Source organism: Homarus americanus, unplaced genomic scaffold, assembly GCF_018991925.1.
Source record: "Homarus americanus isolate GMGI-L3 unplaced genomic scaffold, GMGI_Hamer_2.0 scaffold34427, whole genome shotgun sequence".
In the NCBI taxonomy this organism is placed as follows: Eukaryota; Metazoa; Arthropoda; class Malacostraca; order Decapoda; family Nephropidae; genus Homarus; species Homarus americanus.
The window spans coordinates 246,642-318,730 of record NW_024739858.1 but is presented as its reverse complement, the minus strand read 5'-3'; the positions used below and the strand labels follow the sequence as shown (position 1 = coordinate 318,730).

Below are 72,089 nucleotides of genomic sequence, written 5' to 3'. Positions count from 1 at the left end.
ATACTAATATTTATACATATACGTAGCGAAGTGAGGGTGTGATATTCCGTGTAGCAGCTGCCAGCAGAGGAAGGCTGGGGTGGAAGACGTAAATCTCTCTGGGGCTCCACAATAAAGCTCACACCCTTGGGTTGTTAGACGAGTTATGCCGTTGTCCTCACTCTGCTCCGGGAGAATAAAAATGGTAATGATACGGAGATAATGGCCGGGGGGAACTCATTATATGGTAGCAGTCATAAATATGGATAAGTATGGCGTCAGGCAACACACAGTGGCAGGTAGCTCGCACCTACCTCTTGTGTGGCTGACGGCCGTGTGGCTGACGGCTGTGTGACTCAGGGCTGTGTGGCTGACGGCTGTGACTCAGGGATGTGTGGCTGAGGGATGTCCTAGGCTGTGTGATTGAGGGCTATGCCGGGCTGTGTAGCTGAAGGCTGTGCTGGGCTGTGTAGCTGATTAGCTGATGGTAGTGATATATGAGCAATAGGGGTTGGGTGTAAACGGGACTGCCCAGTATGGGCCAATAGGTCCGCTGCAGTTTCCTCCATTCTTATGTTCTCACCCTCACAACCTCTCTCCACCCCACTCCTTCTCATCATCTTTCTCTTAACATAAGAATGGAGGAAACTGCAGCGGGCCTATTGGCCCATACAGGGCAGTCCCGTTTACACCCAACCCCTATTGCTAATATATGCATCCAACATAAGTTTGAAGCTGTCCAGCGTATTCGAGTTAAATTATTACGAGTTCGCTCCTGGTTGGATAGTTTGAGTACCTTTGTTAGATCACCTTTGTTTATCCCTGACTTCAATTTATACACTTCTGTCATGTCGCCCCTCACTCTACGTCTCTCGAGGGAGTGCAAATTAAGATGCTTTAACCTGACTCTGTACTCAAGGTTCCTAATGCCCGGGATTAGTCATGTCATTCTCCTCTGATTTCTTTCTATGGATTCTATCCCCATTCTGTAGTACGGTGACCAGAACTGAACTGCGTAATCCAAGTGAGGTCTCACAAGCGCAAGATATAGTTGGATGACCTCACTAGTCTTGTAACTAACACTCCTTTGTATGAACCCGAGTACTATATTAGCCTTGTTTTGAGCAAATACACATTGTTTACATGGTTTAAGATTCCTACTTATCATTACTCCTAAATCTTTCTCACAGTCGGATTTCTCTGTAACATCGTTGTTCATTTGGTATCCGGTTTTTCTGTTTACATCTCCCAGACTAAGTACTTCACATTTGTCTACACTTCATCTGCCATTTCTATGCTTTTTTTTCCTTACTGAACGAAGATTGAATGTGATAATGGGTTAGGCTGAGTAAGTGTGGTAATGGGTTAGGCTGAGTAAGTGTGGTAATGGGTTAGGCTGAGTAAGTGTGATAATGGGTTAGGAAGAGTAAGTGTACTAATGGGTTGGGCTGAGTAAGTGTGGTAATGGGTTAGGCTGAGTAAGTGTGATAATGGGTTAGGAAGAGTAAGTGTACTAATGGGTTGGGCTGAGTAAGTGTGGTAATGGGTTAGGCTGAGTAAGTGTGGTAATGGGTTAGGCTGAGTAAGTGTGATAATGGGTTGTAAGTGTTAATGGGTTGGGCTGAGTAAGTGTGGTAATGGGTTAGGCTGAGTAAGTGTGATAATGGGTTAGGAAGAGTAAGTGTACTAATGGGTTGGGCTGAGTAAGTGTGGTAATGGGTTAGGCTGAGTAAGTGTGATAATGGGTTAGGAAGAGTAAGTGTACTAATGGGTTGGGCTGAGTAAGTGTGGTAATGGGTTAGGAAGAGTAAGTGTACTAATGGGTTGGGCTGAGTAAGTGTGGTAATGGGTTAGTCAGAGTAGGTGTGATAGGATAGAATAGGTGTGATAAACGGAGGTAGGGATGATAGGTGGGTGAGAACTGCAGTACCTGATCAATCATCAACAGGTGACAATTACCCCACCTGTCGGTCCACTGTCTTACCTTACCTCACCTCCCTCCCTCCCTCTCCCTCTTTCCTCTCCTCTTTCCCTCTTTCGTCTCCTCCCTTTCTCCCCATTTTTTCCCTTCCTCCCTCCCCCTATCTTCTTTCTTCCCTTACCTCTCCCCTTCTTTCCCTTCATTTCTCCTTTCCTTACTCCCTTTTCTTTTCCTACTTAACAACATCAACCTAGAGAAGTCGACTTGTGAAAGAGACCTAGGGGTACTTGTAAGCCCGGACCTACGGCCTAGAAAACACTGCGTTAATGTTCGAAATAAGGCAAACAGAGTATTGGGTTTTATATCTAGAAGTGTAAGTAACTATATCATGCGCTAGTCAGGCCGCACCTCGATTATGCGGTTCAGTTCTGGTGCCCTTATTATAGAATGGATATAAATTCACTATAGTCGGTGCAGCGAAGAATGACGAAAATGATTCCGGGACTTAGAAACCTTCCATATCAGGATAGGTTAAAGAAATTTAACTTGCATTCCCTAGAAAGACGAAGAGTGCGGGGAGATATGATAGAAGTATTTAAGTGGGTGAAAGGAATCAATAAAGGAGATATAGATAAAGTTCTTATAATATCCGAGCAGGATAGGACTCGGAGCAACGGATTTAAGTTGGATAAGTTTAGGTTTAGGAGGGAGATATTAAGAAACTGGTTCACAAATAGGGTGGTGGACGAGTGGAACAAGCTTAGCAACTTTGTAGTAAGTGCTGGAACGCTGGAAAGTTTCAAAAGGAGGCTAAATAGATTCATGGATGATAGAGAGTGGTAGTAACTCTCGACAGGAGCTGCCATGCACAGGCCAACCGGCCTATTGCAGACTCCTTATTTTCTTATGTTCTTATGTAGATGTTTCCAATTAAATTCTGTACTCAGGTGAGAGACTGATTACCTAGACAAACTTTACCTGACACACTTGGAGGTGATAATATTCCTTTGTTTACTATCATAAGAACATAAGAAAATAAGGAGTTTGCAATAGGCCGGTTGGCCTGTGCAAGCTCCTGTGAGTAATTGTGGTGTGTTGTTGATGCTTAGTATAGATTAGATAATAAGTGCTAGAATAATAGATATAACTAATAAAAGGATTATCTGAAGGTTAACCCCCTAGTTTATTTTATTTTCAGATTAATGGTCCTAATGTTAACCTAACCTAACCCAAATCTCGTCTAGTCTGACCCCAGATCGCGTTAGGGTGGTTAATCTTTAGGTGACATAAGCTGGGGTGATATTCTTCAGGTGATCTGAGGTGTGCTTAAGGAAATTGAATACGAAATCGATTAATATACTGAATGACTAACAGGTAAACATTAGAGTAGATCTGAAGATAATGTTTGAAACGATACACAAGTTTTTAAGGAAATTAATAAATATGATTGAATAAATAAACAATAAACCTAACCTGACCTGACCTGACCTGACCTGACCTGACCTGACCTAACCTAACCTAACCTAACCTAACCTAACCTGACCTGACCTGACCTAACCTAACCTTTACTGATAAATAAATAAAGTTGACTGAATAAAGATTTTTTTTAAGGCAATATTTTTGGAAGTGAATTGTGAGAAATTTTAGTTTAGTTGTGGATATTTTACTGTTGGTTTTAGTATATTATTAGTCCCACAACACTGAAGGTTTATTTATTTATTTTATTTTTTAAGCTGAGGGAAATTTGACGATGGTAGTTGATGATCACCGTACAGGAGACGATTTCGACTTGATGATGTCTTTACACTGAGACGTTTCCTTTGTTAAGACGTCACTCACTCACTCCAATTTTAGAGAGAGAGAGAGAGAGAGAGAGAGAGAGAGAGAGAGAGAGAGAGAGAGAGAGAGAGATCCCCCCGACACGCGTCACAATATCATTAACGGACACTAAGCAACAATTGGCTAAGCCCTGGCGGATATAAGAGAAGGACGGCCAATAATTGGTCTTTGAGGGAACCATTACGTCACGCCCCCTGGTCAATCATTGGCCATCAAGTAATGGAGACAGACGAGGTACTGACACAATCCACCAATCAGGAAGCTCAAGATGCAGTCTGGGAGCGATTGGTTTTTGCACAATCACATGCATTCTTCAGCTTATGACGGACGATGTGATGCAGGCGTGGCCGGGGGTGAGGGTGAGGGGAGGAAGAGAGGTCAAATAAACAGGGGGACGAAGACACAGGCCAGATGTGACTTAAGGACTCTATTAGAAGCGTAACTAATGGGAGGAAGCAGAAGGTGTGTGTTTGTACCTTCCTACCTTTAATCGCCTGACGGGTCCTGCACTTTAGTATCGCTGATCCTGAGTATGATAATCTAGCGATATCCGTGACACACTGCCAGATGGTCCTAAATTACTGCGTGTGGAGGAGAGAGGAGCAGCTTGGTGAACAACTTATGGCGGTAATTGAGTTATTATATTCTTCCTGAAGCGTCAGCCGCGTCCTATTGCCTTACTGTCGTCTCCATTATAATGTCAGTACTTGTCTTGATCATATTGTTAGTCTAGCTGACAGATGTGTTGGGTGTTATGTGAACCTTGTAACTTCTCCTTTTGACGATTCACAGAAGCTGTTTGTTGTGTCTGTTTGTCCACCATAGATACGTCGTGTTCCTCCTTCATACCCTATAGACTGTTTTTCCTCGTTACCATCAGTGCTTGTTTACGAGTACCCTCCTTTTTTTTTTTTACCTCTGTTACTTACGACTCTCTGTCTCGACCCACATTTGGTTTTTGAGAGTTTACTGTTTACCTCTTTGCTTATTCCTCCCGTATACATTGTATCCATAGGTCATCGTTCACTACAGTGCTAACTACGTACTATCACCAGGCGTCCTCTGCTCCTTATGGTGTAAACACTCCTCTCTTACCACATCACAAGTTAATGTCCTATAGTGTGAAGAGGTGTTGGGTACTTGTGACCAATCTATGAATCCACAACAAAATCAGATCTAAGAGATAAGAAAAATACATATTCTTCTGTGTTATGTTTCTACGTCTTAGTTGTTTCAGTAGCTTGTTATCCGACAGATGGTGCTGGCCGGAGGATCACCACCAAGGAGGTTTAGTATATTCACAACAGGGGAAGAATGGTATAACGTAGAAAATGTTGAAGCAGATCTAAGAGTCTCTGGTTAAAGATGTCTTCTTGTATTAGTGAAATTGGCAATACGTTGGGTCTGGTAAAAAAAGCATTATGGTACCAGTATCGTGTATGTGTGTTTCTTATCACCGATGGTACTAGTCCGCTGGTGAATTTCATCAAGAATAAATTTCGTGTTTGTGTGTAAATGCGCAACAACTTTACGGAATAAAAGAGATATGATTTCTATCGGGCCACAAATTATTATTTTTTACGAATACTTGACAAAGCTAATCCTTCATTGGAAAACTCCCCCGTGATAAAAAAAATACACATATACTGCAGTGATAAGCTCTTAGCACCACTCCCTTTGACATAAACTTTTCCTGAATGATAATATAAGTATTTATAAGTGGCCTGAGTTAGGTTTGACTGTATCTAAAGGTTGGTTCACAATTTCCAACATGATTTATCGGGAAGTACTCTTAAGAAAGACAGTTAATCAGGACGATATTATTCATCACCTTCAGTAACTTTTTCACCATCTGACCTTTTAACAGATATGGTCGTCAGCTTTATCTAAGTACTGAGTATTTTTTTATAGATACTTTTTTTGTTTTAGTTTTATATTGATCTTCAGTTGATGTATATTGTGGTCCTCTTAAGGCTGGTCATATTAGGGGGAACTTATACGTACGTTATTTATATATCAATAGTATGGAAAATTAATGCATCTTTCCTCTCGCAAAATCTCCAGAGTTTTTCTGTGTTTCCCGCTAGCATTGTCCTCTCCAACCACGTGAGAGAAGCTTGGTTACTTTTTACAATAACAATTGGTATTTATTTGTGTATTACTTAGTAGGAATATGGGATTATACACTGTGGATTAGATTTGATAAAGAAAGATTGGTTGTTAATTATAATTCGTGTTTTGGATCTGTGAATCATCCTGAATTTACTGTACTACTTCTTTTAATTATTATAGAAGAGTAAGTAAGTTAGATTAAGGTTCAAACTACCTTCCTCTTCCTCCCTTCCTTGTACACACCTTTGGCAAATATGATTTTATGGATCTTGGAAAAAGTCACTCATGTAAGTTAACGAGTACAAGTTTATATAAGTTATTTTGACATACAAGGACAATAGCACAGTTGTTATTGGTTGGTGAATATTATTTAGAGCCTCGTTTAATTTTCGTTAGTAAGATCACGTCCAGTCAAGAGAGAGATGAGGCAGGGTACACAGACTTAGAGGCATTACTCACAACACTTAAATTTAGACGCAACAGAGGGCTATGTCACCCTTAAGGTCTATGCCGAGATAGCTGAGAATAAGTGACCTGGGGGTTGGTGGTGCAGGTCGTCCCCAGGGAGGATGGTGCAGGCTGTCCCAGGAATGGTTGTGATGGCCAGTGCAGGTTGCCTTAGAAGGGTACAGGTACAAGCTGGCCCAAGGAAGGTGGTGTTGGTCGGTGCAGGCTGCTCTGGGGGAGGATGCAGGATGACCCGGAAAAATACTGCAGTCCGTCTTTAGGTTGTTAGGATGGGTGCAAACCTTAGGAGCCCCAGGCAGGATGATACAGGCCTGTATACCCATATCACCGCCTCCCCGACACTGTGGGGAGTGTGTGTGACGCTGGCTGTGACTTACATACATAAATACATACATACATACATACATACATACATACATACATACAACAAGACATTAAGCGGAGACACTGGTTAAAACACACTAGCGGGTATGTACTGTATAAATGAACTGCTGGAACAAGTTGTGTACAGCAGTGGTCCGCAACTTTTATACGATAATCGGCCGCAGCACAAGCAAGAAATCAATAATCGGCCGCAGCACAAACAAGAAATCAGTAATCGGCCGCAATAAAAACAAGAAATCAGTAATCGGCCACAGCACAAACAAGAAATCGGTAATTATCCGCAGTAAAAAAACAAGAAATCGGTAATTGTCCGCAGTAAAAACAAGAAATCAATAATCAGCCGCAGCACAAACAAGAAATCAGTAATCTGCCGCAGCACAAACAAGAAATCAGTAATCTTAGGATGGGTGCAAACCTTAGGAGCCCCAGGCAGGATGATACAGGCCTGTATACCCATATCACTGTCTCCCCGACACTGTGGGGAGTGTGTGTGACGCTGGATGTGACTTACATACATAAATACATACATACATACATACATACATACATACATACATACATACATACATACATACATACAACAAGACATTAAGCGGAGACACTGGTTAAAACACACTAGCGGGTATGTACTGTATAAATGAACTGCTAGAACAAGTTGTGTACAGCAGTGGTCCGCAACTTTTATACTATAATCGGCCGCAGCACAAGCAAGAAATCAGTAATCGTCCGCAGTATAAACAAGAAATCAATAATCGGCCGCAGCACAAGCAAGAAATCAGTAATCGTCCGCAGTATAAACAAGAAACCAATAATCGGCCGCAGCACAAACAAGAAATCAGTAATCGGCCGCAGCACAAGCAAGAAATCAGTAATCGGCTGAAATCGAAGCTAAAATCACAAAGGATCGTAATGAAACAGTCAGTGATCGCGCAAAGAAATCAGTAATCGGCCGCAATAAAAACAAGAAAACAATAATCGGCCGCAACACAAACAAGAAATCAATAATCGGCTGCAACACAAACAAGAAATCGGTAATCGGCCGCAAACAAACAAGAAATCAGTAATCAGTAATCGGCCGCAGCACAAACAAGAAATCAGTAATAAAAACAAGAAAACAATAATCGGCCGCAGCACAAACAAGAAAACAATAATCGGCCGCAACACAAACAATAAATCAATAATCGGCTGCAACACAAACAAGAAATCAGTAATCGGCCGCAATAAAAACAAGAAATCAGTAAATCGCAGTAAAACAAAAGAATCGTAATCGCGCAGCACAATAAAAACAAGAAATCAGTAATCGGCCGCAGCACAAACAAGAAATCAGTAATCGGCCGCAGCACAAACAAGAAAACAATAATCGGCCGCAACACAAACAATAAATCAATAATCGGCTGCAACACAAACAAGAAATCAGTAATCGGCCGCAATAAAAACAAGAAATCAGTAATCGGCCGCAGCACAAACAAGAAATCAGTAATCGGCCGCAGCACAAACGAGAAATCAATAATCGGCCGCAACCTTCACATAGTGTAATTATGCAATAAGTATTTAATTAATACAAATACAATATATAATCGGGCATTAAAAGAGATAGAACTAAACTATATATTGAGACGAGTGCTGGTATACACGACAACTGTTTAGGTAACGTAATGGGTGGTGATAAATATTAAGGCAACGTCAAATTATGTCTCGCATAAAACAATACAAAGGAATAAGTTATAAAGACAGAAAATTCGAGACTTGATCTTGTCTGCCCTTTTTTGACATCTTCGTTCAGATTTAGCAAAAGCTGCTTCCACAAGTTCTGTTGCGAGAGTACAAGGGAGTTTTGAGTGATACAGGTTTTGTTCTTTACACAAGTCACCTGTAGGTTGACCCAAACACTATGTTACCTGATGCAACTTTTTTTTTTCTCCAAATGTTCAACGATGACTGAGCTGTTTAGTGAGTGTGTATCAGGGTATTAATCTTCAGGGCCAGGAACTATATCTGTCTCATCAAGATTTCCCTCGTCACTATAATGCTGACGACGACTAACCTCGTCTGTTTAAAAAGAAAAGAATCTGAATCTAATGAGAAAAAAAAAATATTGTTAATCTCGGAAAAAAAAATATCTGTGAATTCCGACTGTAGTCATTATAACCATACAATGTACCTGTGTGTGTTACCAGCTGTCAGGTATAATGTTTCCCAATCTGATGAAGAGTGGTGATGGGTGGTGAGGGGTGGTGATGGGTGGTGATGGAGGTACAGTACTAGTGATTACCTCTATAGTGTGTGGCTTACTACTGTCTTTATTTCACTCTTATGTTAATTACACACACACACACACTCACACACTTACTTACTTACTTACTTACTTACTTACACATTCCAAATAAAAACAAAACTCCATTTCTAAATTATTTTGATATAGATATTTAAGTTATCGTGAATTTGTTTCCAGGTGTAATAATTTTAATTGTTATACGATGCGAAGTTCCTTTTAATATGTTCGTTATAACACAGCTGGTGAGTGATCGGTGACGTTATAAGTACAGCGTGAAGGACGTACATATAAGAGTGGTGGGTGTTTCTGTCCTTGAATTAACGTACAGTACTTTAAGCCAATAGTGAAATCATTATATTGTTTTATTTAGATCATGTATCGTTGAGGATAAGAAGTAAACATGATTAAATTTATCAGGATATGGTTACTAACGAGTCTACGCGTTGGTTTAGTTACTGACTGACTCACTGATGGAGAAAAATGGCTTACTATCCGGAGTTGTATGAGTTAGCGAGAGTTTATTTCATCATTGTGAATTTAAGTGTATTTGACTGTTCGAATCATCATCATATATCCAGTAAGACGAGAGACCAGGAATTCGTCATGTAGGAGAGGCTTGTTAGAGTGTGGCAGATGCTGGAGGTGTGGTGGTGGCGGCATCTGGCACTCACTGTAATAACGTAATTGTTCAGCACGTCAGCCGACAGACAGACAGACAGACAGACTGACACACCCGTTGAGGTAATACCAACACACCAACAAAGGGAAGGAGTGAAGCAGACACACTCGTGATTGAGAACTAAGCTGTCATCTGGCATCAAATCTGGGCGGGTGGGAGAGGCCTCGGGACCGCCCTGGGCTCCCGGTAACTAGCCGTGTCCAGGACTTAGTGTCAACAACTGTAATTTTTTGACAGTTTTTTGCTGTATCGATCAAATCTCTCGATCGCTGATGGAAGAGATACAGCCACCTAATCCTGTCATTGCCCGGCATTTTTCAGCGTCCTGGCTGCCCTTGGTTTATTGGACTATAATTCTGGCAGGTATTTTTCGAATATCAATTGACCAAATGGCCGCAAGCGGTGGCGGAGGACACGTCAAGCTGTAAAAACGTGTGGGAAACTTGCCATTACGAGCGAGGCGGTGCTGGCCTGAGGAGAGACACTTACCAGGCACTTAATATTATTACTGCTACACACCTCGAGGAACTCTTGTGTTTCTTGAGACTTTTCAGGAAGACGTGAAGAAATTCCATTCCTGGTATGTTGACGCAGAGACGGGGTTCAATGTAAACAAACACACACACACGACGCATATATTAATAACGTTTTTCTTTATTCATCTCACTAACGTTCACAAAAAAGCCTCAAGATATATATAACGTAGGTGATGAATTACGCCACACAGTAAGATTTGGAGCATACGTGTGAAGTCTGTGTTTACGTAAAAGGTCAAGCAGAGCAGGTAAAGAGAGAATTAGCTCAGGCACGACCTTCGGCATGATATTAAAGTGTGAAATGAGAAAAGATTCAGTGTGTCAGATAACGCGATAGTTGCTGCGAGACACGAATCATCTGTCTCGTGTATAGGTGAGGGAGGGAGACAGATTGAGATATGTGTTGATGAATGACTTTTTTTTTGTTACAAGACTGAAGTAGAAGAAGAAAAAATGAATAGATGGTTTGTGATATTAACAGAATGGGTAATTAAAGTAACTTAAATGGACACAATTAATATGCAGGTATAGACAAGAACATTTAAAACTAAACAACATTAATACAAACATTGAAATATATCCAGAGTGATGAAACAGACGTAAACAAACAATAATATGTATATAGATTTGAGTCTTAACACAATGGGTAATGCAATTGATCAAGGAATACAGCATAGATTACATAAATGGATGATTAATACATAAACTGAAATATTTACAGTTTATATATTTAAAAGAACCGATAATACTATACATAATGAAACCTAAAACATGAAGATCACTGGGGCGGCCGCTCCCTACGCCGTAAAGAGTTACCGTAGAGCCCAGATAAGTGGTCGTCCTCTCTTGGCTCACCCTCTGAAGGACCCAGCGATGACCCAGCCACATTGTGTGATGTAATCTCCTTTCATTATTCTATGGCGATTGGTTAATTGATTAGGCACAATTCATAGAGTGATTAAGGGGTCATTAAGATAGCCAGAGTGTTAATGAGCTCGTCCAGGAACTTTAATGCATTTGCTTGCTATGAGCCGAGGAGAAGGAGGAGGGAGGGAGGGGTGGAGAGGGAGGGGTAGGGGGTGGGTGGGTAAGTGAGGGAGGGGAATGAAGGAAGGAGGGAGGGAGGGAATGAGGGGAGTGTGTGGGAGGAAGGAGGTGGAGAGGGAGGGGTAGGGGGGAGGAGGTGGGTGAAGTGAGGGGGGAGAATGAAGGAAGGAGGGAGGAGGGAGGAATGAGAAGTGTGGAAGGAGGGAAGGAGGAGGTGGAGAGAGAGAGAGTGGGGAGAGAGTTTCATCACAGGATATCAATAAATACATCATACGCCAGCCACCACTAGCCACTGTGTTTGTAGTTGGGTGCCAATCGCCTGTTCCCCAAACTTTGTACAGAAGGTTAGATTTCTAGATCAAAATGAAGCCTCGAAAATATGTAACAATGCTGAAACTTTATTAAGGTAATTTAGCCGTAATATCCGTCCCATACTGATATTAACGTACTTCGTAGTTTATTTATTTATTTTGTAGTTACCTGAGTTAAACTTTGTTAGCTGAAGAAATTAAAGGAGACAATTGGGTTTTTTTTAAGGATTTATAAAGGAAGTTAGAACACTGATATTGTACTGTACATAATGAAATAAAACACACACACACACACACACACACACACACACACACACCTCTCTCTCTCTCTCTCTCTCTCTCTCTCTCTCTCTCTCTCTCTCTCTCCTCCCCCCAGCCATAACAGAACCACCCCAAAAATAGTAAATACTCACATGCATGTAAAATGTAATAATACAAACACAATAATGTAATTCTTTGTATTGGAATGGAATTAAAAAAATCTAATAATATAACGTAAAGTAATATTTCGGTGTAATAGAGGACTTGCTAAGAGTCGGTAACTTACTTATGTTCTTGTCACTTGAGTAGACCAAAAATTTAGGGTGTTATACTGGGGGTGGTCTTCGTATAGAAGCTTTGTTTGGGACGAGAAATTACACACACTCCCTGACCTGGAGTGTAGAGTGCACGGGACCTGGAAGGAGTGGTACACGCCTGACCTGAGTCAGGGGTGTACACAGGACCTGGTGGTGGTACACACGCCCTGACTTCTGTGGTGGCCAGGGGGTGTACACAGGACTAGCCTGGTGAGGTGGTACACACGCCTGACCTGGGTGTGGGGAGTGTACATAGAACCCTGGTGAGGTGGTACACATGCCTGACCTGAGGTGTGGGGAGTGTGCATAGGACCTCTGGTGAGGTGGTACACGCGCCCTGTGCTGGGTGGGAGTGTGCAGGACCTGTGAGGTAGTACACACGCCTGACCTGAGTGTGAGAAGAGTGTACACAGGACCTGGTGAGGTAGTACACACGCCCTGACCTGCAAAGGTGTGGGGTGTGCACAGGACCTGGTGAGGGTAGTACACACACGCCTGACCTGGATAGAGTGTACATGGGACCTGGTGGTGGTACACACACGCCCTGACCTGGTGTTGGGAGTGTACACAGGACCTGGTGAGGGAGTGGTACACGCCTGACCTGGATGTGGGGTGTTACATAGGACCTGGTGGGGGTAGTACACACGCCCTGACCTGGAGTGTGGGGAGTGTACATAGGACCTGGTGAGGGTAGTACACGCCCTGGCCTGAGTGTGGGGAGTGTACACAGGACCTGGTGAGGGTAGTACACGCCTGACCTGAGTGTGGGGTGTACACAGGACCTGGTCAGGTAGTACCCGCCCTGACCTGAGTGTGGGGGTGTACACAGGACCTGGTGAGGTGGTACACACATGCGTGAGCCTGGTGTGGGAGTGTACATAGGACCTGGTGGTGGTACACACACGCACCTGTTACAGGTGTGGGGTGTACACAGGACCTGGTGAGGTAGTACACACGCCCTGACCTGGGTGTGGGAGTGTACACAGGACCTGGTGAGCTAGTACACACATGCCCGTGACCTGAGTGTGGGGGTCTGTACATGGGACATTGTGGTGAGGTGAGTACACGCACCTGACCTGAGTGTGGGGAGTGTACAGGGGACCTGGTGAGGTGTGCACACCTTTGACATGAGTGTGGGGTGTGCACAGGACCCTGGGTGAGATGTGCACACATGCCATGAGCCTGGGTGTGGGGTGTGCACAGAGGACCTGGTGGTGGTACATGCCCTGACCACAGGTGTGGGAGTGTACATAGGGGACCTGGTGAGGTAGTACATGCCTGATGACCTGAGTGTGGGACTGTACACTTAGGACCTGGTGAGGTGGTGCACACATGCCGTGAGCCTGGGTGTGGGTGTGCACAGGACCTGGTGAGGGTAGTACACACGCCCTGTGGACCTGAGTGTGGGGTGTGCATAGGACCTGGTGAGTAGTACACACATGCCATGACTGTGAGTGTGGGGTGTACACAGGACCTGGTGAGGGGTGAGTACACATGCACCTGACCTGGTGTGGGGGTGTACATAGGGACCTGGTGAGGGGTGGTGCACACATGCCGTGGCCTGAGTGTGGGGTGTGCACACAGGACCTGGTGGTGGTACACATGCCGTGACCTGAGTGTGGGAGTGTGTACATGGACCTGGTGAGGGTGGTACACACGCCCTGGACACAGGTAGGAGTGTACACGGGCCTGGTGAGGTAGTACACACATGCCGTGACCTGAGTGTGGGAGTGTACACAGGACCTGGTGGTGGTACACACGCCTGGACCTGGGTGTGAGAGGTGCTTGCACAGGACCTGGTGAGATGGTACACACATGCCGTGACCTGAGAATATTTGGGGTGTGCACAGGACCTGGTGAGGTGAGCCACCCTGCCTGACCTGAGTGTGGGGAGTGTGCAGGACCTGGTGGTGGTACACATGCTGACCTGAGTGTGGGGTGTACACAGGACCTGGTGGTGGTACACACATGCCGTGACCTGGTGTGGGAGTGTACACAGGACCTGGCAGTGTACACACGCCCTGACCTGGGTGTGGGGAGTGTGCATAGGACCTGGTGAGGGGTGGTACACGCACCTGAGCTGGGTGTGGGGAGTGTGCACAGGACCTGAGGTGAGGTAGTACACACGCCCTGACATGAGTGTGGGGGGGTGTACACAGGACCTGGTGAGGTAGTACACACATGCCGTGACCTGAGTGTGGGGAGTGTACATGGGACCTGGTGGTGGTACACACACCTGACCTGGGTGTGGGGGCCAGCCACACAGGACTTGGTGAGGTATTACACGCCTGACGCCAGGTGTGGGGTGTGCACAGGACTCGTGAGGTGGTACACACGCCCTGACATGAGTGTGGGGAGTGCCACAGGACCTGGTGGTGGTACACACGCCCTGACATGAGTGTGGGGGTGTACACAGGCCTGGTGAGGTAGTACACACAGCATTGACCTGGGTGTGGGGGTGTACACAGGACCTGGTGAGGTGGTACACAGCCTGACCTGAGTGTGGGGAGGTACACAGGACTGGTGAGGTAGTACATACGCTTCGGCATGGTGTGGGAGTGTACACAGGACCTGGTGAGGTAATTACACGCGCCTGGCCAACGCGCAGGTGTGGGGTGTACACAGGACCTGGTGGTGGTACACATGCCGTGAGCCTGAGTGTTTGGAGTGTACACAGGACCTGGTGAGGTGGTACACATGCCTGACCTGGGGTGTGGGGTACACGGGACCCTGTGGTGAGGGGCCGTACATACGCCCACAAGGCCTGGTGTTGGAGTGTACACTGAACTTGACTGGAGTAGTGTACACATGACTTAGGTGAGGTGGTATACATATGACCTGGGACTGGGCAGCTTGGGGGCCTTGGGTCCTGGGGTTTGAAGCCTGGACACACCTGCTCCCCAGGATGTGGCCAGGTGGGGATGTGAGTGGGGATGGCCAGGTGAGATGGCCAGGTGGTGGCCCAGGTGAGGATGTGAGAATTGAGGGCCAAGCCAGGTGAGAATGTTGGAGTGAGGTGGCCAGGTGAGGATGGCCAGGTGAGGGTGGCCAGGTGAGGATGGCCAGTGTGTTGCCTCGGCCCCGTTGTATCTCCCTGACGGACAGTTTTATCACTTACGTATCATCCGTATCTCAGAAGCAGACAAATGAGAGGTAATTTCACGTGGAAATCTCTTCAACGAGATAACCGACTGACTGCTAGCGACACCTAACGTATGAATTTTAGTACTGCGTCGCCTGGTCTTAAGTCCCTGCCAAGGTGTCTCGGATCTGATACAAGTAGCCAGATTTGTTCTTGTTTTTTTTTTATAATGTCTCTCCCTGACGCCCCTCAGCCTCCGTCGTAAATTATTCCCCGAACAAATTAGTGGATGTGTCGACCACGTCTATATCTCAGCGACCAGTGACACTTTAACCCCTGCCAGGTGCTCGTTATCCCTGGCATAACGGCTCTCTAAATCGTGGTAGTTAAGGCGTTATTACCCACCTCCTAAATGAACGGACGTCTAATCGATTTCGGAGAGCCACTCATCCGTCCCTGTGTTTGTTTTATCTCCACAAACATCTAAAGAAAATGATAGCATCTGTCCTCTCTTATTTTGGAAGATAAGTTGGACGGATAATATGTGAAGGTGAATGGTTTAAAGTTGATGTTGACTCCGGGCGCTGCCAGGCTGGGCGGTGGACCTCTTCGCCAGCCACAAAAGGCAGTACAGGCAATATTGTACTGTCGACGTCTCTACCTCTGCTGTGTTGGTAGCAAGTGGGTTACCTGAGTACTGTTATTAGAGGTACCTGTCGCAGAGACGGATTTAGTTTTCGTTTTTTGTTTTAGCCTGAAGCTGAAATGACGAGCCAGTAATGTCAATTAATCCACAGTTGTCCCCAAGACCATCTTTTGAGAGTATCCATTACTGAAGAAAGTGTGGCTGGCCGGTTTCCTCCCTTCCATCACCTCAAAGACTCCCAGAAACTCATTTTCCCCCATTTGTTTCAACACTAATAAGGGTCATCTTGTGTAACTTACTGCCGATTTAATCTGAAGCAGGATATTTCTATGGCCATTTCTTCCTCTGAATTATGACTGAACACTGAGAAAAACAATATATTGACTTAAAAATCGTTTAATTTCCTACGTTGTTATTGATATTCACAGTTTATTATAAAGATTAAGGATGAAATAGAACACAATGGTTGATGTTTATATTGTGTGATGGTCAGCAGGTGTTGTGTTAGGGATATTTGTTTTCCTGATGTCCCAACACAAATAACATACTACTGTCCAGGAAGATTGACTACAGGTGTTATAAATAAATACATGATGCATTATTAAACCTTCACGTTGGATGAAATAAAACGAAGGGATTTTTTCATTTGAGATTAATTTACTAAACACCTGAGCTTTATACATCTAATTTCAGCTAATGTAGTGTTATGAGGGACAGTCAAGGATGATTGTACCTGCCGAGACCTGGAACTGCCACAACAAGTTTCTGAACTGCTTCTGTATACACTCATAGATGGCGCTGTAGTGTCTCCATTCATAAATTGTGCTGTTGTGTCGGGTTAGCCAAACAGGATTGAATAATGTTTGTATTGGCTTTCATTTTTTTCCTTTGTATGTATGTTGGTACTTGCCTCCTCCTTGTACTTCCCTCCTTCGTGTACTTCCCTCCTCCTTGTACTTCCCTCCTCCTTGTACTTCCCTCCTCCTTGTACGCCACTAAATTTGCCAGCGCCGTGTCACTATACCTTGAGAAGAACAGGTCTCCCTCCCTTTGTATCCTTCATTGCCATCTTGCCATGTGATCTCCTATCGGTTATCAAATCTCCAGATCGCATACCGGTTGCGGAGAAGGAGGGGGGAGGGGAGGGAAGGTGGGGGGGGGGGGAACTCGTCCACAATGACAAGTCAGAGTGATCGTCAATGATTGGTCCAAGCGCGATTAGCCAGACAAGACGCTGTGCTGTTGATTAGGACGGGAGTTTAGGGTACTACTTGGCCGGATAAACAGATGACCGGATGAGACGGATAGCAACACCAATACATACCGGACTTTAGCGATCACGGAGGCCATTATGTATACGTGAACCATTATAGATAACTATGCCATTAAACCACCAGTATTGACAACCATGCCACTAACACCAGCAGTATTGACAACCATGCCACTAACACCAGCAGTATTGACAACCATGCCACTAACACCACCAGTATTGACAACCATGCCACTAACACCACCAGTATTGACAACCATGCCACTAACACCACCAGTATTGACAACCATGCCACTAACACTACCAGTATTGACAACCATACCACCAGAATCACCCACCTCCGTTTCGATCCTCAAGTCAACTCCACATTACAGGTGTTAAATGCTCCCAGTCATAAATTATCCACTAAACAGATGAGATTGGGTATGCGAGTCCTAAGTACCAGGAGTGAGAATTATTATTGGGATTATCTGGGAGGATAATCGGTAATAATTGAAGGAGTTGGCCCGAGCAATACCTCCAACAGTGTCAAGACCGAGGCTGGGTGAGACGTGTGTTTTTTTTTTCTTTTTTCTGGGGATTGAGGAGATTTTTTTTTTGTGCGTGTGGGACTGATACCTGCGACTCCACAAACTTTCCACTATACACGAGTAACATCGTCATCATAATCATCATCGTCATCAATATCATCATCCTCTTAATCATCAATATCATCATCATCATCATCATCATCATCATCTCAAGCCTACACTACCCATTAGGCGTCACTTAACTCCTAACTGTCACGTACGAGTATATACCCGTGTGGCAGCTGGTGTGTTTACTTGTCTCGTGGGATCCCGTAGAGACACTCCTTGGACCACTATCGTTTTCCTCGTCTTATTATTATTATGCTTCACGAACTACCATGTCAGTTCCTTAACACTAATAATAATATCACATATCGCTATATTTCAGTACACTTCCTCATTTGTTTAGACCATCACAGATTGAACATTTGTAAACATGAGCTTCACTTTTACTTTTGGGATTTGTGTTTGTAATTTTAATGATTTTTATTTTTTTTTTGTGTGTGTGGTGATTGAATTAATATCATGTAATTAGCAAAAATCAGGTGTTTGAAATTGGCGACACATCTCTCTCTCTCTCTCTCTCTGTCTCTCTCTCTCTCACACACACACACACACACACACACACACACAGATGTAGGGAGAAATAACTACCAGTGATCTTATCTTTATCTAACATCTCAAGACACTAAATGAACTGTAGCGTCTGTTGCCCTCACCCGCAATTTGCTCCTCCCGTTAATGGTGAGCTCGGGTAGTGGTGACCTCGGGTAGTGGTGAGCTCAGGTAGTGGTGAACCCTATTAGTGGTGAAGTCAACCCTTGTCATACTTAACTTGACAATGGTAGAAAAAAAAGGCATCGCCAAATTCGGGTTAAATTACTTATAATTCCTCTCTACGAATCTAAAAGTTGGCCAGTGATAAAACTCCTCAACACCCAGATAGTTTAGGACAAGGAGCGCTCATAAACACACACACAGAGGTCAGAGGTCACACGTAATAGAGAGAGATGGGATATTGTACTGTACTCACTCGCCACTGTCGGTGTTTTTAATTACTGACATTATTTATTGTTATGATTTATTGTATTATTGTTGTTGTTATTATTAGTGTTGTTGTTGTTGTTGTTATTATTAGTGTTGTTGTTGTTGTTGTTATTAGTGTTGTTGTTGTTGTTATTATTAGTGTTGTTGTTGTTGTTGTTGTTGTTGTTGTTGTTGTTGTTGTTATTATTAGTGTTGTTGTTGTTGTTGTTGTTGTTGTTATAGTGTGATCTTATTAATATCTTATCTGTTCCTTTGTCATTTATCTGTGGTTGTGGAGAAGACACGTGAGAGTTGAAAGGGGACCACATCTTATCCACAACACAAACCCGGAAATAAATTAATAACACTTGTTTTCCTTGACGTCACCGTTTGTTTTGCACTGTATGTCGAGTGATTACATATATATTATAGCGGCTGTTGACAGAATCTACCCACTTAACGCACCCACAATGCGCCGCGGCTTTGTTTACAAGAACGACACCATGGTGGAATAGGTTTCATAGCGTCAATGTTTTTTTCCTTGAGGTGCAATTGTAAACCCAAAGAAAAAAGAGCCTTAAAAAAAGCTTCTTCATTATCTCCATCGTGTTCGTCTCGAGTTGTATCACCAGCGTAGAGAATTCACAAACGGGAGGTTAATAAAAGCATCCTGGTGGGGAGTAGAGCGAGCTGTGTACCGTAGCCTAAGACTCCATCTATATAGACTAGATCAACGGTAAATCTAGGTTTCTACTTCGAATTTGTACTCTTATGATGATCTGTCCTTTCTCTCCTTCCTTGAGACGGGAGGAACAGAATGGACAGAACACACGCAATGAGAACTTGGAGAGTGGCCGTCCATTTCCGCTTGATCTGTATTACTGTACTTTGCAAACCTCATTTCCAACGAATGCTTCACTATGTAGCGGGTTTAATCTAAAGCGCCGCTTGTGTGTAATATTACTAATCGAGAGGGTAATATTAGGGGTTATGTAAGCCGGTAAAAACCTGGAGGTGCCGTGAAAGGTGGCAGAGTTGAGGGCAGGTGGGGGAGGTGGGGGAGAGGAGGGGAAGTGAAGGTGTAGGTGGAGGGGAGGATAGGTGGGGGGAGGTGAAGGTGTAGGGGAAGGAGAGGGAAGGGGTTGGGGGTTTCGTCCACACCCTCGGGGCTCACTGTGTAGGAAAGGTTCGAGTCTATTTATCTAACATCATTTTCTCTAATATAATTGGCATAACTAATTCTAATAGTAAGATTGTCTGTTGAACTATCTCATTATCTGTTGTCTGTCATCCACACTTACTAGCCATTGCGAATATTGACCTTTTTCTGTAATATTTAACTATTGGTCTTTTACCACCGTTCTCTGTCGCTCTTTTTGTTACTGGTAGATGAACAGTTGCAGGATATCGGGGGAGAGGCGTGCAAGAACAGTGTAACGAGGCGTGCAAGAACAGTGTAAGGAGGCGTGCAAGAACAGTGTAAGGAGGCGTGCAAGAACGGTGTAAGGAGGCGTGCAAGAACAGTGTAAGGAGGCGTGTAAAAACAGTGTAAGGAGGCTTGCAAGAACAGTGTAAGGAGGCGTGTAAAAACAGTGTAAGGAGGCGTGCAAAAACAGTGTAAGGAGGCGTGCAAGAACAGTGTAAGGAGGCGTGCAAGAGCAGTGTAAGAAGGCGTGCAAGAACAGTGTAACGAGGCGTGTAAGAACAGTGTAAGGAGGCGTGCAAGAACAGTGTAAGGAGGCGTGCAAGAACAGTGTAAGGAGGCGTGGGAGAACAGTATAGGGAGACACTGTAAATGATTCACTGTAAATCACGTCACTTGTTTCATAACATTTGGTGACATGACAGTATACACTAGAGCGTATTTTTTCTAGATAACGAAAGCTGTTGAATATTAGTTAAAAATTTGAGGGTGATATGTCAACAGATTTCGTCAGTGTTGGCTGCGGGGAGGAAGAGATCAGACGTGCCGCCGCTCTACCGACTGTCGGACAAATTTGATAGCTGGGAAATCCATTCTTGTCCATGTATTGAGTCTTGGCTTAACCAGTAGTCTGATGGTAAAGTATTAAATATGTAAATTATCGTACGTTAATGAACAGAGACAAGTGATTGATGACACACACAGACCATTTTGTCATACGCCGCTACACACTCAGTGGCAAATAAACCTGTATCTTGGACAATAGATGACAATAGACTCCTAAATTACACAAGACACCCATCAGAGATCCCTTATAAAAAAGATCACGACACCATTGCAATTACGTAAAAGGGTTTCAATCATTGGTTCTTTCCGCAGGCTTTTGTCGTTTTTCGGATCTTCTGTCTAATGCAAATGTCAAGTTTCAATTTCTTAGGTAAACTTATTTTTTTTTATCCTATTTCATCGTCTACTCTTATTTATCCATCTACCATAATTACCCCCTGTCTGGTCTAGGAAGTTGAGGATTATATGGTAGTCGTGAAATCTGGATGGATAATTTGTTTTCTTCTTTTGTGTACGATATTGTGACTTTTTTTTTTACTTTTTTTTTTAACCTTTGTAGTTTGTCGTAGAGGAAGTCTGGGACAAGTCAACGTTTAGGTGATGTTTTCTGGAGTTTTCTTTTTAAGGTGGGGGTTGTAAATAAATTGAAGGTTATATTAACAGTTCCTTTCATTCCCCCTCGCTCACCCCCCTCCCCTCCACACACACAACCCCTTGACAGGTATTAAGGTGGAATTTTATCGTTTGTTGTCGTGTCGAGGAGTCTGGCATTTGTCAGTGTTATAGTGACTAACTAACGTATTCACCTGAGGTATGGCAAAAATGCAGTGTATTTTAAGTGGACGTTCTTTACCGCCACAGAAATTACATTGTCGGGAAGAGAGGTGCAGGGGGAGTAGTGGTGGTGGTGGTGAGGGTTGTGGGGGTGAAGGTAGGGGGAGTGGGTAAGGGGTGGTGAGGGTAGGGGAGAGGGTGAGGGTAGGGGGTGATGAGGGTAAGGGTAGGGGTATCGTTTCTGGGACCTGTTAGTCGTCGGGTCTTGTCTAACGCTCTGGAGAATTTTGTCGATTTCTCAGTCAATAGCGCGGAGGGATATGCAAGTCTTTGTCACTGTCAAAACATGTCATCGAGTCGAAGCTTGTTTACATACGTTCCTCAGCCACGTTAAGCGGTAGTGAATATTCAGTAAATTTTATCTACCGCCAAAAATTAGTAAATAAAAAAACAACAATCTAATTTGATCGAACCAACGAGTATGAGGAGCCTTAATCTCTATCGTCATTTGTTTCAGCTTAACTTCGAGTATGTCCACCCCTTGTACCCCCCATATCCAACTGTGTAACCTTACCCACGCCTCCTGTAGCTTACCCACGCCTCCTGTAGCTTACCCACATGTCCTGTAACTTACCCACGCCTCCTGTAGCTTACCCACATTTCCTGTGATTCAACTCGTATCCCATCCCACCTAACCAAACAATAGACGTTACTTCGGCGTCACCATGGGCAGGAGACGGGCTATGACGGGCCCGCTTGTGTGTTACAGGGTTTATGTACACGTGAGCTGCTCCCTGTCAGCCCCGCCGGGTCCAGCTTCCGTATCACCGGGGACAAAGCTGATGTGAGCTGAGATTTTCATGGTAGGTTGACGGATATGGTGGGGGTGGGGTGGAGATGGGGAAGGGGGGTGGAGGGGGTGTGCTGAAGGAAGGGAAGGGATGGGATGGAATATTGAGAGGGTGTGCCTATTCGTGTGTGTGTGCCGTAAAGACACTGCCGGCGTCCCCTACACATGCAACATCTGCGGATGAGCCTGCCGGTCCCGTATCGCCCATTTGAGCCGCCTCAGATCTCACCAACGAAGGTGACACTAAAAATTCATACCATTCTATGATCGTTGGATGATTGTCATACTCGAGTCCGAGTGATAGATACTGTATGTAGTAGTAGTAGTGCAAAATCTTTCTACACCAGACTCGCAGTGGTGTTATCTGAACGGAAGCAGCACCCCAGAAGTTACGTTACAGCTTGGTTGAGAAATCGACTGTCCTTCTCTCTGCTTAGGTTTACATTGCTTTGCCTCAGGGGAACGAGAGCATCGGCCTCAAAGCCGATAACAGTCGCAGATATTGACAAGGAGGCAACAGTCACTGAATGCTGCACAGATCTGCGGCTTTACTAACTCAACACAACTAGGGTAGCTACTTATGTATTAGAATATCTTAATTTAATTTTAAGGTAATAAAATGGCGACGAAGGTGTGGCTATTGAGGAAGGCTGGAAGCCGGTTTTTTTGAAGTGGTAGTAGTAGTAGTAGTAATCGTAGTAGTCGTAATGTGTATGTGTACCTCCATGAGTCTCGGGAGACAAATCAATACACACTACAGATGCTGCTCGTGTGGTGGGCTACATCTAGTGCGGGAGAGGCGGCGGCAGCGTTTTTCCGAAGTTGGCGCTTGTCTGCCTAGGTATGCAGTCGGGCTAACTTGAAAGTATTGACACCTCCTTGTGTGGTGTTCCTGCAAGCGTTACAGTGTGGAGTAATCTTCTCCCAGGTGAGGGGGTCGATTTGACACTTTCAGGTTTGTCTTAAGACTATCCTTAACGCTGGCGGGCAACTGAAAGGTATAAAGATAGTGTGTTGTGATCTACTGCAGGGCTCACCAACCAGGCAGTGGGTCCAGGTACAAACCCGTGGTGGTAATGCTCGCAGCGACTGTTAAAATTTGTTTATTTTCTTTGGTCTGGATCAACTTGGACTTTACTCACTTAACCAGACTAACGTGGTGAGAGGGGCCCAGCGGACGTCATGGCGGGTAAGGACCAATCAGCAGTCTTCACGCCCGCATACCCGTGGGTTTTACCTCTTAGCGAACCTGTCGAGTCTTGCCTCCCTCACCCATCCCCCGTCGCTGCCAGCCGTCATGCCTTGGCCTCGGGGCTCAAGAGTTGTCTTACATCTCTTGATGGTAATTCAGTGGAAGTTCATATTACTACACTCTTAATCATATTTTTATTCAAAATTAATTTTGTGTTGCCAAATATAGTCAGGTGTAGATCATGACAACAGGGATGGCAGGTTTTTATAGCGCTGTCAGTTGCCCCGTGTTATGATAATGAAACATTTGACTTCGCCTATTACATCTAATTTGGTAAATGATCTCCTTTGTTGTCCTTCATGTAAGAAGTTGTTGTACAACTCTGCCTTAGTTGTGTTTGTCTACACGAGAGCGAATGAACAAAAGCACACGATGGACTTATCAGTGATCGGCCAGCGTGCAACACCAGCCATCAGATAACTTGTGAATAATGATATGACTTCTGGGGAATACTCATATTTTCTTATCGTTGTGTTTTCATTGTGCGCATAATATATATATATATATATATATATATATATATATATATATATATATATATATATATATATATATATATATATATATATATATATATATATATATATGCAAGTAAATCACTGTAGGTGCTATACCCAGGGTGTATATATACAGAGGAGGGTGAGACCAGATCCACAATGGTCAGGTATTAGGTAATGACCCTACTAATCCTTAAATAGCACGGCAACGGTCGGTAGTCAGGTCAGAGGGTAAGGTGACCCAACCTTCTCACCTAATACCTGACCATTGTGGACCTGGTCCCACCCTCCTCTGTATATATACACCCTGGTTTGTATTTCTCTTTAGTCTGTACTCACCCCTGAAGATGTGAATTACACGAAAGCGCTTGGGAACTTCGTGTTTTCTTCTTTCCTTGTGGTTATCAGCATATATATATATATATATATATATATATATATATATATATATATATATATATATATATATATATATATATATATATATATAACTCTAGCAGAAACGCCGCCCTCCGGGCGGCTCATTCACTAGGCCACGGTAGGACGCCACCCTCCGGGAAGCTCCACATTGTCTCACTGTTCAGTTCCCAAAACTTCTTCTTCCATCAATAGTTCATTAACGGTGTATATAAGTTCGACCAGTTTTTTCACTACAACGGTACAGCAAAGTATATTTTTTTTCATCATCAAACTGTTATTATTTTATTGTCTAATCATCACTACATATAACACCACCCATCATCACTACATATAACATCATCCATAATCACTATATATAACATCATCCATCAGCAATAATTGGGAACCTGAATATTAATCGATGAACAGTAAGCCAGCACTTGACAAACTCAGTTGTACAATACACATATAATCAGAGCAAGACTTCAGTAACTATAAAATTAAACTGTGTGATCTCGGTAAACCTAAAAATATGATAAAATACGAAATTTATACGTGACAAGAACTTAGGGAAATGAAACGTGAAGACTAAAGGACGCTTATTTTTGTAACACAAGTATAAGGAAGTCCCGCTGCTTAGTAAGGAAGACGTTCATCTTAATAGTCGACAGAGACTATATTATCAGGAGCTGTGTAGGGGTGGAGCAGGTGTGTGTGTGTGTGTTAGGGGTGGAGCAGGTGTGTGTGTGTGTGTGTGTGGAGGGTGTGTGTGTGTGTGTGTAGGGTGGAGCAGGTGTGTGTGTGTGTAGGGTGAGTGTGTGTGTGTGTGTAGGGGTGGGGTGTGTGTGTAGCAGTTGTGTGTGTGTGTGTGTAGGGTGAGCAGGTGTGTGTGTGTGGGGTGGAGCGCTTGTGTGATCGCTTGTGTTCGGACGGCGGTGTGCGATGGATTATTTAGGTTATAATTGCAGAAAAAACGAAGTGATCTAATCGCTCTCATGATTACTTATGTTGGAAGGTGTGGGGGCACTGGGAGGTGTTGGGAGGTACTGTGATGGTGTTAGGAGGTACTGGGATGGTGTTAGGTACTGGGAGGTGTTGGAAGGTACTGGGAGGTGTTGAAAGGTACTGGAGGTGTTGGAAGGTACTGGGAGGGAAGGTAAGAGGTTTGGAAGGTACTGGAGGTTTTGGAAAGTACTGGGAGGTATTGGTAGGTACTGGAGGTATTGGTAGGTACTGGGAAGTGTTGGAAGGTACTGGGGTTGGAAGGTACTGGGAGGCGTTGGAAGGTACTGGGAGGTGTTGAAGGTACTGGGAGGGCACTGGGAGGTGTTGGAAGGGAGGTGTTGGAAGGTATTGTGTGGCTTTAAGACTTGTGAGTTTTCTGTGATCCACGAGTGAGTGATGGCGAAGGTGACGGATTAAAATATAGTTGGTGGTGGTAAACGAGGATGAGGAGGAAGAAGAGCAGCAGCAGGAGGAGGAGGGGGGCGAAGGAGGAGGTGGTCGTGGTGGTAGAAGTGGTGGTAGTGGGTCCTATACTTGTTTACTTTCCAGAGTGAGGGCAATATCAGAGGTGGTGTAGAATTGTAGTGTGCAGGAGTGTGTAATAAGTGGAGGAGGAGGTGGAGAACTACGGTTTATAGTGGAGGAACAGGTGGCGGGGGGATGGTAGGGATCTTTGATATAACGTGTGTGGAAAAAAAAAAGCGTTCGATACCCACCACGACGATTACTTAACACAGGCACCACCCCCACCCCTCCTCCATCGCTCCTCCCTCACCGCCCCTCCCCACCCTTCCTCTCACCGCTCCCCTTCCTCTCCTCCTTCCTCACCGCTCCCCTTCCTCTCACCGCTCCCTCCCTCCCTCACCCTCCCCCCCTCCTCACCCCCCCTCCCTCCTCACCGCTCCCTCCTCCTCACCGCCCTCCCTCCTCCTCCCTCTCACCCCCCACTTCCACAACTTTCCTCACCCTCACCACCTCCCCCGCCTTACCCTCTTCACTACCTCCCCCTCACTCCTACCTCCTACCTCCCCCTCTTCACTACCCCCTCCTACCCTCCCTCCCCAAGACCCCCAGGAGACCACAAGAGCACAGACCAGGTGAGTTTCTTTTTTGTATATTGTGATGGTCAACTGTGGCAGCGATTAGCACTGTCATACCTGCCATCATTCATCATCCTCAGAGGACCTAAAAAAATGACTCGATCACCTGTTGATTATGGAGTATTGTGTAAATTAGTCTACTTAGGGATAATCGCCTTTATCGGTAATGTGGGAGGTCATCAGTGAAGAGAGAGAGAGAGAGGGGGAATCCACCTTGGCGAATATCACCCAAATCAAATGATATTCTCTCGTCATTCTTATTATGTATTCATATATTCACAAAGAAGAAAAACACCCACACAAAATCCTCGGTAACAGTTCGCCTCTACTGCACTGAATAGTATGAACAGGTGAGTAGACAAAACCACCACACAGGATTACAATATTACACAGGTCAACGAAACAAGCGTACCGATAGCTCAGTGTCAAGGGAATTAATCGGCCCTGTAAAGAAAACATCCCCCTGTGATTAATGGTAGAGCAAGGCTGTGTACGTGGGCATAACTCTCGTCACCACTGTTACCCTCACAGCCAGGGAGAGGAGTGTACCTGTACCACCACTGGCCAGGTAAATATATGTGGAGGAGAGGAGAGGCGGAGAAAAAAAAATATGTTTAATCCATTACTAATTATTTATGGTGGTTTTGCTTGTCGGTCAACAACAGACGGCTCTCTCTCTCAGCATCAACAACTTCCACCTCACTCATCAACTGAACACTAATTACCATCTTATCATTCATCTCCCTACTGTGAGTCTTAACACGCACTACGTCATAATTACACAACTGCTGTCTACTGTAATGACTAACAACTTGAACAATAATAATAAACAAAAACTTGAGACCTGAAGAATATTTTGCCTCAGCGTGTTCAAACTTCACCCAACCTGTTGATTAGACCAATGCACACACCTGTTCATACATACATACATACATACATACATACACAGACACGTATGGACATGGATGAATAAACGTACATGTGTGTGTGTGTGTGTGTATATGTGGTAAATCAAGAATGTCATCAGCTATTGTCTTTGGGGTCATGGTATTTGAGACATCATGTTCCTTGGTTTAGGGAATCGGCTTCGTTCTTATGTGGTGTTAAAGAAAAATAAGACCATGTCACGTTTTCTTGATGCCAGAGACTAAGTTAAAAATAAGATAACTCAGAAAATTTCCCGTTCTTTATTACCTGGTTTATGACGTTTTAATATTTATTTACATGTTATTTATATGGTGAGAAATATTAAACCCACGAGGAATATAGAAACACCTTGACAGCCTGTTACATGAGCCCTCACCTCACGGGGTTGACAGGCTCGGCACTGCTCCCCCCCTCTCCTCCTGCTCCTCGTAAGTAGCATTATTGACCACGTGATTTATGTTCCGTATGACGATGACGAATTACACAGTTACAATATACTTTTCCAAAATCCCTCGTCAAGTTTTCTGGTTTTATTCACATTGTATCGTTCACGGCAAAACTTTGAGGGTATTTTGTTTTAATGCATAAATCAATTCTGGAATATATTGTACCAAGGTTATTAAGTGTTATACAGTGAGACGTAGGCGTTATGTATTACTGATTCGTCTTGGATGTTGTACTCAGCTGGATTAGATTACCAACTTGTCTTACTTGAGGGAAAACAAATACTGGATAAATTGCTTGAGTGTGAGAATGGCCGTCATACCTGAGAGAGAGAGAGAGAGAGAGAGAGAGAGAGAGAGAGAGAGAGAGAGAGAGAGAGAGAGAGACTCAATATTCAAGTGACATGTGGTTGATTTAGTTAAGTGTGTGAAGAAACAAAATTACAACCCGGAGTTAATAATAAAAGATGCCGTCACAATTTATTATCATTATTATTTGTGTATTCATTTTATTTCTATTTTTTCATCTTTCAGGTAAGTGTCGTGACGTGAACTGCTCGATCCGTGACGTCACCTGGTTTGGATAACGTAAATACTTAATGACGTCACAGGTGCTAGTGTAGTTAGTGTAAGGTGAGAAATGGAAGACTTGGTAAGGTTTGTCTTTCCGGTGAAGTTTGACCACGAGGAAGTAGACACCCCTACCCCTTCAGCAGACACTACTACCCCAAGCAGTCACCCCCACCTCAGCAGACACTACTCCCCCAGCAGACACTACTACCCCAGCAGTCACCCCCAGCAGACACTACTTCCCCAGCAGTCACCCCTTCAGCAGACACTCACTACCCCAGCAGCCACCCTCAGCAGACACCCTCCCTCACCCCAGCAGTCACCCCCCAGCAGACCCTCCCCAGCAGTCACCCCCTCAGCAGACACCCTCTCCCCCTCACCCCCAGCAGTCACCACCCTCTCAATAGTGTCCTCACCTGGCGTGGATGACAGCCGGGTGAAAGAAAATAATTTTCAAGCAGTCAGGTAAAGACGGGAGGAGAGGACCTGAACCTAACCTGAGAGACTCTGTAGGTTAGTTGTGAGTTGTACCAGAGATGTTAAGACAGAGTTTAAACCCTTTGAGTCCTGGAAAGTTAAATCATCGTCCTCAAAGGGTTAAATCCGTCAGCAATTTGTTAAATCATCGTCTTTAAAGGGTCAAATCCTCTTCAAAGGGTTAAATCATAGTCCTCAACGGATTAAACCATCGTTCTTAAAGAGTTAAACCATCGTCCTCAAAGGGTTAATTTGTTTCGTTACTCCATTTAGATAAACGAGAGAGAGAGTCGAGCTTCCTGTGTGAAGGAAAAAAGTTGGATGCTTGAGGTATTTTATGCTTAAAGTAGTTCCCGCTGGTTATTTGGTCGTTTCCTCTCTTGATAATGACTCTAATGGCCGGAATATAAATGAGAAGAAGAGGGAAATATATGAGAAATTATCGTAATAACTCTTCTCCTTGTGGTTATAACTGAATCCTTAGAAATTCCTTGAAAGAGAAGTTCCTATTCCCTCCTAACCGCTAAGAACCTATGAAGAAAGTTGTTATTTTTGTTTTTATACCTTAATGACAGATTGTTGGGAGTAAACAGGAATTGGTCGCTTTTCTATAACTTTGAGGAGACTTTATCTTGTCTGCTTCACTAACCCAGCCAGTCAATTTCACCACCCAGTACCACCAACTCACTCAACAAACTCTATCACTATCATCACTATTAAGACGATCATCATCATTATCATCATCATCATCATCATCATCATCATCATCACTATTAAAATCATCATCTCTCTGCTACCATTCAGTATTCATATCACCACACTAACCACTGTCATCACTTAACCACAGTAACTACCATGTCACCACACTAACCATCATCACCATACACCACCATGACCCTCTCATTGTCAGAACCCACTAACTCTCATTTCACCGCATCACTACACCCACTACCGCCACCCATTAGAATTAACTCCCCCACACTAACTAACTCCAAATCTCACTCCAGCTCTCAGTACCTCTCAACCACCCACCGCTACTACGACCCTCCTAATACCCCACATTAGTACCACTCCACCGCCTCCTCCCTGCCAAGTACTCTCGATTGCCTTTGGTGTTTGGCCACGCGTGTCTAAGAGACCCGATATCAGCTTCTGGCCTGGGAGACAAGAGGACCAGCCACCGTTGCTGAGGTTGTTCTGTGCTTTCGCTGAAGTGTGCCCAGGGCCAAAGGATGCGCGCGCGCGCACACACACACACACGTACAGACACGAACACACACACACACACACACACACACATCATTATCCAGGTAAAATCGGCGGAATATAAAAGCTAATATGAATAAAATACGTCGTACAAACCGTCCTCCCTCTCCCCTCCTCCTCTCCCTCCTCCTCTCTCCCTCCCTCCCTCTCCCTCCCTCCTCCTCTCTCTCCCCCTCCTCCCTCCCCTCTCCCATACGTGACCACATCGAGGCCCTTCACAACTAACGATGATTTGTGTCGTAATTTTAGTCATTTTATTATGGTCACTGAGGATAAGATGAAGACCTACCCACTCTGGCCCAAGTCCTTCATCTTGAACGGGATTTTTTTGAGTGTATCTTCTTAGTGTGTTTTGTGAGTGTATCTTGTGAGTGTTTCCCCTGAGTGTATCTTGTGAGTGTATTTTGTGAGTGTATTTTGTGAGTCTGTTTTGTGAGTGTATCTTGTGAGTACATCTTGAGAGCGTATATAGGATAGGGTCAAGTAAAATTATTTAGGGTTGCAATATGTGTGAGAAATACATAGACGAACATTGATGAGAAATGACTCTTAAATTATTGATCATTGTGGATAAGTTTCTTAATTGAAGAGATGAGAAATATAGTGCATGACGACCATTGAGTGCTGCTCCCATGACGACCACTGACTGTTCCCATGACGCCCACTGGCTGCTGCTCACATGACGACCACTGGCTGCTGCTCCCATGACTACCACTGACTGTTGCTCCCATGATGACCACTGGTTGCTGCTCCCATGACGACCACTGACTGTTGCTCCCATGAAGACCATTGGCTGCTCCTCCCATGACGACCACTGACTGTTGCTCCCATGACGACCACTGGTTGCTGCTCCCATGACGACCACTGGCTGTTCCCATGACGACCTCAGTGGTTGCTGCCCCATGACGACCACTGGCTGCTGCTCACATGACGACCACTGGCTGTTGCCCATGACGACCACTGGTTGCTGCTCCCATGACGACCACTGGTTGCTGCTCCCATGACGACCACTGGTTGCTGCTCCCATGACGACCACACTGCTGCTCCTCCCATGACGAATTTCACACTGGCTGTTCCCATGACGACCACTGGTTGCTGCCCCATGACGACTTCACTGACTGTTGCTCCCATGACGACTCACTTCCTCGACTGTTGCCCCATGACGACCACTGGCTGTTACTCCCATGCATTCCATCTCACTGGTTGCTGCCCCATGACGACCACTGGTTGCTGCTCCCATGACGTTCACCACTGGTTGCTGCCCCATGACGACTACCGACTGTTGCTACCATGACGACCACTGACTGTTGCCCCATGACGACCACTGGTTGCTGCTCCCATGACGACCACCGGTTGCTGCTCCCATGACGACTACTGGTTGCTGCCCCATGACGACCACTGACTGTTGCCCTGCATGACGACCACTGGTTGAGCGTCTCATGACGACCATTGAGTGCTGCTCCCATGACGACCACTGACTGTTCCCATGACGCCCACTGGCTGCTGCTCACATGACGACCACTGGCTGCTGCTCCCATGACTACCACTGACTGTTGCTCCCATGATGACCACTGGTTGCTGCTCCCATGACGACCACTGACTGTTGCTCCCATGAAGACCATTGGCTGCTCCTCCCATGACGACCACTGACTGTTGCTCCCATGACGACCACTGGTTGCTGCTCCCATGACGACCACTGGCTGTTCCCATGACGACCTCAGTGGTCGTCCCCATAAATGGTCCATCATGAGTCTTTGGCTGCAATAGTAAGCCTAATACCCACCTGACTGACTTGACTGAATCTTTCTTTGCGTTAGGATTTTTATTTAATGTATCTATATAAGGTATTAGCTGTAGCTCGACCAGCCTCCGCTCTAACGCAGCTATGACTAATTCTTGTTCAGTATTATTTATTATCAGTACTTTCACGAGAACAATATAATCTTATCTGTTTCCTCATGGTAGTAACCTTGTGTTCAACTCAGTTTACCTCATGATTGACCATTTCCATGAGTCCCCCCCAACCCCGTTCATTAAGTACCTATGAATCTCTCCATGACAACGTAGTCCTGTGTCATCTCTGTCTTATTCCTTATCACCTGTCATCTATCTCCTCCGACTTCATCCATCCTTCCAATCCGATCTTCCCCCGGCCCGCTTACTTACTCTATCCACTTCACTGCACCCCCAACCATACCTCCCGCTCATCCTCCCTAACCACTAAAACAGCTAATGGTCGATTCTTGATGATCTTTAATGAGTGTCTCTGTGACCGGTCCCCATCAGCGCTCTTATAACCATCATCACTAACTACACAGTGACCACCCCATAAATCACCTTCCAACCGAACCCCACGACCCGCCCCCAAAAATGAGTACATACCCGTGATTTTTTCTTCAAGTGGCCCCATAATTATTTTTATTTGAGCAAGTCCACAGCCATATGTCCCCAGTCAGCGTGACAGTGTATCAGTCCCCCAGTCAGCGTGACAGTGTATCAGTCCCCCAACCAGCGTGACAGTGTATCAGTCCTCCAACCAGCGTGACAGTGTATCAGTCCCCCAACCAGCGTGACAGTGTATCAGTCCCCCAGTCAGCGTGACAGTGTATCCAGCCAGCGTGACAGTGTATCAGTCCTCCAGCCAGCGTGACAGTGTATCAGTCCCCCAACCAGCGTGACAGTGTATCAGTCCTCCAACCAGCGTGACAGTGTATCAGTCCTCCAACCAGCGTGACAGTGTGTCAGTCCCCAACCAGCGTGACAGTGTATCAGTCCTCCAGCCAGCGTGACAGTGTATCAGTCCTCCAGCCAGCGTGACAGTGTGTCAGTCCCCCAACCAGCGTGACAGTGTATCAGTCCTCCAGCCAGCGTGACGGTGTCAGTCCTCCAGCCAGCGTGACGGTGTCAGTCCCCAACCAGCGTGACAGTGTATCAGTCCCCCAACCAGCGTGACAGTGTATCAGTCCCCCAACCAGCGTGACGGTGTATCAGTCCCCCAACCAGCGTGACAGTGTATCAGTCCTCCAACTAGCGTGACGGTGTATCAGTCCCCAACCAGCGTGACAGTGTATCAGTCCCCCAACCAGCGTGACAGTATCAGTGCCAGCGTGACAGTGTATCCCCCAGCCAGCGTGACAGTGTATCAGTCCTCCAACCAGCGTGACAGTGTATCAGTCCCCCAACCAGCGTGACAGTGTATCAGTCCTCCAACCAGCGTGACAATGTATCAGTCCCCCAACCAGCGTGACAGTGTATCAGTCTCCAGCCAGCGTGACAGTATCAGCCCCCCAACAGCAGTATACTTCATAAGCCGTGAGCAGTGTTCATGGTGTGGCCAAGCCGGCAGTCCCTCTTATTTCCATATGAAAGAGCTGGTCGCAAATTGTTAGGTGGTCCAGTGTGTGATTATATGGTTAGCTGACCAGGATTAAATTATTAATACGCGTCGGCATTCAGTCCTTTTTTTTGTATAAAGTTCTTAAGTCTTTGATACTCGTTTTATTATGGTCATGGTGTAATTAATGCTGTCGGGGGCCGTAATTTTTTTTTGTGATGAGTTAATGAAGAAATACGGGACATGACTGTTATTATGGATGTCTTATATGGGAGAGCGATGCTTTACTACCTGGTGGCTCGGGTCGGCGGTAGGGAAAGTACACCACTAATGAATTCAGATATTAATTAAGAGAGGAAGATACAAGGATAAAAAGCCGACCAGTGCAAAGGACACAACCCGCGCTGCCCTTTACCACCACCACCAAACAGTGACCATCCCCCATGCGCTTCCTGTAGTTCATCTGTTAACTCGTAAAATTCTATCAGGCCAACATTAAAATAATAATTAACATATTTTAAAAGACGGTCATTACTGGAGATCATTACTGGTATAAAATGAAACTAACAGAAAGGCGTTTGTTAGTAGAATCAACTTAAAGACAGATCATGTATTTGGTACTTCAGGTATCAGTACGAGGTGATATCTGACTTGAATGATTTTGATGATTACTAATTGTTTTTATATATTATAGGAGACCTTATATGAACCAAATAGGCGAAGCTGCTATTTATATCAACTCTAAAGCAATGTTTCCACTAATCCTTACCGATAAAATAGAATTACACAAGTCACCCCTCTAAAATGTGTGCCTCAAGCTACCATTTTCTATCGTGTGTGTGACATCAGAGAGAGCCGTCCGTCACCACCCGCCTCTCCATTCTTTAAACTGCTGATGCTATTGTTCTCCCTTAACTGCCTTAACTGCTCTCATATACAACAGTTTATCTCGTTATGGTAGAAGTTAATTGCATAGTTACAAGATTTTACCGGTTATTTTTCTGTTGTAGATGAAGTAGTGAAAACTGTGTCGAATCTGTAGCTAAGAGTACAAAAATATCACGTAATATCTTTTGAGAAGTGATAGAACACACACACACACACACACACACACACACACACACATACTGTCTGTAGCAAGAGAAATGTGGTGTACTGATTAATGCTTTTTAATTCAAGTACTGTGTAGTGCGGGTACAGTCAATAGGAGGCAGCGTAGTGCGGGTACAGTCAACAGGAGGCAGCGTAGTGCGGGTACAGTCAACAGGAGACAGTGTGGTGCGGGTACAGTCAACAGGAGAAAGTGTAGTGCGGGTACAGTCAACAGGAGACAGTGTGGTGCGGGTACAGTCAACAGGAGACAGTGTAGTGCGGGTACAGTCAACAGGAGACAGTCTAGTGCGGGTTCAGTCAACAGGAGAGTGTAGTGCGGGTACAGTCAACAGGAGAGTGGTGCGGGTACAGTGGTGCGGGTACAGTCAACAGGAGACAGTGTGGGTGCGGGTACAGTCAACAGGAGACAGTCTAGTGCGGGTTCGGTCAACAGGAGACAGTGTGGTGCGGGTACAGTCAACAGGAGACAGTCTAGTGCGGGTTCAGTCAACAGGAGACAGTGTGGTGCGGGTACGTCAACAGGAGACAGCGTAGTGCGGGTACAGTCAACACAGGAGACGTCTAGTGGGTTCAGTCAACAGGAGACAGTGTGGTGCAGGTACAGTCACAGGAGACAGAGTGGTGCAGGTACAGTAGAGGAGACAGTGTGGTGCGGGTACAGTCAACAGGAGACAGGCAGGGTACAGTCAACAGGAGACAGTGTGGTGCGGGTACAGTCAACAGGAGACAGTGTGTGGTGCGGGTACAGTCAACAGCAGAGAGGGGGTGCGGATACAGTCAACAGGAGACAGTGTAGTGGGTACAGTCAACAGGAGACAGTGTAGGTGCGGGTACAGTCAACAGGAGAGAGTGTAGTGCGGGTACAGTCAGCAGGAGACAGTGTAGTGGGGTGATCAACAGGAGACAGCGTAGTGGGTACAGTCAACAGGAGACAGTCTAGTGCGGGTTCAGTCAACAGGAGACAGTGTTTGCGGGTACAGTCAACAGGAGACAGTATAATGCGGATACAGTCAACAGGAGACAGTGTAATGCGGGTACAGTCAGGAGGAGACAGTGTGGTGCGGGTACAGTCAACAGGAGACAGTGTAGTGCGGGTACAGTCAACAGGGAGGGAGGAAGGGAGAATCGTGACCTCTTGGCCTCAGTGTGTTAGTTATGGTGGGTTTGAGCTCCTCGTGTTGTCTCTGTTATTCCTCACTTCTCTCCCTACCTCACACCTCCTACCCCTCACCCTCCTATCTTGTCTTTATTTGCCCCCGTCTTAGTCAACGATGCCCTAAGACTTCCTTGATTTGTATACTCCCGTCGGATGGTTTGTGTATGGAAATGTTATCCAAGCACCATTTGGTAACTGTGTCTTCTTAATTCTATTGCTGTTTTAAGAGCGAACGGTATAATAAAAAATGCAGAGATAATTTTGTTTGTATTTTGAGGTACTGGTGTAACGTGGGTCTGGTTTTGTGTTGTGGTGTGGCAGCAGGGTGAAAGCTGATCGTGCTGGTCCCTATTAGGAGGAGAACGTAATATGGAGGTGTATTTACCTGGTGATTACCAAGGTGGAGGACGCTCGGGGGCGCGGCTACCAAAACCTGTGTGTTGAACCCCGAGACTTGAGCTCCTACACGGTCACGCTGGTGGTGTAGCCCCGTGAGGTCAAGACCAAGTGTTTACTAGTGATGACACTGAGTGGCAGGTGTGTGCCGGACCCGGTGTCAGTGTAGAGCAGAATAGGTATTTTGGGGTTATATTTCCCTCCTCGCTGGTGTGTATAGTGTGGGTCAGTGAAGAGGTGTGAGCCTCAGGAAGTGTCGCCTCTCACCTCATGGTTTATAATATGTTACGTAAATGTATGAATATATCTTGGGTGTTTCACTGTGTCGCGGAATTATTCCCACTTATAATATTTTGTTTAGTCGCAATATTTTAAGAATTTGTTTTTCCGGTACCAAAGAACAACTAAAACGCCGCATCACACTTGTATACAGGGTTGTATTGAGGATGTGAGGATGAATAATATAAATTATATATATATATATATATATATATATATATATATATATATATATATATATATATATATATATATCTTGATAAAATCACACGTGTGATTTTATCAAGATTTATCTTATCCACGTTTTCATTGTGGATCTACATGAAATATATATATATATATATATATATATATATATATATATATATATATATATATATATATATATATATATATATATATATATATATATATCTTGGATAAAATCACACGTGTGATTTTATCAAGATTTATCTTATCCACGTTTTCATTGTGATCTACATGAAATATATATATATATATATATATATATATATATATATATATATATATATATATATATATATATATATATATATATATATATATATATATATATATATATATATATATATATATATATATATATATATATATATATATATATATATATATATATATATATATATATATATATATATATATATATACTCGTACACTGCTGCAGCAGCTTTATAAATGACTGGGACACTGACTCGCTCCATCTCACTTGGTAGAAATATTAATCTTTGAGAAAAATGAGTTTCTCGACCACTGGTGCAGCATAAGGATAGCTAGTACTTGTTTACTCTTGGAACAGAGAGTAAGCAAGGAGTTCTACCTCCCATAAGTTATAATTGTTGATGGACTTGTGTAATTACTAACCTTGTTACGCACTTAAAGATCCAAGAAAAGGATCAGTATTTATACTTCTCAAACAATATTTTTTGTGTGTAAAATTTTCACATTACAAACCACCAATTATTAAGAGATTATTTCATTAAGCCACTGGAAGGAAACGATGCAAGTCACAAACGGCTTCTACAGGTGAGCGCCACGACACTGCCGAGGCTGCTGGTGATGGGGCTCAAAGAATTCCAGAATTTAAGCGCTTGTTAAGGTTATAACGAGTAGGTGTGTTTTGTATGGGTCGCGGTGGGTGTGCCAAGGCAAAAACAGCGTGGAGGTGTGGGCTGTATGTGTGGGGTCCGAGGCGGGGGAGACAAGTGCAAAAAACATTGGAATATGACTGTGGATGAGATGAGGAGGAAGTTAAATGGTGGTTTTGGAGCAGGGAAGACGAATGATGGAGAGAGAGAGAGAGAGAGAGAGAGAGAGAGAGAGAGAGCATTAGCATTTTTGCATTTTTTCGGGTTTACACTATATATTTACACACACACACACACACACACACATATAGGTGTATTTATCTATGTATATAACTATTCCAACATCGATAACATTGATAAGAGATAATCCGAATAAATCACTACAGATAATACTAACGAAGCAACTATTAATGAAGGGAGGAGGAGTGACTAAAACAAGCATCTGCGCATACTTTGTGAGAAACAATATGAGACCATGGACGATAAATATTGGTATATTAAGGGCTGTCACTAGTCACACGTAAAATTTCGGAGCATATCGACCCCCACCTGCACAGATAGTTGTTTTAGCTACTGTACTTGCACGAGGTAACATAAGTGTGCAGTATGAGTTTAGTGTAATGAATAACGGCGGAGAGACAATGAACGTGGTGACTGTTGTATGGTATTTGATCCTCGTGTGTGTGTGTGTGTGTGTGTGTGTGTGTGTGTTTCCGACAACGTGTAACATCTAAGAAGGTGTTGTAGTGAAGATGATAGGATGAGTATTGTAAAGTGAAGAAAATAAATATTAGATTAGGAATAAGAATGATGTGGGTCTGAAGAGATAATAGAATGTGAGGCTGTTTTTGATCTTGTGGTGTAACGAGAATGGGAGGATGATTGTAAGGACATGCAGTGAACCGATAAGGGTGGGGAGAGGGGGAGATGAAGGGATTGACAGCAACTGAGGTTAGGTTAGGTTAAGTTAGATTAGCTTGGGTTGAGTTATGTTGGGATTGTTTGGGATAGGTTAGGTTGAGTTAGGTTAGGTTAGATTAGAATAGCTTACCTTTGGGTAGATTAAGTATGATATAGATTAGCTTATGTTTGGTTAGGTTTGATTAGATTACCTTACGATAGGTTAGGTTAGATTAGATTAGATTACCAACGTTAGGTTAAGTTAGGTTAGATTAGATTAGCTTACGTTAGCTTAGGTTAGATTAGATTACCTTACGATAGGTTAAGTTAGGTTAGATTAGATTAGCTTACGTTAGCTTAGGTTAGATTAGATTACCTTATGTTTGGTTAGATTAGAGTAGCTTACGCTAGCTTAGGTTAGATTAGATTACCTTACGATAGGTCAGATTAGATTAGCTTATGTTAGATTAGGTTAGATTAGGTTAGGTTAGGTTAATGGGCATAGGGGGAAGATATTTACTGTAAAGAATAAATTAAAATATCGGGTTAAGAACAGAGGAAAAAGAAGAAGAAAGATGCAGAAGAAGAAGAAAGATGAAGAAGAAGAAGAAAGATGAAGAAGAAGAAGAAAGATGAAGAAGAAGAAAGATGAAGAAGAAGAAGAAAGATGAAGAAGAAGAAGAAAGATGAAGAAGAAGAAAGATGAAGAAGAAGAAAGATGAAGAAGAAAGAAGAAGAAGAAAAAGAAGACACTGCTATATGATTGCTTATAACGAGTGGATGAATATATACACCTCAAGGAACTGCAAAATCAGCAACACGTCACGTAAATTAATCCAATAATGTATGTAGGTGTTAATATAGGAATAACAATACGTAAACACCCAGAGTACACACACACACACACACACACACACACACACACAGGCAGTAACAAGCAATGATCACTCCTATATATATACAATGCAGGTCACGATGTTGTTGTGGACAATAGCTGAAAATAATAACGATGTGTTTATCATGTGAGAGGAGGAGCAGAGTAGGAGATTAGAGAGACAGTAACGGGGAAGGGGCGGAGAGGGGAAGGGGGTTGGTGAGAGTGGAGAGGGAGGGGAGAGGAGGGATGAGTGGGGAATAAGAAGAGGGAGGGTAAGGAAGGTTGGAAAGAGTGAAGGGAAGGGGAAGAAGAAGGGAGGGGGAGAAGAAGTAAAGAGTGGGGGAGAAGGGAGGGAAGGGCATCAAAGTTCACGTGTAGAGGAGAGGAGGAGGAGAAGGCAGGCCCCCACACCGCCACCCCCCTGACCGTGATAATGAACCAAAAAAGGTAATTAATAGCCAGTAGCGGCGGAGGAGGCTAGAAAGCCAGCCAAGAAGCGGGTTTTAGCCAACACGACATGGTAGGGGTGACTCAAGCGACCATCCAAGCATCAACCACTAAGTTCTCATGGTTCGTGGTTCAAGGTTCAATTGTCAAGGCGATTAAACCAAGTGCCGAGGTTCAAGGTTCACTTTCTGAGGTTTGGGGTTCGAGATTCACGGTTCAGATCTAAGTTTCGAGGTTTTTGATTCAACTCTCAAGGTTCGGGGATAAAAAGATTTAAGTTCAAAGGTTCATCTGGGTTCAAAGTTCCAAGATCAGAGATTCAAAGATAAAGCTCAAGGACTCGGCACTTCACGATCGACATTTCAAGGTCCAAAGCTCCAAATTCCAAGCTCTGAGGTTCAGGTTTCACACCATTCATGTTCAAAGTTCTAGCATGCAAGTTCCAAGAACCCAGGGAGTGGTGGATATGAGGGAGGGGTGAGTGAGAAGGGGTAGATGAGTGGTGTATATGAGAGGAGGAAGGGTGGGAGGGGGATGAAAGAGTAGGGGTAGACGAGGTGTGGGGTGGGGGTAGGAGGGGAACGAGTAAGGGTAGGAGGAAGGGGTTAACGAGTAGGGGTAAAGGAAAGGGATCAGCGAATAAGGGTAGGAGGGAGGGGTTAACGAGTAGAGGGTAAAGGAAAGGGATCAGCGAGTATGGGTAAAAGGAGGGGTTAACGAGTAGGGGTAGACGAGTGGTAGGGGGGTGGATGGAGTGGGTAAACGAGTAGGGGCGGAGGAGGAGGAGGGAAGGGTGGGGGTCTGGGCGGTAGCTGGGGCACAGCAGCCACAACAGTGACCTCGGGCACCCGTCAGCCCCGCCCCGCTCTTGCCTACCCGTACCCGGATTGGCTGTCGTGATCACGTGACCATTCTGAGTGAGCCGAGCCCTTAAAAGCAGGAGAACAGAGGTGTGGGTCAGAGTTTAGTTCAATAGCGTCGACAAGTATGTCAGTGTCGGAGTGGCTGTACCCCGTGACCCACCAGGGTGGCTACCCACCCTATTCTGGCCCCGGCCAGCTCAGCCCCGCAGCGCCCTATTGTGTCATGTCGCATTACGACCATCCCAGTGCCACGCCCAGCCCACAGTGCCAACCTCCACCCACTGCCTCGTCACCTTCCTGGTCTTCACACATAACCACCTCCTCGTACTCCGAAGGGCGCCCAAGTCCCTCCTGCTCTCCCATGAGCAGTTGTGAGAGTCTTGAAGTTGGTTCGCCTCGTTCTTGGAGTATGTCATCTAGTGGGCCAGCCTCGTGGTCGTGGGGCGCTCCTGGCACCACCCACCCGCTACTGGCCGCTGCCGCAGCCGTCGTCACTACCTCGTCAGGATCGGCAGTACAGGCAGCAAACCGCGGCCGCCAGACAAAGTGCAAAAGGAAACCCCCCAAGACAGTGGGTCGTGATGTGCTCAAAAAACGTCGACTAGCGGCAAATGCTCGAGAGCGGCGCCGCATGAATGGACTAAACGACGCCTTCGACCGCTTACGAGAAGTGATCCCAGCTCTCAGTGGTGACCAGAAACTGTCGAAATTCGAGACCCTGCAGATGGCCCAGACGTATATTGCCGCCCTCGCAGAGCTCCTACACTAGGTGTTGGTGTCCGGCAGTGTAGCCGCATCCTCAGTGTCTAGTCAGGTGAGTGCAAGACCGAGTGTCGTTTAGTTTCAGTGATTTCGACAGTGCAGTAGATACCTATCTTTATGAATAAATTAGCCGCTCCGCAATATTCACACATCCAGTGAACTCTTTGCTCTGCTCATATGCTTTATATTTATCAATCTCTATTTTGTTAAGAGTCATAACTTACGGAGCTCTACTTGATCATTACAGAGATCCGTCCACCTGAAAAAGAATCTCCGTAACAGTGAACGATGTCCCCGGCCAGGTGTCCCGCTGCCGTGTCCGTCAGCCTCCGCGCTCCGCTAACAAGACCCCGGAACCATGTCTACTCCTTCGTTATACTAGTAACTGAGTAAGATCATGGGTGTGGAGCCGCCAGTGACTTCTACCTTGGTGAGTGAGAGGTACTTGGTGCGCAGGAGGGAGCAGAAGCAGCTAGAGGAGGTGGCAGGTCAGCAGGAAGGACTTGGACCTCGCCATGTTTTACTGTTTACGTTCTGGTGTGAATCACAAAGTATTGTTAACTCTTAAGTACTCGAGTCTACGGCAGCCAAAGATAATGTTAAGAGATGATGTTTCAGTATGTAAATATACAGAATACACTGAACAAAGAATGCTTGTTAAATAAATCCTGAAATATACAATGACTTTTATATTCAACCCTTATAGGTAATATGAAATGATTGTAGTATTAAAAAAAAACACAAATAAGTTAAACTTTTCATTTGTAAAAGCGAACAAAGTAATTAATTAGAAATATGATATAATGTTATAATGTTTATAAAAAAATAAATCTAGCCATGAGTCATCAAAATATGAAATGACTTATTGATATTCATATAAAAGTTGAAAATTAAAAAATCACATAGAAGAAATTTTTAATAGTAAACAAATAAGAATATATTGAATCATAGACAAGATAAAAAAAATCCACCAATAAGTTATTTACTATTTTTTTTATTCTTGTTAACGTCAAAACACATCTTAATTCACTTGTATATCCAACTGGCAGCGTTTATATATTCCACATAAATAATATAAAACTTAGGCGAATGTATCCTTTATATTGACTAAATTTTCTTATATATTGAATGGTAAAATATATTGGATATGTTAATGTTCGGCCTAATATTAAATTCATAGTATTATCACACCTGACTTTACATGGCAATATTCACCTTGGTATTAAATTCATGGTATTATAGAACGAAATATTACGTTCCCGGTAACAAACGGCCAAATAAGGTTAATGGTGATATCTGGCCGGATAATTCTCGCTAGATATTCAATAATTCTTTAAAAACTAAATTATAGAATATAAATATTATAGTCTGGGTATTTTTTTGCCTGGGATTAATTAACGAGAATTAAAGATAATGCTCAAGGTTAATATTAAAGTAGATTGAAGAGACGTGACGGTAATAATAATGAACAAAATAATCAAACCGACTCTCCTGATCTAACTTAAATAAGCTTTTTACGTCTGAGGGAATTTTTCTTCTTTAGGTTCTGCTTAATGTATAGATAATAACAGATTCTTAAGATATTCTTTCATGGTGGGAAATATATGTCTTGTCAGGTTCAAATATTTCAATATAGAATAGTGTGGATAATTATTTTGCGACACCCTGTTTATAGTACGAAAAATTATTACTTGGGTTAATTAAAAACTAACATAGGGTATCGATAAATAATCTATGGTGATGCATTCTGATCTATGTGAAAAAAAAATATGGTTTTAGCAAGGGTGACTTAATTTCACAGGCTCTACTTAGTTAACGCCAATTCACCAACCTAACCTAACCCAGGGTAGTAGAACAGACGATACAATGATTAGATAATGTCAGACTAAACCAACGAAACGAAATAAATTATAGGGGGAAAATTATTACGAGTAATATATATTTTTTTAAGTGAAAAAGAAAAGAAAAGTATAAATAGAATGAAAAGTATAAGTAGAATGAAAAGTATAAGTGAAATGAAAAGTATAAGAAAATTAAAAGTATAAGTAAATTGAAAAGTGTAAGTAAATAATAATGAAATGAAAATTAAATGAACGTATAATGAAAAGTAAACGTAAAGTAAAAAGTATAAGTGGAATGAAAAGTATAAGTGGAATGAAAAGTATAAGTGGAATGAAAAGTATAAGTGGAATGAAAAGTATAAGTGGAATGAAAAGTATAAGTGAAATGAAAAGTATAAGTGAAATGAAAGTATATGATAGTGCTTGAAAATGTGAATGGTTTTGTCATGTATGTAAGACGATCACCAAGCGTGAACGTCGGTAACGGTGACCTGGATACAGTACTGGGGGGGAGGGGGTGGTGTCAAGTCCCTATTGACCTACTGGTATAGTACTGCTTAAGTTAATCGGGTGCCTGACTCGCTAGCACTCTAATGTATATGTAGACTTACTCGCTAGCACTCTGATGTATGTAGACTACTCGCGTGCACTCTGATATATGTAGACTACTCGCTAGCACTCTGATGTATGTAGACTACTCGCTAGCACTCACTGATTTAGACGACTGAAATAAACTTCATATTTTCTTATTGCAAAACTCGCTTTAAGGAACAAATATTTATCAAGAATTAGGGATTAAATAATTAGTTTCCGTGACTTTATAAGGTGATAGGTACATTATAGCTACTAATTGTACACCATCTTAGATTTTCCTTGATTTTGAAGGTTGAACTGACAAACATTCGTATTGTTTACTTGTATTGGAAATTTCTAACGTAAAGTATTTGTATTCTATATAAGTGATTAGTGTTTATCAGTTGGGAAAAAAAAGTCCTTCCAATATTACCTGTGAGTGCTATTAGTTATTTTATATTGCATATCATTTGCGGTAATCAATCTCTCTAATGCACAATTATTAATAATACTGAATGAATTAAACATTTATGTATACTCAAGGAAATTATAGGTGGATTTTGAACAACAGAGAATTTACCTGTAAGTTGATTAAAAGTAAGAATCAGTCTTTATTTTGTGAAAGAGAGCGAGCGAGCTCGGTGCTTTCAGTGTCTTAAGTCGCCGCTTCCTGATCAAGCAGCGTCTTTGTCCCGTTCTTTGTTGTTTTCACAGCCATTATATTACACCTTCCCCACAAATATTTCTAGTCAGTTATAAGGACAAATTATATATCTATCAATGTTTGTCACAGTTATTTCGTAAAAAAATACCGAGTGGTGAAAAAAAAAATAATGAAAAAATTCCCCCGTGCTTGTCTGGCTGTGTATTCAGTATGTCAAGTTTATCTTAGATGTCTATATAAACATTCCTCTCCTCTGTCTGATTATAAAGCCACTAGTAGTTCCTCCTCCTCCCCTCCGCACACTTCCCAGGGATTTCCCAATGTAACTTATTATTACAATTTCTTCTCCATTGCGCTCGTATCTTTTATTTAATATTTTCGTGGAGAGAAACCGCTCAACGCTTCCTTAACAATTTTCATTTTTTGTTACAGCTTCTTGACAACACAACACGTAGTAATTTCAATTTTTTGATCACACAAACTGAGTTAAACCTTGGTCTTCACTGTACCATTGCATGCCACGGCAACTACAGACTCCCAACTTTTTTCCCCGGTTTGATACACGAATCGCCCATAGGTACTGTAATCCCCCCCCTCCTCCCTTTCCTCCACTCCGTCACTGCCGGTAAACACATATTACCGGCCTCACACATCATACTTTTTTCCAGTTTTGCCACCAAGAGTTTGGGATAATAAGTCCCTTTACGCTCCTCTTTAATTGACGGCAGCCACAGTCACAGGCCACAACCCTTCACAGCATCTACCTGGACAGATGTACTGCTCATATTTCAGTAGCCACACCCCCCTGGGACCCCATCCTTCACTTCCACTATTTTAGACATCTTTCTGAAGCAGTGAGCTACGAAGGGCCTCGCCTCAGTTATGAAGGGTCTCACCTCAGTTACGAAGGGCTTCACTTCAGTTACGACTCTCCGACTCTCCTGATCCTTCCTCTGAACGAGTCTAAGCTTCACTATTGTCTTATACTCCCACCTGAAGCAGTGTTAGTATATAGAGGCCCTCGCCACAACTACACCTGGAGGACCGCCACCCCCTGCAGCAATTAAGGACCTTCGCTATATCCCCCACTGCACTGGTCGGCCCCCCTGCAGCAGTCCGGGTTACCCAGGGGCCCTCATCAGCTTCAGCCTTGCAATTGATTTTGCACGCTCGTGACCAAGATGTTAAAGTGTTTAAATAAAAACTCTGACGGCTAAATGAATGAGTGCCGTGAGGAAGCGACGAAAATCACCTTATAAGAGATACTACTTAACACTAGTTGAAAAATCCTTAGAACTAATTTTCAACTGATATTTTTTCTCTAATGAGCCAAGACCGGACTTCCTAATAGGCAGACGGCAAAGTTCCTCGGTCTTAATAACTCAGAGGATAAAGCATGTGGGTCTACCATATAGTTATCATATCTTCTCGCTATGTAAGAATTATGGCAGTGGCAGGGAGTGATTATCAGGAGCTGGGCCCAAGGGTCGGCTCCATTGTGGGTGGTGAGTTCGACCACTACTCAGCCGGAGTTAATGCTTGAGCTACAAGGGCGACGTGATGTGATAAGAAATTAGTTCTATAATTATGAACGGAATATTAACCTCATATATTGACGTACACTAAGACAAAAGCCGAGGTAAGGAGAATACTTTATGAATTATTGTCCGTCTTACACTGTAAACTTGTACAGTCTTTAGTTTACTGTACACCTTAAATATTAACACAGGTAAAGAGAACTCGTAAATGTTAAAGAATTAATTTGGACAAAATTTCGGTGGAAAGATTTAACTTTACTATCTAATTTTAGTAGAGGACACTTGGGGTGAAGCATGAAGACGACATGGTGTAAAGTGCAGAGAAAAGGCAGAGTGAGGAGTGTGACAACGTAGAGTTTGCGAAGCGCGTTGGTTGGATCACAATGAGGTTAATAATTATATACAATAAAGGTTTCAACACTAATGAGCGACAACTGGAAGTGATCAGACACCTTTACTACTGACATAGAAAGTGCTAACGATTATTACCAAAATTAATGTATCAGAGGAGAGAAAGAGGATAGAGAGAGGAAAAGAGAAACAGAAAAGGGAGGGAGAGAAAGTCGACAGAGAGCGAGAGTGGGGAACGATTCGCCTCAGGCTTGTGGGTCACACGGCCAGTAGGTGGTAAGATCCTGCTGCTATTCTGATAAAGGGTGGACGGGGAAGGGATGGTGGAAAGGTGGACGGGGAAGGGATGGTGGAAAGGTGGACGGGGAAGGGATGGTGGAAAGGTGGACGGGGAAGGGATGGTGGAAAGGTGGACGGAAGAGATGCTAGACGGGTTGAGGGTGAAAGAGTAGGGTGACGGAAGGGAAGGTGGGCGGTTTCGAGACTAATATTATTACTATTACTAACACCATCACCGCCACCACCATCACCGGCACCACCACCATCCACCACCCACCGCCATCACCGCCACCACCACCATCACCGGCACCACCATCACCAGCACCACCACCACCCACCACCGGCACCACCACCACCCACCACCACCACCACCACCACCACCACCACCACCACCGCCATCACCGTCACCACCACCATCACCGGCACCACCACCACCACCGCCATCACCGCCACCACACCATCACCGCCACCACCATCACCGGCACCACCATCACCGCCACCACCACCATCACCGCCACCAACGCCATCACCACCACCACCACCATCACCGCCACCACCATCATTACCATCATCACCACCGCCATCACCGCCACCACCACCATCACCGCCACCACCGCACACCACCATCACCGCCACCATCATACCATCATCACCACCACCATCACCGCCACTACCGCCACCACCACCATCACCGCCACCACCACCATCACCGCCACCACCATCACCACCATCACCGCCACCACCACCATCATCACCACCACCATCACTCCACCATCATTACCATCATCACCACCACCATCACCGCCACCACCGCCACCACCACCACCACCACCACCACCACCACACCACCACCATCACCGCCACCACCACCATCACCACCACCACCACCATCACCGCCACCATCACCACCACCACCACCGCCACCACCACCGCCACCACACCACCACCACCACCACCATCACCCACCACCACCATCACCACCCTCACCGCCACCACCACCACCACCACCATCACCATCATCACTACCATCACCACCACCACCGCCACCACCATCCCGCCACCACCACCACCACCGCCACCACCACCACCACCACCACCACCACCACCACCACCACCACCACCACACCACCACCACCACCACCACCACCACCCACCCCACCCACCACCACCACCACCACCACCACCACCACCACCACCACCACCACCACCACCACCATCACTGCCACCACCACCATCACCGCCACCACCACCATCACCACCACCACCACCATCACCGCCACCACCACCATCACCGCCACCACCACCACCACCACCACCGCCGCCACCACCACCACCACCACCACCACCACCACCATCACCGCCACCACCACAGGGTTCGCCTGGTGCTTCTATCATCTACACTTCATCTAATACACTATCATCTACAGTACATCTACTACACGACATCTACACTACATCTACTACACTATATCTACTACACTACACTACACTACATCTACTACTACTACCATCTACACTACATCTACTACACTACATCACTACATCTACTACACTATATCATCTACACTACATCTACTACACTATCATCTACTTATCATCTACACTACATCTACTACACTATCTACACTACATCTACTACACTATCATCTACACTACATCTACTACACTATCATCTACACTACATCTACTACACTATCATCTACACTATCATCTACACTACATCTACTACACTATCATCTACACTACATCTACTACACTATCATCTACACTACATCTACTACACTATCATCTCCACTACATCTACTACACTATCATCTACACTACATCTACTACACTATCATCTACACTACATCTACTACACTATCATCTACACTACATCTACTACACTATCATCTACACTACATCTACTACACTACCATCTACACTATCATCTACACTACATCTACTACACTACCATCTACACTACATCTACTACACTATCATCTACACTACATCTACTACACTCTTATCTACACTACATCTACTACACTCTTATCTACACTATCATCTACACTACATCTACTACACTATCATCTACACTACATATGCTACACTCTTATCTACACTATCATCTACACTACATCTACTACACTCTTATCTACACTACATCTACTACACTCTTATCTACACTATCATCTACACTACATCTACTACACTATCATCTACACTACATCTACTACACTATCATCTACACTACATCTACTACACTCTTATCTACACTATCATCTACACTACATCTACTACACTCTTATCTACACTATCATCTACACTACATCTACTACACTCTTATCTACACTATCATCTACACTACATCTACTACACTATCATCTACACTACATCTACTACACTATCATCTACACTACATCTACTACACTATCATCTACACTACATCTACTACACTCTTATCTACACTATCATCTACACTACATCTACTACACTATCATCTACACTACATCTACTACACTATCATCTACACTACATCTACTACACTCTTATCTACACTACATCTACTACACTCTTATCTACACTATCATCTACACTACATCTACTACACTATCATCTACACTACATATGCTACACTCTTATCTACACTATCATCTACACTACATCTACTACACTATCATCTACACTACATCTACTACACTATCATCTACACTACATCTACACTACATACTACTATCATCTACCATCTACTACCTCTTATCTACACTATCATCTACACACCATCTACTACACTATCATCTACTACATCTACTACACTATCATCTACACTACATCTACACTACATCTACTACACTATCATCTACTACATCTACTACCTCTTATCTACACTATCATCTACACTACATCTACTACACTACCATCTACACTACATCTACTACACTATCATCTACACTACATCTACTACACTATCATCTACACTACATCTACTACACTATCATCTACACTATCATCTACACTACATCTACTACACTATCATCTACACTACATCTACTACACTATCATCTACACTACATCTACTACACTATCATCTCCACTACATCTACTACACTATCATCTACACTACATCTACTACACTATCATCTACACTACATCTACTACACTATCATCTACACTACATCTACTACACTATCATCTACACTACATCTACTACACTACCATCTACACTATCATCTACACTACATCTACTACACTACCATCTACACTACATCTACTACACTATCATCTACACACATCTACTACACTATCATCTACTTCATCTACACTACATATGCTACACTATCATCTACACTACATCTACACTACATCTACTACACTATCATCTACACTACATCTACTACACTATCATCTACACTACATCTACTACACTCTTATCTACACTACATCTACTACACTTTTATCTACACTATCATCTACACTACATCTACTACACTATCATCTACACTACATATGCTACCCTCTTATCTACACTATCATCTACACTACATCTACTACACTATCATCTACACTACATCTACTACACTATCATCTACACTACATCTACTACACTATCATCTACACTACATATACTACACTCTTATCTACACTATCATCTACACTACATCTACTACACTATCATCTACACTACATATGCTACACTCTTATCTACACTATCATCTACACTACATCTACTACACTCTTATCTACACTACATCTACTACACTCTTATCTACACTATCATCTACACTACATCTACTACACTATCATCTACACTACATCTACTACACTATCATCTACACTACATATGCTACACTCTTATCTACACTATCATCTACACTACATCTACTACACTATCATCTACACTACATCTACTACACTCTTATCTACACTATCATCTACACTACATCTACTACACTATCATCTACACTACATCTACTACACTCTTATCTACACTACATCTACTACACTCTTATCTACACTATCATCTACACTACATCTACTACACTATCATCTACACTACATCTACTACACTATCATCTACACTACATCTGCTACACTCTTATCTACACTACATCTACTACACTCTTATCTACACTATCATCTACACTACATCTACTACACTATCATCTACACTACATATGCTACACTCTTATCTACACTACTCTCAATTTATGGTCCACACTATATCACTACATGCTATAGTTATCACTCAATACATTACATCACCTCAATACACACGTCATCACTATATACATTTGTATGACCACTATTCACACATCATCACTATATATATATGTCACTACACAAATGTAACATTATAGTGAGGTATGTAAATACATACGGTATCCAAGCTCACTAACTTCTTACTATGAACAATAATTGGATGGTGTTAGGTATGTTATTATTTAAAAACAAAACAAAAACATACAAATAAAATGTCTTCTGGTACTTTTCTAATTCCAAGGCGACTTTGTGTTGCTGTTAAAGGGAAATATAATCCTCCCACTAAAATTACCTTCGGGAAGAAAGGATTTTTGTGGTACACATCATTCTGGAGTAAGAAGCTTGACTTAGAGAAGATGAAAGATAACCAGGAAGGCGCCAAGATCATCTTATACCAGTAGGTGTTTACAGACATGCTCCCAGAACACTTTATTCGCCTGCCAAATAACGAGGGCCGTAGGGTAAAAATTAGGCTCACGAGGGGATGTTACAAGATGGGCAAAGGAAGGTTCACGGTCAGGGATCTCTTGCAAGAACGTGAAGCCTCCTTTACGGACCCCTAGAGCCCCATCCTCCAGTGCCTTCTCACTTACGATGTGGTCTCAGTACCTGAGGCCGTCTCAGTACCTGAGGCCGTCTCAATACCTGAGGCCGACTTATTGACTGAGGACGTCCCAGTTACTGAGGCCGTCTCAGTACCTGGGGGATACTCAGTGACTGAAGTTGCCTTAGTACCTGAGGTCGACTTACTGATTGAGGACGTTCCAGTTACTGAGGCCGTCTCAGTTACTAAGGGCGACTTACTGACTGAGGCCGTTTCAATGACTGAGGTTGTCTCAGAGACTGGGCCCGTAATTAACCTCATCATCCAATTCACGAAAATTATGACGCTGATCATCCAATGGACATCATGCTTTGGAAACTGGTTTGGGTTTATTATGGGAGCGTCCTTTTACTGCTTCGTATTTTATGTTTTGGACCCATACTTCAGGGAGTTTGACGCGCCAATAGAATATGAAGCGCTAAAATATTTCACGTTAATAGTAATTTTGATGCATACCGCGCTTTGTGTTACGGTTATGGTATGCCATGGCAGGAAATCGGACCCTAAGATTAGTTAATCATGGTCTGTTTGCCGTACCTGTAGAAGATGGGGCCCCCCGAAAACATACCATTGTTAGTCTTGTAATAAATGTTATTCTAGGCCTCATCAGTGCACCGAGACAATTGCTCTTCTGTATATGAGTTTGTCCGTGTTCACTGGCTATTGCCTCGTAAACGGATTCATTTTTAAAATGTATTGGGAATATATCAAAACCGAAGACGAGGGAGGGGAGGTTAAAGAGTGTTTTTTCTGGATCTTTTCTAAATGTCTGGTGTTGGTGTTTTCGATCGTGAATTGTCTTTATAAGGTATCCCGATATTATATGAACGGTTCGTACGGTATTGGAAAGGAGGGTAAATGAGGTCCAGGGCTGACGTATTTTTATATAAATAAATAAGTTTATTTTTTAGTTATTTTTTATTAAATCCATCATATAAACTGCTGTGAATTATGTGTGTGACAGTGACATGCATGTAAGGCAACTGCTGACTCTATGAAACAAAAGTATTTCCATGTAATAGTAATAATAATATACAAGTAACATAAGTGATACAAATAAGATATATAATAACTGGATGGGGAAAAGCTCAAACTACAGTTCATTTCAACATAGTGACAGTGCAAGAAGTAGTATTTACTGGGAGTGAATACACTGGTCTATTACAAGTTATTGATAATTTTTACAATGGTTGGGACTGGGCTGTTCTTATAGCGATCAGTTCGTGTACGTATGGGCTGGATGCGGTTGTGGTGTCGAACAGCAATTCTCGGGCTAGGGATCTCAGGTGGTAGTAGGAGCCGGTGTCGAGGAAGGTGTAGAAGCTTCTTACCAAATTTGCAGATGAGGTCGTGGTGATGGTCATTGAGAGTCGAAAGGGTCAGTGTGTTGAGCGCTTCTTGATATGTGGAGTAGGAAGGGAAGAGAATAATCTTGCATGCCCTCTTTTGCACTTTTTCTAGGTGTTTACGTTGTGTGGCATTTAGGGAGGAAGACCAGGTGGGGGAGGCATAGGTGAGCTTGGGGAGTATGAATGTTGTGTAAACACTGAGGAGCTCGGGTGCAGGAGGCGGAGGAGGTGGAGACGGAAACTGGAGGATTTGACAACTTCACTGACGTGTGGTTTCCAATTTAGTTTGTTGTCTATGGTGACGCCGAGGAGCTTCGTGGAATCTACAACCTGGAGTGTGTTCGGACCTAAAGTAATGGAAGGAGGTGGGACAATGTCAGAGGAGAGGTTGATGTGCATAACCATGGTCTTGGTATGGTTGATGGTGACATGGTTGTTAGTGGCCCAGTTTTGGAGACTTCAACAAATCCTGAAGGGCAGTATAGTCGGGAGCAGAATTGTTGACGCTGATCCCAATGGTGGAGTCGTCGACATATTTCCAGCGAGCAGGGGTTTCTCTTAGGGCATCATTGATGAGCATAAGGAAGCAGAGTGGTCCCATCTTGGTGCCTTGGGGGACGCCACAGGTGAGTGACTGAAAGGTGGAGACAGCCCCTCGGAAGCGTACAGCTTGGCGTCGGTCACTGAGAAAGTCTGTAAGCCATGGTATGAGACTTCTCCGAAGCCCGAGGTCAATAGCTTTGTTTATGATTATATTGTGGTCGACTAGGTCGAACGCTTTAGTGAAATCAATGAAGGCGACAGCTACAGACGTTTTTCGTTTCTCGAGATGGCGGTATATGTAATCGAGAAAGCTGACAAGACAGTGAGTGGTGGAGGAAGTTTTCATGTTGCCAAATTGCTGAGGGTCTACGACTCCTGCAATATCAGCATAAGCCCAGTCGAACACAAAACATTCACAGATTAGGCTGGGTATTGGGGTGATTGCAATAAGTCGTAGCTGATTTAAGGATTGTGGGCTGGTTGACTTGGGCACTGGTGATACATAAGAGGTCTTCTAGTCAGCTGGGCATCTGGCTTGACTGAGAGAAGCATTGATGATGGAGCATAGGGGTTTAGCAAGCTCCGGGTAGAACTCCTTGAAGAGTTTCATTGGTAAGTCAATGGGGGTGGTAGAGCGTTTTAATTTTAGTTTGTCCAGGCGTTTTGCTACTTCAAATTCTTCTACTAGGTCAGTGGGAAGGGGGGCTGGTAGGTAAGCAGGGAGAGTGGTTGTGTTTGTGTGTGTGCGTCACACGAATCTCAGAAACTACTTGCACCGATATGTAGTGATGATGGATAATGATATTATATGTAGTGATGATGGATCTTTATTATGTCTTAGTGATGATGGGTAGTGTTATATGTAGTGATGATGGATGGTGTTATATGTAGTGATGATGGATGATGATGTTATACAGTATGTAGTGATGATGAATGCTGTTATATGTAGTGATTATGGGTGGTGTTATATGTAGTGATGATGGATGGTGTTATATGTAATGATGATGGATGATGTTATATGTAGTGATGATGGATGTTGTTATAAGTAGTGATGAAGGGTGGTGTTATATGTAGTGATGATGGATGGTGTTATATGTAGTGATTATGGGTGGTGTTATATGTAGTGATGATGGATGTTGTTATAAGTAGTGATGAAGGGTGGTGTTATATGTAGTGATGATGGATGGTGTTATATGTAGTGATGATGGATGGTGTTATATGTAGTGATGATGGATGGTGTTATATGTAGTGATGATGGATGGTGTTATATGTAGTGATGATAAAGGATGTTATATGTAGTGATGATTAGACAAAAAAATAATAACAGTTTAATGCTAAAAAAATATACTTTGCTGTACCGTTGTAGTGAAAAACATGGTGAAACTTACATACACCGTTAATGAACTATTGATCTTTGGCCCTACACGGTGCTACGCCTTATTCCATTGAGTGTAGAAACTGAGGAGTCTGCCACATAGCTATCAATATTAAGTTGTAATTCAATTGACAGTAGGAACATTATAGAATCCAGTCTCATTAAACATACCGAATCCGTCAACATGAATTTGAGCAATATGTACAAACTGGATAATTTCGTAATTAAGATTTGTAACCAGGTGAGGTTGGGTCATCTTACCCTGACCTGACTACCGACTGCTGCGGTGCTTTTTGAAGATTAGTAGGGTCACTACCTAATACCTGACCATTGTGGACTTGATTTCACCCTCCTCTGTACATATATACCTTATGTATTTCTTCTTAGTCTGTACTCACCCCTGAAGATGTGAATTACACGAAAGCGCTTGGGAACTTCGTGTTTTCTTTTTTCCTTGTGGTTATATATATATATATATATATATATATATATATATATATATATATATATATATATATATATATATATATATATATAACTACTACTAAGTTCGTACCCAATACCACTACAAATTACTACCATTGGCTAGGATGATTAGATTTATAAAGTAAATCAACACAAGAAACTAATGCGTGAATCAACAGAAAACATTGTGAGGTCGACAACACTGTTCCGACGCCAATATTGGTGACCGATAAATTCGTTCTAGATTTAGTGAAAAAGAAACACACAGGAAGAATGGCATCGCTAGGGAGCAACATTTCCTGTGAAAGACAAGACTGCTAAAACTTGTCCGTGAATCCGTGTCATATATAATTCATGTTCTGTCTCACTGCTAACCCGTCCATTGACGATTATTGAACCCTGGTTTAGCGGGTTAGTGTTATGATTCATATCACTAATCGACGTAGATTTTAATATCAATAATGGAGTGAGAATTTTGTATACCAGGCAGGGAAGGCTACAGGTTGCCAGGCTGGGATGGAGGGCTAAAGGTTGGCAGGTAGGGAGGGCTAAAGGTTGGCAGGTAGGGAGGGCTAAAGGTTGGCAGGTAGGGAGGGCTAAAGGTTGGCAGGTAGGGAGGGCTAAAGGTTGGCAGGTAGGGAGGACTACAGGTTGGTAGGTAGGGAAGGTTACAGGTTGGCAGGTAGGGAGGACTACATGTTGGTAGGTAGGGAAGATTACAGGTTGGCAGCCAGGGAGGGCTACAGGTTGGTAGGTAGTAAGTCGACAAAATCTACGGAAATTCATTGCTCAGTCTCAGAGTCGCTTGAGTGACACGAACACACACACACACACACACACGTGTTTGTATTATATCATATCTTTATGAAGGAGCCTCAGGGAGTGTACAGTATTTGGAAGTAGTTAACACGGTTTCATTGGACTTATGTTAAGACGGATTCATTGAGCTTTTTTTAAGACGGATTCATTGGACTTTTGTTAAGACGGATTCATTGTACTTTTGTTAAATGGGACCGTGGAAATAATATTAAGCCTTGGGTCATCCATCATCAGTGTGTTTAGGTCGAAAGAAAAAGTGAAGGTTAAAAGGATGACATTTATTTGTGTTGTGAGAAAAGTTAATTAATTAAGACGACTACATGGCAAGACTTCTCATTGTAACAGGAGTAATAATGACAATTATATTAATAGCAGTAATAGTTGCAGTAACAATAGCAGTAGAAGTAGCTGATGTGGTAATAGTAGTGATGGTAGTAATTGTTGTTGTAATAATGGTAGTAGTAGCAAAATAATAGTCGCAGCCCGCAAGAGTTGTAGTAACAGTAGTAGTGGTAATACCAATGTCAGTGGCAATAATATTAACTTCATTAAAGATCTATCACAAGAAGTAAACAAGAATATACTCGTATATCAACACGTATTTAATTAACCTAACCTAACCTAATACGCAACGGAACACAGCACACAATTTTAATCCCCTGGTGTACAATGACTAGACCCAGCATAATGACTTAAGGAGTTATGTCATCGGTCTGAAGGGGTTGAATAAGTATGTTTTTGTAAGTTTTATTAACAACTTTAAAAATAAAAGAATGTTTTATGGTGTGTTTTAGGGACTTTTTTTTTTGTAAAGTTTGTTCTGTATGTTAGGGTGAGGTAGCTGAGGAGAAGCAGAAACGGTAAAGGTGTTTGAGAAAGAAAGAGAGAGAGAGGTAAAAATTTATAAATCTCAGGAGGGAGAGAGAGAGACAGGCAGAAAAAGTCACCCGGAGTTACTTGTTCACCCCCCCCCCCCCCAGATGAGGGGTACCTTTAAAAACTCACTTTTCAACTCCCTGACCAACATTAGGGAGACGAACCTGTCATCAAGATTTCATTATTAACATTTGGGGCCCACGCAAGTCGGTGATTCAAATTCCGGAGTAATCATTTAATTAGTGTTTGAGTTATTGACAATACCGGAATGGTTCCAAGTGGGTAATAACGGACTACGCCTATCATCATTTGGGAGGGGCGAGGTGGACGAACGAGAGTCACTTTAGCTGACCTGCTCCTGACAGTCAGTAAGCTGGTGAGGGAGTCCGAGATACTGTCTGGTCTTGTTGCGGTGAGTCGCTGTGGGTCTTGTGGTGCTGACGTGGGTAAATCTCTTCATGCCAATATATTTCCTGCAAAGATACAAATATTTTTTTTGACTATGCTACACATGCAGTCTACACACGCTGGAAGTATGTAAATAAATGGATAAATATAATTATTCTACAGCCACACCCTACAGCCCCACCCTACAGCCACACCCTACAGCCACACCCTACAGCCCTTGATACAGATATAGAGTGAGTTGCTGACCCAGGTATAATATGTTTACTGATTTTAATGTAAGTTTTGGGACACATGTGGCCGCTTGTGTGCGACTTGTTGGAATTGATTCATATATGAGTCTGAGGTGTTGAGTCAGCCACATATATGAAGGCCGTGGGCTTGTGGACAACAGCAGGGGAAAGAAGTGCTGCACAGAGATAAATTGGTGTACACATGTATACGAAGACACGATACACACAAAAGTACATACACACACATACTTTATATATATTATTAATAATTCACAGTTAAACCATTTATGAATTCGTCACATTTTTACTTTCCCAACTATTAAAAAATAACTTGCAATCTGCATTTCTAACTCGTCACAATAAGCCCACTTACCCCCCATAACACATACGTATGGTCACAAATATTTGATTCTTGGCGGTAATGTATCACCTGCCCGTCCGGTCTAATTATCATGCCTGTCTGCCTTAATTACCACCTGTAGTACAATACAACTGGCATAATGACAGATCACGGTGCGGTCTCAAGGCGCTTGCACGCCATAAAAAGAGCTTGTTGGCATAACATTAAGGTAAGTGGCAGGGCAGTAACATGACGTAGGGGGTGGTCGTGGTACAGTAACTCCTGACGGGGCGTGTCGAGGACCGTACTCGTTATACCCGTGGCTCAAGGAGTATACTGAGTCGTGTTTGGGTAGAGAGAGGGGCAACAACTAATTTATCTTGCACCGTGATCTATTAATTATATATCAGTACATATAAATACTTTTAGCTCGTCAGGGAAGTACAGCTTGTTGACAAAATCCTTCCTCTTGCGTCAGTGTTTTTGTGCAAGTGACGTAGTATTTGGATTAATGATGATTCCATTTTTTTTTGTATTTATTTAATATTTGTCCATAAATTATAAAAGATTTAACTTATTCACATATTTACGAGTGAGTAAATAGAATAAAAAGGAATCACACAGTTCTCGAGACGTGATGTGTTTATGATTTTCTTTGTTAATTAGTATTGAATGATTAATAATACAGATTATCTTCATTATTATACTTGGCTTAGTTGTGAGTTAAAGCCTAAGAAAGACAATAAAGGTAAGAAGATATTGTGGACACCTTTTGTAGTATATTAATAAATGTTTCATAATATCAGACCGATAGAGATAACGATGTTCTTTTGAATTTAGTTTTGAATTTAGTTGTTGGTATTTTAAATGATTCTTTAACTGCACTTAAGTAAGGCATACATAGTGATGTATTTATTTAAACATAGCACTGAATAATGTATAATTGGATAACAACTATTATTGATTTCATATTTTTATTAATATATCGTAAAGTAACTCGAGATGTCTGGTGTTATGATTAAGTTAATTATTAAAGTAAAGTGTATATTCTGCCATTAACCTCGTATAATATTATTGGGAGGATATATAAGGTTTGGTGATGCTATGTCAGACAAACATTTTAAGACTTGGTAACTTGGTGAGTCGAATTGTTGATACATCTAAACTTGTCATTCATAGTGACAGTGATTGCTTGGTCCTTCAATATTAACTGGTCTACCTTGTCAAACAGTGTCTTATTTGTATGCAGGAAAAGTGGTTTGGCTGCACATCTCGCTATGTTCACAGTAGGTTTAAGATATTCACATATGACAAGGGCCAAATTAAGCACCTTTAATTTGCTTCTTGTGGCACTTTTAAGATTTTAACAGCAAATATTTCTTTAGTGTAGTGTGTAATGCTTAATCTTGTCTTCCAGTAAGTCCCACAACCGAGGAGGTAAACAACCCAGGCAAAAGTTCCCAGGTGTAAGGATGGGGGCCTCGCCAGACTTGTTTTAACAGGTAAGTGGCTTGACCACCCACGGTCGCTCCTCCGTAATGTTAAGGGGGCTACCGGCTCATCCAGGAACTTAAACGAGAGGGCGTGAGCCACACTGCCCCCAGGGGGTGTTGAACCGTTAACTGTTACAACAAACACAGATTATGGCCGAGTGAGTGAGCTGTAACAATGTGTAAAAAGTATTTTTTGTTGTGTGTATATATACTGACTGGTGGTTAAGAGACGTGTAGGCAGTGGGCGTAGAGAAGACGATCATATACTGAGAGAGGCAGTGGAGTACATGATGGTAAGGCTTTTGTTATAAACAGATTACACTATATGAAGACCAACTGTAGGAGGCGTCTCAAATGTAGGTAGGTTAAGGCGGGAAAAATGCTAGTACGTTTCCATGGGAGTAAGATGCTTCTTGATGTCTGCTTACACGCTAAAGCCGCGTATGGGTTCTGTGTCTGGTACTGTACTGTAGTCTCATAGTTAAAAATATGTAGACACAAAAGTCGTTTTCATATTTTAATTTGTGTAAAATGATAATCGTCTCCTTGTTAATATGACTTCAACAACTCCTCTCGCCTCAGAGCCATAGGTTAAAACAGACGGCAAATAAACGGTTGATTAAAGAATGAAGTATGACATCACATTTATTATTAAGAAGTCATGGGTCTATCACAGGAGAACACGCTTACTCAGTGTCGTGGTGAGGAGGAGCAAGATGTAGTGTAGTGAAGGAGAATCAATCGGGATAGTTTACCTGTTGGTGGTACACTCCATCCTGTCAGTGGCCATGATGTGTGGAGCGTAGGTGGATGTACTTTAGGTGATCATGGCGTGTACAGGTGAGTGCAAGTCGAAGGTGTGGTAGTGGTGGAGAGGCGTAACACCGTGGCTAGAGAGTGGAGGGGAAGGGGTGGTGGTTGGGGGGTGAAGTAGCGAGGGTGGGGGGGGTAGGTAGGTCGCGGGACAATAGGTGGTCAGGACCAGAGCGCGCTGACAACCCCGGGTTAAGGTGTCAGACTTCTGTGAAATATAACATTCTCGGTGACTCAAAAGAGCCCATATAATTTCCTATCGGCAAATGATTGGGATTAACTTGTTCTGTTGCAACGTTCTGTGCAATGAACAATTGACCTGCCCCTCCTCTCCCCTCTCCTCCTACCCCTTCACCCCCAACCACGAGAACACCTCCACTACGAAATGCAGGCATAACGCAAATTACCCATTAGAGCGAAGTCTGCGGAACTTAAGAATTTATCGAATCGAGAATAATAGGTAGTGTCACATAACCTAGAGACTAATTATCGTTAATGATGATAATACCTAATGAAACTGTGGTGGGATCATGCAAGCTTAATTGATAATGGGTAAGCAGGGCGTGAGGATAATGTTGTACCCAGATTTATACCCGTATAAGATTCCTCGGTATATATTAATTAGGATCTTTAATTACCGCTTCTTGCATGCTGGACTATGGAAGGTAAGTAGTAGGGGAGAGGTTCAGTATATCCTGCCCTCGCTGGCTTAATTCACCGCTTTTTGATGGATAATAATTTAACCTTCTTTGAGTATTATGATTTATCTATCCTCTTTGAGTACAATGATTTATCCTTTGGAGTGTTAGGACTTAATCCATTTGAGTACTATGACTTAACCTTCTTTGAGTACTATGACTTAACTTTGAGTACTATGACTTAACCTTCTTTGAGTACTATGACTTAACCTTCTTTGAGTACTATGACTTAACCTTCTTTGAGTACTATGACGTAACCTTCTTTGAGTACTATGACTTAATCCATTTGAGTACTATGACTTAACCTTCTTTGAGTACTATGACGTAATCCCCTTGTAAAGAGTGTCATCGTACTAAAGGAAATTAGTTATCGTATTAAAAGGGTTTAAGTATCAGTAATTTCCTTTCATTTTAAACAAAACAAAACATCTTACGATAAACACAGTAACATCTAATATTCACGAAACAAACTGAAAATGCTATCAGGGTCATTAAAAGTATATAAGTGAGTCCCATAGTGAAGATAAACACACTGTATATCAAGCCTTCGGTACACAAGGGAGCAGCATGGTCGGCACTATACTTGACCGTCTTCACATAGTCAGTTGTAACGTTAGGTACCCATTATATAGACTGGGAGTACCTGGGATCGATTCAGCTGTGTCTTAGTACAGGAAATGAGTGATGCATGGCACTCCGCCACCGCACCTTTACTGTGTCGTAGACTACATGTTAAAGTTCTGATTTATGGTATGGGATATTTGTTGACCTAAATCCTATAAATATCAACACACTTCTTTTTTTTCATGGATTTTGACGAATCTCTTTTTGTCTTGATTTAATTAAGAAAAGTAGAAGCTCTTAAAAATACCGATGTTAATGTCCTAACTTTGTGTAATGTTTCTAAAGCATTCTCATCTACAGTGTTTTATTATGTACTAAACGGTTCTGCCTCTGTAACTCATTATATCCTAACCTGTTTTATATTTGTAAGGCAATATATATATATAAATAATCAACACCTCGACCCGCCAGGATATAGGGCTGTTTTATATTTGTAGTTCGTAAATTACTGACATTGATTTTCTCACTTTTAATAATTCCAACAGATAGACGCTTTATATATTTTCGTGGCTTATAGGTCAAGAATCTGTTCAGTGTGTGTTACAGGGAGGAGAACATCAGCTTTTAAAAGGGGGTGTTGGTGGCTGGGAGGGCGGGAGGTAAGTAGGGAGGGAGGGAGGGAGGCATGTGGTAGTCGGGATGGGTGGTGGTGGGGGGAGCAGCCTTAGTTAATGGTCGGGGACAAAACGTCGACTTCTCTGTTCGGTCATTACCAGGAAAACCGTCTTAAATCTCTCGTAATAAGTCCCTGGTCACGGGGTAATTACTTAATGGATAACCAGCATTAACCCTCTAAGGCATCTGGCTCGTATTATAACCTCTGAACGCGTAATCAAGATGTGATGCGTTAGCGATCATCATCACCCGGGGTTTGATATCAACTTCGTGAGCCCCAGAATTGATATATGTCAAGGAAGTCCTGCGAGAACATACGATACCTCACGAGAAATGGTCAAACTCGTAAGGTCGGGGTCAGGAGGACAGAGGACAACCCCATTTCAAAGTTTGACGAGTCACAAATGACATAATCGCTGCGGAATGTCAACGTTGGGTGGTTTAACTCCCTAATTCTGGGCATCGTTTAACCTTTCAGACCTCGCTTATGAACCAAGAGGGAACAGAAAATATTTGTGTGTTTAACTTACAAGTCCTATTATTATTTAACATTTTTTTTTGAGCCGGAGGGAAAGAGAAAATTAGTATTCCTTCGATGAAATGAAAGTTATGTGGGAGAAGTAGAGAGGACATGAGCGGCCACTCGGAGAAGTGACGTGATGGAGGCGTGCTGGGCCGGGTTCCTTGTAGATCTCCACTGGTATCTCTCAGATTGATGGCTGACAAGCGGGCTGTGAGTGCCCACGCCATCATTACGTTCTGATATCCGCGAGGCCGCCGCCGCCACAGGTCACGAACAGACGTGACCGTGGCTACGACACGGTTCAAGCCCCGTTTAAAGAGGAGCTTTAAGAAGGAAATTAGGATTGAAAATTATCGTTTTTTTTTATAAGCGAAAGTCGTGCGGGGTAGACCAGATCGTCGCGGTGTGAAATTGGCCATGTTGAAAATGGGTTATAGTGATAGTATAAAAGGCCATTATGAAATTATAAATGATATAGTGTAAAAGGAAGTTTGGTAAAAGCGTCTAGTTAACTGCTACAGAGGAGGACGCTATCAGAGTTGATCTGATCAGGATGTAATCAGGATAAGATCGTGGGATGTTGATTATGTTATGGCACGACAGCTAAGATAAGCTGCTACAGTGGGAAGGGGATGCTGCTGAAGAGTGAAGCGAAACACTGACACAACAGGAGCTGACGAGAACTCAGTAAAAACCGGTGGAGGGGAAGGGGTGTCTGGGCGGGGAGGGGCAGGGGTGTCTGGGCGGGGGGAGGGAAGGGGTGTCTGGGCGGGAGGGGCAGGGGTGTCTGGGCCGGGGGAGGGGCCGGGCCGGGAGGGGGTAGGGGTGTCTGGCCGGGGGAGGGGCAGGTGTCTGCCGGGGAGGGGGCAGGGGTGTCTGGGCTGGGGAGGGGCAGGGGTGCCCGGCGGAGGGGTAGGGGTGTCTGGCGGGGGGGCAGGGGTGTCGGCGGGGGAGGGGGGGGTAAGATTAATGTTTGATGCTAATATAACAAGGTAGTAGAGGAGGGGAGGGGGACGAGGATTGACCACCCTGGATAAGTCACAGTAGGCAGGCGTATGTCACTCCCGCAGTACTTTAGACTCTGCCATCTGGTGGTGTGACATGTATAGGATCCTTGTGAGATAATATAACCCCTCCCTGGTTTTACCGTGCACAGGGTTCACGCAGAGTGCATTTGTGAGAACAATGGGGAGGGGAGTAGGGGAGTGGGGTACATACAGCGGCGATGAACGTGTTACAAGGGGCGGGTTAAATGTTCTCTCCATTTTAAGGGATTATGTGTTTGGTCATCAGTACAGGAGGGCGTGGCGGGATCTGGTCAGGAACGACGTTATTCACCTAAAGTCAAAAATGTATCTTGGTGATTTTAACATTAAATCACCCGAGTGTAATGGGGGAGTCCGGTGTCGTCTCCTCTCTCTCTCTCTCTCTCTCTCTCTCTCTCTCTCTCTCTCTCTCTCTCTCTCTCTCTCTCTCTCTCCTCCTCATGGATTCACTCTTCTCCTCTCCCTTTTCTCCTTCTCTCACCCATCCCCCTCACCCCTCCCCTTCACCCCTTCCTATTTTCCTTCTCCTTCACTCTCCTTCTATACAAGTACATCCCCCCTCCCTTTCAGCCTCTCCTTTCCCCTTATCACCCCTCCCTTCCTTCCTCTATCACCCTTTACCACCCTTATCACACCTCTTTCCCTATCTCCCCTCTCACCCCTCCTTCTAATCCCTCCGTGCCCCCTCCCTCTCCTTATCACCCCTCATCCCCTCCTTATCACCCCCTCCCCTCCCTTTATCACCCCCTCCCCTTCCTCTCCCCAAAGAAAAATCGTTCCCCAGTTGGTACCTCCGCTTGCCTCACAAATTCATTATCACAGAAGAGAGCAGAACAAGAACAGTAGAGAGAATGTGTATAGAGAATGCAAGAGAAATGAAAGAGAGAGAACAGTAGAGAGAACAAGAGAACAGAGAGAATGTAGAGAGAACAAGAGAACAGTAGGAGAACAAGAGAACAGTAGAGAGAACAGTAGAGAGAACAAGAGAACAGTAGGGAGAACAGTAGAGAGAACAAGAGAACAGTAGAGATAACAAGAGAACAGTAGAGAGAACAAGAGAACAGTAGAGAAAGCAAGAGAACAGTATAGAGAACAAGAGAACAGTAGAGATAACAAGAGAACAGTAGAGAAAGCAAGAGAACAGTAGAGAGCAAGAGAACAGCAGAGAGAACAAGAGAACAGTAGAGAGAAGAGAACAGTAGAGAGAACAAGAGAACAGTAGAGATCACAAGAGAACAGTAGAGAAAGCAAGAGAACAGTAGAGAGCAAGAGAACAGCAGAGGGAGCAAGAGAACAGTAGAGAGAACAAGAGAACAGTAGAGAGAGCAAGAGAACAGTAGAGAGAACAAGAGAACATTGCAGAGAACAAGAGAACAGCAGAGGGAGCAAGAGAACAGTAGAGAGAACAAGAGAACAGTAGAGAGAGCAAGAGAACATTGCAGAGAACAAGAGAACATTACAGAGAACAAAAGAACATTACAGAAAACAAAAGAACAGTAGAGAACAAGACATCATTAGAGAACAAGAGAACAGTAGACCGATCTATTTACTTGACGTAGATATAATTATGGTCCTTTAGCCTTAAAAGAACCATAACAAACGTTTCTTTACGTCCTTTGTCTCACCAACCAGGAGTGGTGGGTAGGGAGGTGTGGTGGTGGTCAGGGAGGTGTGGTGGTGGTCAGGGAGGTGTGGTTGTGGTCAGGGAGGTGTGGTAGACCTTGGTGTGGTGGTCAGGGAGTTGTGGTAGGCCTGGGTGTGGTGGTTAGGGAGGTGTGGTGGTGGTCAGGGAGGTGTGGTAGGCCTTGGTGTGGTGGTCATGGAAGTGTGGTAGGTCTGGGTGTGATGGTCAGGGAGGTGTGGTAGGTAGGGAGGTGTGGTAGGCCTGGGTGTGGTGGGTAGAGGGTGTGGTAGGCCTGGGCGTGATGGTCAGGGAGGTGTGGTAGGTAGGGAGGTGTGGTAGGCCTGGGTGTGATGGGTAGAGGGTGTGGTAGGCCTGGGTGTGGTGGGTAGGGAGCTGTAGTAGGCCTAGCTGTGGTGGTGGCTGGCCATGATAACAGGGTGTGTGGTGGTCGAGGAGCTGGTCTGTCCTGGGTAATTACCGGGCTACCCACTGTCACGCCGCCCCGCCCACCACACCACTGACACACTCGCCTCTGCACTAACCAGCAGGAAAAAAACTAAAAAAAAAATTCATAGGACATTTTCAAAGCTATTTTTTCCCCTAGTCAGTACACTTTTTCTCCCTTATAACTTAACTGGGGATGTTCAGTTGCGATCATAATTTCCCAGACACTATGTGTAATACTGGTGATTCGTTATTTTGTATGTATACATTATGTCAATAACGTCTTACACTCACTTTATAAATCGAAGAAATATTCAAGTGATTGCAGTAGATATTTTACCTAAGTTGAACACACAGGTAAATAAATTTTTAAGAGTGATGTAAGTAATACACAGAAGACAGGTAAATAAAATCCAAATTGATCTTTAAACCAACAGGTGAAGCTGACCCTCGGGTGTCTTGTGAGAACTTCATTGAATCTCGTTAGAAAAAAAAATCCTGAAGGTGTGAGGAATATTACACCGAGTAAAGAACAGTTACATTAATCTACTGCCTTGAGTTATAGTACAGTCTTTCTTTCTTTCTCTCTTTTCTTTCTTTCTTTCTTTCTCTCTTTTCTTTCTTTCTTTCTCTCTTTTCTTTCTTTCTTTCTCTCTTTTCTTTCTTTCTTTCTCTCTTTTATTTTCTTTCTTTCTCTCTTTTCTTTCTTGATTTCTCTCTTTTCTTTCTTGATTTCTCTCTTTTCTTTCTTTCTTTCTTTCTACCAAAACAATGTCGTCTGTCTTCCAATTAAATTATCGTTATGCAGGACCTGTAAGTGCTAGGTACTATAGTTTCTTATAATTATAGTTTGTAAGTAGAAGTAAAAATAGTAATGATAAAAGATACAAACGTTTATAAAGTGAAAAGTGATTAGCACGAGGTACATAAGACACTATAAAATTCCTTTCTGTGTGTGTTACCATCCACCAATCGACTCCTCATCACCTCCCATCCCCGTGGACAATCCCTTACACTTTGTTGTCCCACTCTCGATATATTCCACGAGTATATTTCAGACTACCAATAACTGCTCGTAAGAGACTATTAAACACTTGAACACTTTGGTAGAACAATAGTATTATAGTGGCTCAAGGAATCCAGTTCATAAATCAAGTTTGATGGTATGTATTATATAACAATACAATTTACTGCACGCTCTAAAATACACCCCCCCACACACACACGTAAGCTCAACCACAAAGGTATGTCACAATAGACGGACTACTTTCGAGGACACATGACAGGAGAATTCAGATCTCGGACAGGAAAATCAACCACTGGGAGGAGATGAGAGGTCAAAATCACCACTGAAGGTCACATTTCTATTTAATGCATCAGCCAGGACAGGTACCAGACCAGACAGAAGACCAGGTACCAGACCAGACAGAAGACCAGGTACTAGGTTAGATCCCAGGGCCAAGAACCAGGTAATTCGCTTGGCCACGCACCAACTCAGGTCAAGCATTAAGTCTAATCTCCGCCATGATTCACAAAAACCTTGATAATGTTCTTACAGAATAAATATTAGCAAATTCATCCCTGACAGTCCAAATAATTCAGCTCAAGACCCGACCATCCATTAGACTAATAACAGACATTGATTCTTCTCTCCCTCTTTTTTAATTTCATTATTTATGGCAGCTCGTGGATCGTATTACCAAGGGACAATATTCTTCAGGTAGTGGTCACAGGCGGGTTATTATAATGCGTCAGTCCCGTCATTATATGACCAAGACCGCGACACTCTTGGCTAATAACATCATGTCATGTTGACGGGAGGAGGGAAAAAATTATTCTCGACACAGTGAACAACTCTATTACCTGCAGACCACAACCCTGGGTGATGGACGACCTGTGTTGCCTTGTCATAGCTGTGTGTGTGTGGTCATTATCATAGATATGTGTTGACCCACCACAACTATGTGTGTTGACCCACCGGGCAGGGTGAAACTATGGACAAGTTTCTTTACGCCATTTGCCTCTGTCTACACAGCAGTAATTAGGAACCTGGATGTTAATCGATATGCGGATCGTGTACCGGGGTAATGGTTAGTCAGTGCAGTTGGCGAGTTGTCCGGTCTTCTTGAACTATTCCTTGACACTGGGTCATGCAGCTCGTTAACTCAGGGTGTGGTTATTGTGTTGGCGACAGCTTCTACACCTTAAACAAATTCACGCCTAGGTGGCCCTAGGGCCGGCCATCCTCAAACACGAGGGACAACCATGGCAGCCTTTACGTGGGTGGTGTCCCCCAACCAACTATAAACACAGGCATGTTGCGGGAACACTGTGGTGAGGAGAGTAATCTGGCCAGCGTCCATCTCGTCACCGCCGCGACCTTCCCGACCACTGGTGTTGGCTGGACGAATTCCACTAAATTACTTTTATGGTGGTCGTAGATATATCTAACCACTGTGTTTGATTCCTGATGTGTTATTTTCCTATTGACATTTTGACTGGAATGGAATTGGATTGATACGACAAGGTTAGAGAGAGAGAGATAGTGTTTAAGTTTCCTCTCCTATGAGTTCCCTCCCTCTATTTCCCTCTACTAATTTTCTCCTTCGACTTCCCTCCTATTTCCTTCCACTCATTCCCTCTATAAGTTCCTGCCCCCCCCCCCTCCCACTGCTCCCCCTCCATCATTAATCCGCCGCCTCGCACTTGGCCCCTCGTCCCCCAGGACCCACAAAGTCAACACCATCTTTAGTTTCCTTTATGTTCTCGACAATGACTGGCGCTCCTCCCGTCCTCCTCTGGATGAAGTGGGAAATAATGAGCCTAGAGCCTGCAGAGACTCTTTGTGGCCGCCACCCCTTGGACGTGTGCCGCCCCCCCCCCCCTCATGCCCACCCCCACCTCACCGCGGGTTGTCTCTCCAGGAATTTGATATATACCTTAATCTATTTATCATTAACTGTTGACATATTTAATGGAAATGTCTCCCCAAAAAGTATTGCTAATTTACAGGTAACGAAGATTATGGTAAACATGGCAAATCCTCCGGGAAGATGTGAGGTTGGATGTACATTAAATCACTGGAAACCAGAATGAAAATTTAATTGACCGGTCTGTGCTGCTCCAGATTCAATTGGTCTGGTTCATACGTATTCAACTTCTAATGTGTCAGTATCACTTTCAGGTCAAAACAATGTTTATCATAGTATCCGATCTCCTTTGTCAGTAGATGATTGTCATCTGCATTAACATAACCAGAAATATTATTGTCCAGAAAGGTATCGTTCAGCCGTGGAGCATTAAGGGTGCTGGGCCAACTGGCCGGAGAACACTGTACAGTATAGAAGTGTCCTGTACCTGCTGCTGCTATACAGTACTCCTGCTTGTCACCACCACCACACTCCTTGTCATCACCACACCACCACATTCTTGTCATCATACCACCACCACCACCACATTCTTGTCACCATACCACCATCACCACACCCCTCCTCGTAACCACTACCACCACACTCATCCTTGTCACCACCACCATCAGTATTAACTGTACTAACTTACTACATTTGGGGTTACTTGGTCACTGCACTTGGCTCTGAAGACCATGAATAATCGTCATCTTTATTATCCTTGTTATTTACACCCTCGTAAATTATCATCTCCTTCTCGTTATTCCTTACCGTGGCTACAGCCTGATCTCTTGTCTACTAACAACAAAGGCTTCACTAGGGAGTCAACCTCACCCCACTCCCACAGGACCTAATAAATTACTCTCTTTTTTTTTTTTTTGCTGTTGTTGTCGCAGCGTCTCGTTACGTCCAACAACAAATTAAGGGCAACAAAAGGGTGGTGGCGGTGCTGTGATCATTTACCAAGATCTAAACAATTATCGATGATCACGGGTGGTGGGGGGGAGGGGTTAATGGTCATCCTAGTGTGTGTGTGTGTAGTGGTGGTCTGACCCGGGTGATGATGAGGCTTTCTCTCTCCACTCCTTCCCCCTTTCCTTCTCTCTGTACTTGATAAATTGGGTCTGTCTGTCTTTATATTTATCAATCTATTTATCTATGTATTTGTATAGATGGAGCAATATTACCTTTGGCTGGTGAGGGAACCTGTGTTTGATGCACCTCTGAGGACACGTTGTTTAGGTTACACACAACGCCATCTATAGGTGTTAAAGTGCAGTGTAGTTCCTCTGGTCTGGAGTCCCATTGCTGTAAAGTGCGGCAGAGAGATACTAAGGTTTGTCGTACTTGTTTATGTTGATTAGTTTAGATGAAGTAAATAAGACGAATAGATAAAGAAGAAAATGTTCGTGTTTGTGAGAAGGATCGATGGAATGTGTGTTGGTAGTTTTGTTCTTGTGACTAATGGGGAGTCGCCTTACCTGTTGGAGCCATTGTGTCACCGGCAACTTTGGTGATGGCTTTGGTTTGTCTACACACATAGCGGGTGTAAAAACATAATGGCACACACACACACACACAAACTGATGTACACACGACAAATAACGATCATGTACACCCATAGTCGACAGTAAAAACAAAATAATCCTCACATTCTCTCATGCACGTGCCGCCCATGTACACACATTCATGGTTCGATGCTTTATGTACGTACACACGCGTGCGTACATGTGTGGGGCGGCAGTAACCGCCGTATAGGTAGTCCGGTGGGTCAATTTGAGCGGTCAGAAATTAACTCTGTATAAGGGTGGCCATGTTGGAGTATTATTCCTGCACTGAACTATTACCTGATATATATGATATGATATTACTGTATAAAACCACATTGATCATATACATAGTAGAGGTAATATGTATGGGGAAATAGAGAGACATGAATAAAATATGGGACGTGAGGGAGAGTTTGTGAGGTAAGTATAAATATCTTCTCGGGGGTTTCGTACACGCGGCAATTTCTTAATATGGCAGCCTCCTCCTGGTGGGCGGAGTCAAACATTACCCGGCCTACAATTGCCTTGGCCGTCAGTCTTCCACCCGGCCATTGAGCTTGTAAATGAGGCAGAGAATGAGGTACAATGAGGTAGCCAGCGACCCCCTGTAGCTCCCGTCGGAACCTCCCACCACTTCCAGGTCACCTCGGGTCAACCACGGGTCAAAACAAAGAAGCTTAATCCGACACCTGAAAATTTATGATGAAAGATTTGTATTTTTTTAGTATCATTTGGTCGTCAAATTAGGGTGAGTAGTAAGAGATTCTTTTAGTGAGTTTCTTGGGTCATCTTGGGTCACCTGGGGCCACCTTAGGTCACCACAGATTTCTTGGGGTCACCTTAGTTCACCACAGATTTCTTGGGGTCACCTTAGGTCACCACAGATTTCTTGGGGTCACCTTAGGTCACCACAGATTTCTTGGGGTCACCTTAGGACACCACAGATTTCTTGGGGTCACCTTAGGTCGCCACAGATTTCTTGGGGTCACCTTAGGTCACCACAGATTACTTGAAGTCACCTAATGTCACCTGGAATGAAGACAAACAGGTTTCAGAAGAGAATTTGGCAACCAGAAAGTCTTCCTCATCACTGATCATAATCACTTACAGAAAAAAAAGAGTCACTGCGTATTATATTTGATGGATTAGGAAGTCAAGCGTCAGAGAGATCATTACAGGTAATGTTTGGTGATTACCGACTCATTACCGACACGAAACATTGAACACCGTGATAGGATGCTCAGTGTTCAAGCCATAATGAGTTGATAATTGCTTGTTTCAATTATTTTTATGTGAACAGTTGGTGATAAGGGGATTCTGGTTCGTAGTGTCTTGGAGAATAATATAATAAGTTTTATTTATGATTTTTTTGTGGGTCGGTTATTGTTGATAGAGTGTGGGTGTGGGTGTGTGTGTGGGTGTTGCAGGTGTCTTACATTATTGTAGTACAGTATATCCATAAACGGGACCTTTGTATAATAAATTCTGACTTTAATAATTGATTTTATGGAAATATCTTGAGGAATGGTGAGGTTAGGAGCCTTGGAGGATGACATTTGCAAGTCATAATCGCTCTACTTGTACGCACACACTCACACACGCACATACACACACACACACACACACACACACACACACACACACACACACACACACACACTCACACACGCACATACACACACACACACACACACACACACATTTATTAATTTATTTATTTATTCTATTTGTTTAGTTATTAAATTTTTTGT

The 72,089-nt window shown here is 43.5% G+C and overlaps 1 protein-coding gene across 1 annotated transcript; it reads left to right on the top strand.

The window, feature by feature from the left end:
• Positions 1-40,774: 40,774 nt before the first annotated feature.
• LOC121875006 (protein atonal homolog 1-like) lies at positions 40,775-42,183 on the top strand. The gene is made up of 2 exons (XM_042379362.1): positions 40,775-41,557; positions 41,753-42,183. Exon 1 carries the CDS (start codon positions 40,868-40,870, stop codon positions 41,510-41,512), a length of 645 nt encoding a protein of 214 aa, XP_042235296.1. The 5' UTR covers positions 40,775-40,867; the 3' UTR covers positions 41,513-41,557; positions 41,753-42,183.
• Positions 42,184-72,089: the final 29,906 nt, after the last annotated feature.

What these genes read in the sequence shown, in the direction of transcription:
- LOC121875006 (XM_042379362.1), top strand. Translation starts at nt 40,868, where the DNA reads ATGTCAGTGTCGGAGTGGCTGTACCCCGTGACCCACCAGGGTGGCTAC.